The following is a 70601-nucleotide window of genomic DNA, read 5'->3' on the forward strand; positions in this document are numbered from 1 at the left end:
TGGAACTCTTTAAAGGATCAAATGCGCGCTAGGTTTGTGCCCCCACATTTTAGGAAAGACCTCATGTTGAGACTCCAACGGTTCCAAAGAGTTAGAAACGCTTGTGCTTAAAATTGAATTAGAGGAAAGTGAAGAAGCTATGATTGCTAGGTTTGTGAGTGGTCTAAGGAAGGATATTCAAGATGTTGTTGAGTTACAAGAGTATTCATCATTGGGTTCTTTAGTTCATCTTGCAATGAAGGTGGAAGCCCAACTTGCTAAGAAAAATTCTTTCAAAAATGCTCCCAATGATGGTTACTACAACAATTCTTGGAGGAACAAAAAGTCTTTTTCAAAATTTCCTTCTAAAGATTCTTCTTTCAAACCCAAGGAACCTAAGCCATCTACTTCTAGGCCTAAATCCCCAACTAGATCGTCTAGTAAGAAATGCTTTAAGTGTATGGGTTATGGTCACATTGCGGCTAATTGTCCTTCTAAAAGGAATATGTTTGTGCATAATGGCATTGTTATGAGTGAGCATGATTCGGATTCACCTAGGCATTCTTCACCATCTAGGGCGTCTAGTGAGGATGAGAGTGAGTGTCCACTTGAAGGGGATTTGTTAGTTGTGAGAAGACTTCTTGGGCAAGTTTCACAACCTTTTGATGAAAGTCAAAGGGAAAATATTTTTCATACAAGATGTCTTATTCAAAACAACATTTGCTATTTGATAGTGGATGGGGGTAGTTGTGCTAATGTGGCTAGTACAAGAGTAGTAGATAAGCTTGTATTGCCTACTATCTCTCATTCAAAGCCCTACAAATTGCAATGGCTTAGTGAAGTAGGAGAAATTGTTGTGAATAAACAAGTCCTCATCCATTTCTCTATTGGAAAATACAAAGATGAGGTATTATGTGATGTTGTGCCCATGGAAGCTACTCATGTTCTTTTGGGAAGGCCTTGGCAATTTGATAGAAAAGTTTTTCATGATGGCTTTACCAACAAACTTTCTTTTGATTTCCATGGTCACAAGGTTACTTTAAAATCTCTCTCTCCTAGAGAAGTCCATGAGGACCAAATCATCATGAAAAAAAAGAGGGAGAGTGACAAAGATAAAAAAGATAAGAGTTCTAAGCCTACACTCCTTGTGTCTAGACATGAGATTCAAAGGGAAATAGTGGCTCATCATCCTCTTTTCTTAGCCATCCCTAGAACTCTTAAGATAGAACCACTTGTTGATAGTCCTCATTGTTTGGAAAATTTGGTAGAAGAATTTCAAGATGTGTTTCAAGATCCTCCAAAAGGACTTCCACCTTTGAGAGGGATTGAGCACCAAATTGATTTGATACCGGGTTCTTCTTTACCAAACCGTCCAGCATATAGGACCAATCCAAGTGAAACCAAGGAAATTCGCCAACAAGTTGAGGCTTTGATTGAAAAAGGGTGGGTTCAAGATAGCATGAGTCCTTGTGCTATGCCTATCATCTTAGTGCCTAAAAAGGATGGCACATGGCGAATGTGTTCGGATTGTAGGGCCATCAATAATATTACAATTAAGTATAGGCATCCCATACCTAGACTAGATGATTTGTTGGATGAATTGCATGGTTCAAAAATATTTTCAAAGATTGATCTTAAAAGCGGCTACAATCAAATCCGTATCAAACCGGGTGATGAAAGGAAGACGGCTTTTAAGACCAACTTTGGTTTATATGAGTGGTTAGTTATGCCCTTTGGTTTAACTAATGCACCAAGTACCTTTATGCGCCTCATGCATCATGTTCTTAGACCTTTCATTGGTAAGTTTGTTGTTATTTACTTTGATGATATACTCATTTATAGCTTATCTTTGAATGACCATAGGTTGCATGTTAGGCAAGTTTTAGAAACCCTTAGGAAGGAACATTTGTATGCTAATCTTGCTAAATGTATGTTTGCTCTTGATCATATAGAATTCCTAGGGTTTGTTGTGAGTAGCAAAGGGGTCCATGTGGACAAAACAAAGGTGATGGCCATTCAAAATTGGCCTACACCGAAATCTTTGAATGAAGTCCGAAGTGTCCATGGACTTGCTTCTTTCTATAGAAGATTTGTACCAAACTTTGGTACCATTGCTGCACCTCTCAATGATATAGTGAAAAAGGATGTGGTTTTTCAATGGGGAGAAGCACAACAAAAAGCTTTTGAAACTTTGAAAGAAAAATTGACTAATACTCCCATCTTAGCCCTTCCTAATTTCACTAAAACATTTGAGATTGAGTGTGATGCTTCAAGCATAGGAATTGGGGCTGTCCTCCTTCAAAAGGGCCACCCCATAGCTTACTTTAGTGAGAAATTGAAGGGAAGTCATCTCAATTATTCCACTTATGATAAAGAATTATATGCACTTGTTAGGGCTTTGTTTACTTGGCAACACTATCTTTTTCCTAAAGAGTTTGTGATACATAGTGATCATGAATCTCTTAAGTATTTGAAAAGCCAAAACAAGCTTAACAAGAGGCATGCTAAGTGGGTGGAATTTATTGAGCAATTTCCTTATGTGATCAAACATAAGCAAGGCAAAGTAAACATTGTGGCGGATGCACTTTCTAGAAGATACACTTTTCTAAATCTTTTAAGTTCTCAATATCTTGGCTTTGATCACATTAAGGAACTTTATTATGATGACCTTGATTTTTCTCTCATCTATCAAGAGTGTCTTAAGGGAGGACACAAAGATTTTTTTATCCAAGATGGCTTTCTTTTTAAAGGAAAACGTCTTTGTGTCCCTCAAAGCTCTATTAGATTATCTCTTGTTAGAGAAGCTCATGAGGGGGGTTTAATGGGTCACTTTGGGGTTGCTAAAACTTTGGATGTGTTGCATGAACATTTCTTTTGGCCTCATATGCATAAACATGTTCATAGTTTGTGTGATAAATGCATAGCTTGCCGCAAAGCTAAATCTAAGATGCATCCCCATGGTTTATATACTCCTCTTCCTATCCCTTCAATGCCTTGGGTTGACATATCTATGGATTTCATCTTAGGATTACCCAAGACATCAAAGGGAAAGGACTCCATTTTTGTGGTAGTGGATCGTTTTTCAAAGATGGCTCACTTTATTCCTTGCCACAAAGTGGATGATGCATGTCATATTGCAAACCTCTTCTTTCAAGAAGAGGTTCGTTTGCTTGGGATCCCTAGATCTATAGTGTCCGATAGAGATCCCAAGTTCTTAAGTCACTTTTGGAAGACCTTGTGGGGCAAGCTTGGAACTAAACTTTTATTTTCTACCACTTGCCACCTATAAACTGATGGTCAAACCGAGGTGGTGAATAAAACTTTGGGACAACTATTGAGATGTTTCATTTCGGGGAATCCTAGAGTGTGGGAGAATTTACTACCCCATGTTGAGTTTGCATATAACCGTGTTGTAAATTCTACCACCTCACATTCTCCTTTTGAGGTTGTCTATGGGTTTAATCCCTTAACACCTCTTGATCTTCTTCCTATTCCCATTCTTGGAGATGTCTTGTGCAAAGATGGGGATGAAAAGGCTTCTTTTGTGAAAACTTTGCATAAAGACATCAAGAAGAGAATTGAGAAGAAGGTTGGCAAGTATGCTGAACTTGCCAATAAAAGGAGAAAAGCATTGTTGTTTGAGGAGGGTGATTGGGTTTGGCTTCACTTGAGGAAGGATCGTTTTCCTACTCAAAGGAAGTCCAAACTAATGCCTCGTGGAGATGGACCTTTCCAAGTCCTAAAGAGGATTAATGACAATGCTTATGAGTTAGATATGCCTGATACATTCTTAGGTAGTCATACTTTTAATATCAGTGATCTAACTCCTTTTTCTGTAGGTCTCCAGAATTCGTGGTCGAATTCTCTCCAACTCGGGGAGCATGATGGAGATCAAGCTTAAGTGGACATGGAGGCCAATCATCAAGAGCAAGAAGAGGTTGAGGCTCAAATAGAGGACGCTCATGGAGGTCAAAGCCCACCTCAAAGGCTTACAAGGAGCATGTTCAAAGCTTTAGGAGCTAATGGACGTTTATTTTCTCCCTTTGTAATTTATTTGTTTGAAGGTGCTTAGAGGGAAACATTAGAAACCTCTTTTGTTAAAGCATCTTTAGGTCTTTAGTTAGGAGTCTTAGGGGGGGTGTGCGTTAGTAGATAGGTGTAGGAGTAATAGGGAGGTGCCAAAGTGAGAGAGGAGGTCACACCTTCCTCATAACTTAGATTGGCGCCACTTTCATTTGTATTTGGGGGGAATTTTGAATTTAATTAGCTTTGCATTTTCAGCACCTCTAGGCTATAAATTAAGGTGCTGCCTTTGTATTTTTCATATCTGAATTTTGATTAGAGAAACTATACTCAATTTTTGAGAGAATTGGAGAGCTTTGTGCCTTCCTCACTTAGTCTTATCTTGAGAGTCCTATGGTTACCTCAAGTGGCGGCTTGCACACTCATCTTGGAGTCACCATCCTCTAATTGGCGTGATCATCCAACCATTCCTCCATCTTCATGAGCTTTCTCTTCTCCTTCCTTCCTTCTCTTGTTATATTCATGTCTTAGCTTGCTTCTTAGCTTTTTCTGTTCGGCATTTTTTTCAATTCCTTGCTGTTTTGCTTCAGTCATTTTAATTCTGCTGTTCATCTTTGGTTCTTCTTCCTTTTCTAGCTTAATTGTTCGGTGCAATTCAGTTTTTACACATTTTATTCGGTGCCTTTGCCTTTTCAATCAATTTGTTCGGTTCAATTTGACAATACATGGAACTTCCATATGAGTTTGGGTTTTGGTACTAGTCTTGGTGAGTTCTTGATCATAGAACCTTGATCCAATTCTATCTTAAAGTGCCTATCTCATATCCAACTCAAGATGATTCCTAAGAATGTCAAGAATCATTCATATTGTGCTATTGGAATCATATCAATCTCCATCGCGTCATACCTATCCTCGGAAGGCTAAATCACTTAGGGATGCTAAAACACTATTGATGGTCATCATGTGGAGGTCTCTGCTACTGTGGCTAAAGCACTACTCCTAGATAATGATACGTTGGTTCGGCAAAATCAATTTTCCTCTCTTGATGGTTTGGTAACTACAGATGCAAGAGGTGATCCTCATACTGGTACGCCAATTATTCTGACTGCCATTGTTGAATTTAATTATGAACATATCACTGTTGAAAATCAGGTTGTCCTCAAATCCAATGCGTCTTCTTCTTCATTGTTACCTACAAAAGGAGTTAAATCAATGACATTAAATGTATTATGTACTCCATACTCTGCAGGTAAATCAAGCTTATATGCATTGTTATTTATTCTCTTAAGGACTTGGAAAGGTCCATCACCGCGGGGACTAAGTTTGGACTTTCTCTTAGTTGGAAACCTATCTTTCCTAAGATGAAGCCAAACTAGGTCTCTTTCCTCAAAGATTATTTCTCGCTTCCCTTATTGTTATGTTTTATATATTTCTTTGTTGTATTTGTTCTTTAACCCTCTCATGAATTTTCTTAACAAATTTAGCTTTTGTAGCTCCTTCCTTATGCACAAAGGTATGTGGATTAGGAAGTGGCAACAAATCTAAAGGAGTAAGAGGGTTAAACCCATACACAACTTCAAATGGAGAAATATTAGTAGTCTTGTGAACTACCCTATTGTATGCAAACTCAACATGGGGAAGGTACTCATCCCAAGATCTATGGCTACCCTTCATGACTGCCCTAAGCATAGTAGAAAGAGATCTATTGACTACCTCCATTTGACATCCGTTTGAGGATGACAAGACGTGGAAAATTGGAGTTTAGTACCAAGTTTTTTCCAAAGGGTTCTAAAAAAATGACTTATAAACGTTGGATCTCTATCCGAGACTATGTTTCTAGGTAGCCCATGAAGTCTTACCACTTCTATAAAGAAGAGTTTAGAAACATTGTGAGCATCATCCACCTTGTGGCATGGAATAAAATCCATGCTAATGTCTTTCCATGGAGCACTTGCAAAAGGTAAAGGAGTATAGAGTCCATGAGGCATTGTTTTAGACTTAGCTTTTAAACATGATATACATCTAAAATAATTTCTTTGGACGTCTCTTCTCATATATGGCCAAAAAAAATTCCTTTTAAAAGCTCAAGAGTCTTATCAACTCCAAAATGGCCCATGAGACCTCCTTCATGAGATTCTTTTACAAGAAGTTTTCTATGGGTTCCTTGGCGTATACAGAGTTTTCCTTCTTTAAAAAGATACCCCTCAGACACATAAAATCCTCCTTGTGCTCTATGTTCACACTTAGCAAAGATGGATGCAAAATCATGATCTTCCTTGTAAAGTTCAATTATGTTGTCAAATCCAAGAATTTGGGCTCCAAGTTTTGAAAAGAAGGCATGTCTCCTTGAAAGAGCATCAGCCACAATGTTTGTACTATCATTCTTGTATTTGATAACATAAGGGGATTATTCAAGAAATTTCATCCATTTTGCATGGTGTTTGTTCAACTTATGTTGACCTTTAAAATATTTTAAAGACTCATGATCACTATGAATGACAAATTCCTTATAAACTAGATAGTGCTCCCAAGTCTTTAAGGCCCTCACAAGTGCATATAGTTCTTTATCATAGGTGGGATAGTTGAGGGTGACTTCATGAAGTTTTTCACTAAAATAAGCAATTGGATGTCCACCTTGCAACAATACAACACCTATGCCTACTCTCGATGCATCACACTCTAGCTCAAAAGTTTTTGCAAAGTTTGGTAAAGCTAGAATGGGTGCATTAATGAGTTGAGCTTTTAGCCTCTTGAAGGCTTGATCTTGCTTCTCGATCCAACAAAATGGAACGTCCTTCTTCACTAACTCATTGAGTGGTGAAGCTAGACTTGAGAAGTTAGGCACAAATCTTCTATAAAAGTTGGCTAGGCCATGAAAACTCCTAACATCTCCTACATTTTGTGATGTTGGCCATTTTTGGATGGCTTTGATTTTCTCGGGGTTAACATGTACCCCATTTTTGTTAACTATAAAACCCAAAAACACTACACTATCAACACAAAAGGTACATTTATCACTATTAGCAAACAAACTATTAACTCTAAGCACTAAGAGAACTTCCCTAAGGTGTCTGAGGTGGTCTTCTAGGCTTTGACTATAAACTAATATATCATCAAAATAAACTACTACGTATTTACTTATACAATCCCTTAAGACATGATTCATGAGCCTCATGAAAGTGCTAGGTGCATTAGTGAGACCAAAAGGCATCACTAATCATTCATATAATCCAAATTTGGTTTTAAAAGCGGTTTTCCACTCGTCACCCACTTTAATTCGAATTTGGTGATATCCATTTTTAAGATCAATTTTAGAATATATGATGGACCCATGCAATTCATCAAGAATGTCATCTAGTCTTGGAATTGGATGCCTATACTTGATGGTGATGTTATTGATGGCTCTACAATCACAACACATTCTCCACTTGCCATCTTTTTTTGGCACCAACAAGACAGGTACAACACAAAGGCTTAAGCTCTTTTGAACCCAACCCTTCTCCAACAAATCTTGTATTTTTGATTCTATCTCTTTAGTTTCCTTAGGATTAGTTCTATAAGCTGGTCTATTGGGTAGACTAGCTCCCGGAACTAAATCGATTTGATGTTCTATACCTCTAAAAGGAGGAAGTCCTATGGGGCCTTCCTTAGAGAATATATCATCAAATTCTTTTACTTGAGAAGGTAGAACACAAGTCTTTACAAGTGTGGCAGTGCATGTAAGTGTTCCTTTACAAATTAAAAGGCTTGAAGGTTGTTCAACAAGAAGCATGTTTTCAAATGTATTTTCAATTCTTTCTTCTTGTTGAATGACCTTGTGGGAAGGAACACTCTTCTCCCACGCCTTTTGCTCCCTAAGGGGTTTTTCTTGTTTTTCTATTTGTGTTTTTTTTTTCTCTTCGTCCCTTTTTTGTTTCATTTGTACTTGATCTTTTACCACTTGTGAATGTGATAAAGGATAAACTTCTTTTCTTTGTGGGTGAAGGTAATCTCATTGGTTAGACCATTGTGCATAGTTTTCTTATCAAATTTCCAAGGTCTACCCAACAAAATATGACAAGCTTCCATGAGAACTACATCACATAAAACTTTATCTTTCTAGTTTCCCATAGAAAACTCGACTTTCACTTGCTTGTCTATAGTTAATTCCCCATCTTCATTGATCCATTGAAATTTGTAAGGTTTAGGATGGGGTATTAATTGTAGATTTAGCTTTTCAACCATTCTAGTGCTACAACAATTGCAACAAGAGCCACTATCCACAATGAGAGAACAAACATTTTCTAAAACTTTGCATCTTGTATGAAAAATGTTCTCTCTTTGTGTCTCTAGGTTCACACTAGATTGATTGTTGAGGGTTCTTCGAATCATCATTAACTCCCCCTCACATGGATATGCTCCCTCACTATTGTCCTCCTCTTTCCCACTAGGTTCATCATCATGACTACTATATTCATCTACCCCTCTTAACATAGTTCTTTGGTTTGGGCATTGAGCTTGAACACGACCTCTACCATAACATTTAAAGCATTTAACATCCGTACTACGGGTGAGTGGAGTGATCACATCTTTTCCTACACTCTTGGAAGTTTCTCTTGGTTTTTCTTTAAGTACACTTTCCTCCCTCTTATACTCTTTTTTTGGATAAGAGTTAGAGTATGAGCCTTCCCTACGACTTGAAGTTTTCCTCAAATTTTGTTGTTCAACTTTGATACATAATTGAATTAAATCATTCAAGTCTTGGTAGGGCAAAAGTTCAACTCTATCTCTAATCTCAAGGTTAAGCCCACTTAAGAATCTTGCTATGGTGGTGGGTTCAGACTCCCTAATTGAGGCATTCTAAATCAAGTCTTTGCAAAAATCTTTAATAAAACAATTCACCCCCCTCTTGTTTAAGCCATCAATGTAATTCTTACAAGTAGTTGATGATGATTGTTCCAGAAATGTAACACGAAAACCTTATTTTTTGCATTTGTATTTTGATCTCTCATTTATCCCTATGTTGACTTATTTTTCTGAGTGAATATCTTGACCCATTTTGATTTGTTTTATTTATTAATTATCAATTTTTTTTTATTAATGTTATTTTAATAACAAATTAATAATACATAACTGAGTTAGTTAAGTATTTATTAACTAAATTAATTAATATTCTATTTAATTCATTAAAAATTTATTAAATTATTTAATCATAATATAATCAACACAATAAAATATATTTTTTTTATTATAAACTCACGCAAAGTAATTAATTATTTACAATTCGAAATAGAGATAATTATTTTTTTACTCCATATAGTCAATTACATAAATAATTAAAATAATGTATATTTTTAATTGAACCATGAGCCGATTAAAATTAAATTCTTATGAAATTATTAATAATGGATGTAAAATTGTTTTGATCATTATATACACTACTTATAGTAATTATACGTTGTATTGTTTTATTACTATATAACTTAATTTGGTAACAATTATTTTTTATAAGTAATTAAACTAATATCCTTTGTGAATCTTCAATGTTTATTAAAAGAGAATAAAAGTATTCATACTCACCAATGAAATATCTTACTGATTGAAAATGAGTAACGGGTAACTTTACATTTTTTTTGTTTTCTTTACCTGTTTAATAACGAAAAATGACAGATAATAAGATACGAAAGCACACAATGTGGAATTTTTAAATAACTACATTATATACAAATTAAATTTCTTTAGTGTTTTTAATATATAAATATATGTATTCAAAATTATTTTTTCAGTATAAATATATGTTATAACCTTGTTTGTTTAAAATTATAATTATAATGTATCTTGTTTTAAATACAGAACTGAATAATAATGTATTGTTAATTCCCGATCACGTGTAATGAAAAAAGTTTTCATTTAAGATATTTTAATATTTCAGGTGAAGAGTATGCCCAAATCAAATCCCTTTGTCTGAGTTACCTAACTACAAAGCAACGTTGAATTCCCAAAGTTTTGGTTTTTTTCTAATTTGTAGTCGGTGACTCACTCACTGCAAACCACTTCAAGCCGTCATTTTTGAATCTCAGGTGCATCCTCTCTTCTTCAATTCCATTTCTGTTTATGATTCCCTTTGTTTCCACCTCGAAATCTGTAGGTTTCCCTTCATATGCTTTTCAATCGCGGATCCCAACTCAAACTGGTTCATCAATCTTAGGGTTTAGCTTTTGAACCCCCTTGCACTGCATTCGTTTGACTCATAATTTTTCTCTGGCCGATTCAGCTAGTTATTATTATGTGAAAATGTGATTTTATTCCTCTCTATTACTTCTAAGCAACATGTTTACACTGAATTGTTTTGTTAAGTGCAACTGCAAAGAGTTTGAATTAGCTCATCTAAATCGTAAGTGGTCTTGCTCCAGCCTATGCTTGTGTATTCAATAATTGGTTGTTTTAATTATTTTATGATTTATTTTTTGCAGCTTCTTTTTGGAATCAAAATTGACAAAAAATAAAATAAAATTGAGAACCGATCTAGTACGAGAACCAAAATTGAGGTAAATTGCATTGTTGAAATCATTTTTTGGCAGCTCCTTATTTAATTGTTTGCAATTTTGTTTTTGTGTTATATTGCTTGAAATAACTTTTCATATATTGCAGCTGGGCAGGAAAGGTTCAAGGCTCTAACCAGTTTTTACTATAGGGAGCACGAGAAATCATTCTAGGTAAGTGAAATTGTTTTATGTAAATAAGAATTTAAGATTATTTCATTCTTCTACATCAGAGACTTCTGTAGAATTTCTTTATGTACATTGCATATATGTAGTTAATTTTCACAAAGAAGCGGCAGTTTCCTTCGTGAAAACTATTTAGTGCCAACAACTATGAGTATGAATACATGATACTGTTATACTTCTTTCATTTCTCTAATGTTTGAAATTGGACTGGATGACCTCAAATTCAGACAGATTCTGTTAGCCAAGGATTTCACCATGCAAACAACATCGTATAGTCATCCTTTAATCTGTTTCTCTTGCAGGTTTATAACTTACCCTTTTCCCCTGATTTTTATTATATAATGTCTGTTTTATAAAATGTATGTTATTGAATGTAAAGTGGAACAATATTGTCTTGCAGAAACATCAGTGCAAATGGGAAGACTAAGTATACTGTGAAATTCTGTGCACCATATCCTTCTCAACTGGATCGGAAATGTGAATTGAATGGGAGACCTCATGTTTATAATTCTCCCAGGCCCATAAAACCAAACCGATTGTTTGTGCTGCATAACACAGATGACAGCCATCTATCTGCTTCTACTGTGGCTGATGAAATGAACACAAACCATGCTCCAAATGTTGCGTCACCTGCATTTCTCAGCAACTGGTCACCTCCAAGGTATCTGTGGAGGGGGTTATCAGTTTTAATCCTCACAGGGCAGGTGATTGTCAAGACTCTAAAGGGAAAGATTCATTGGAGGAACACTCTTCAACAACTGGAGAGAGTTGGTCCAAGATCTGTTGGCGTGTGTCTTTTAACTTCAGCTTTTGTGGGCATGGCCTTCACAATTCAATTTGTAAGAGAGTTCACCAGGTTGGGATTGAACAGGTCTGTAGGTGGGGTTTTAGCTCTGGCTTTCTCTAGGGAGCTAAGTCCTGTGGTTACAGCAATTGTGGTTGCGGGGCGCATTGGGAGTGCTTTTGCAGCAGAGTTAGGAACTATGCAGGTTTCTGAGCAAACTGATACATTGAGAGTTCTTGGTTCAGATCCTGTTGATTATCTGGTGACGCCAAGAGTGATAGCTACTTGTATTGCCCTACCTCTTTTGACCCTATTGTGTTTTACATTAGGGATGGCATCTAGTGCCCTTCTTGCTGATGGTGTTTATGGGGTGAGCATCAACATTATCCTGGATTCAGCTCAGCGAGCTCTCAGATCATGGGATATTATTAGTGCAATGATCAAGTCACAGGTTTTTGGTGCTATCATATCTATTGTGAGTTGTGCGTGGGGAGTTACAACTTTGGGAGGCGCTAAAGGTGTTGGGGAATCAACAACGTCAGCTGTGGTTATTTCTCTAGTAGGCATCTTCATCGCTGATTTTGCTCTTTCTTATTGTTTCTTCCAAGGAGCAGGAGATCAGCTAAAGAATTGCATTTAAGCAACTAATGTTGTCTCTGCAATTTGGTTTTGCTCTTATGTACAAAGTGAATGGTATGACCTTTCTAGAAAAGCTGTGATAAAATATTTAGAATTTGAATCAGGTGCATTAGTCTTGTTCTTTTCTAAGTTATGGTTTTCTAGTATTATATGTGTTGAAGGTAACGAGCTTAACTCATAGCTTATATTATTCTGTTACTATATTATTGGTTTTGTTATTATTTTCATATATAAATGAACACATCTATATGCTATCTAGAGCTATTTTCTAGATAGCATGTTTGTTAATATTATATTTATCATTGAACCGGTAAAACTGATCATGAACTAGGTAGCGATTAAACTGGTTAAGCTTATTTTCCCCACACAACTCGTTAGAAACTGTATTCAAATTGTATTTGTTTAGGTTGTTTGATCGCTGATTCGTAAACAAATTACCCAGCCTCTTCTTTATTAACTTACTATTAGATTAAGTACGACTCTCTTAAAAAAATACTTACTAGATACAAGACAAATACGAGCATGGAAGCATCATTAATGATAAAAAAAGTTAAACAGTCCACGTGATAATTAATCACCCGTTTGTTTAATATTTTTTGAAATCTAAAGGACTAGCCTCTTTAAAAAGAAGTCAATTTTTTTCTGCACTTCCGGCACTTCTATAGAAAACATAAAAATTATAACTTTACCCTTATAATTTTTGTATTCCGAATAGAATTAGATATATATTTTTTGGATATGAAAATATATTTTTAACTTTTAGAATTCGAAATATGATTATATTTCAAATTTATAATTCAAAATGTATTTTTTTTTTAAATTTTAGAATTCGAAATATAATTTTTTATTTTAAATTTTATAAAAAGTATGAATTATACAATTCAGAAATGAGAGAAAAGAAACCATGCACCTTTTGTTGAAAGGTATTTTTGAAAATTAAATATTTATGGAGATGCATGAAGGAACTGTGAGGTGGAGGAAGAAATTGCCTAAAAAGAATGGTCCGCGTTTTGCCTAATGATGTGCCAGCCCAACTAATCCGGCACTGTATACATCTGAAAAATATTTTATTATGAATTTTTTATATATATATATATATATGCATAAAAAAGTAACATGGTAACATGGATACCCTAACAACCCCGACACTATGTAGGGGAAAACCAAATCATACGCGAGTTTGTAAAAATGGTAATATCTAGACATGTGGAAAATTATAAAAGTAAACAGAAATTGTATTCTCACATAAATTGAAATTATATTGACAAAATAAGATAAATAATTAATAGAATAAAAAAAATTTAAAAAAATATTATAAGTAGTTGATCTACGTGCGTAGGACACGCTTTTCTTTTTCAGTTCTGGTATTTCCTTAAATTCTACTTTTCCTTTTCTTAGCCTCTCAGTTTTTCAACCTTTTGACCCCTTTCATTCCAATCAATTGAATAATCAGTCACAATCACTTTCCTCTTCCCTTATACACACCAATTCCCCTTTTAATTTTTTTTTCTTTCAAAATGGGTCCCATCGTCTGTCAGCGCTATTGGGCCCAAGTAATTGATCATCTTTTCTTCATATAATTCCAAGTTAGCATATTTCTCTCTTCCGTCGTTCTGGGTTTGATTTGCATTAATTAATTAACTGGTTTGTTTAATTGTTGGTTATTTTTTATCATTATTTAATTTCACAATACTTGTTTTCTTTTTGATTACTTTGCTTATAGCTGAGTTGAGCTTCGTTAAATTGTAAGTGTTGGTTTCTGCTTTTATGCATTCATGTGCATGCATTAGCTCTTTCCTCTAGAATCTGGATATCTGTTTTCTTCTTTCTTACATCATTCCCCTTGCTACCTTTTGTCTCTTACCTTCAAATAATTTTTCATCGGTATCAATATTCTATCTGTATTATCGTTTATTTATAAGGAAAAGAAGAATTAAAATTAGTTTCACTCTTTTTCTTTTTTTTTTCTTGTTTGGGAGTGTTAAGGAATATATCTTCAATCAGCATTGCGTATTGGCTTTAGCAATGTGTTTTGTTCCTGGCATCATGTGTTGTTTGCTCCTTTGTTGGGTTCTCTTTCAGGTAAATATCTCTAGAATGTTTTGGAACATCTCATTTTTTTCTAATTTTTGTTGTGTTTAGGTTCATCATTTAGAGTGAGTCAGCATAACTCCCCAGAGTAGCAGTGGTATTATTATTTTGTGAAGATGGTACTGGGAATAAGATCAAAGAGTAGAAAAACTGTCTCAGTCCAAGTTCACTACACAATCCATGTTCAGGAGATCAATCCTTGGCCTCCTTCACAATCACTGAGATCTGTGCAAACGGTATTACTGCAATGGGAAAACGGTGATCAAATTTCTGGGTCTCTAGCATCCACTGCTGGCATCGGAAAGATCCAATTTAATGAATCTTTTAGGCTTTCAGTTCTTATGTGGCGAGAAGCATCCAAGAAAAGCAAACACCGTGAAAGTTTTCAGAAGAACTACTTGGAGTTTAGCTTGTATGACAAGACAACAAAGAGTCAACTATTGGGATCAGCCACGGTAAACTTTGCAGATTTTGGGATTATTAAGGAAACTAAAGCCTTAAGCATTGTATTGAACTGCAAGAAGAGCTCCAAGAATTCTTCACAGCCATTTCTTTATATTAGTATTCAGCCATTTGATACAGAATGTTCTAGCTCATCACCAAGCAGCAGCCTGTCAAAAGGGTTGTCACTAGACAAGGAAGGAAGTGAATCGGTATCACAGTCACTAAAAGATGACGACGATGTTGAAATTGTCTCTTTTACTGATGATGATAATGATGAGTTCCATTCAAATACCTTCCAAACTATCAGATCTGATTCCAAGACTACTGGAGGTTTGTCCCCTCTAAATGAAAAAGTACTTAAGTTTTTATCTTCGAATTGTGCTTAATGCAAATATTTCAAACATCACCCCCTTTTTCAAAGGGTATGGATATTATCAAGTTATTGTTATGATTTGGTAGTAATTAATTTCATTCCTGCTTAGACCTTATTGAGCTGGATTTTGCCCAATAAAAGACCGCTATGATGCTTAACTATTTGTTGTGTTATTAATATATTGTATTCCTCTTTACTTTTGGTATGCCATACATTAATCACATACATCCACATGGTCATTGCGTTTAATTGTTAACTGGAATGCAAAATGCAGTGTGCTGCTGCAATTCATGTTGTTTTGATCATACTATATTCAGGATATCAGATGACATTATGAAACTAATTTTGTATATCAATTACCTCTATGGTTGGTTTTTAATTGTTAATTTAGCCCAACAAAAAATGATCAAATGTTTGAACTCTAAATGTATTGACATGTAATCCTTTTTAAATGTTAATCAGATAGATAGGGTCTTTTTGGGTAACTTCTTTGTAAACACTTATAGGAGAAGAAAATAATAAGGAAAAATTAAATATACTTTCTTTGATAGCTAAAATTAACTTAAGGCTAAATTAATTGTAATAGATCTATCATATTAGCTTCTCTAATAGCTTATTTTAAACATATGCGTAAGTTAATTTTAGTTTAGAGAAATTTATTTTACTTTTGTTTCTTATTCGGTATTCTATAAGTGTTCTTGGAGAAGTTTATTGAAACATACCTATAGTGAAAGAACTAGATAGAACTATACAGATGCATTACTGGTGACAGTTTTTCTATTGATTATCTGATCTCTAGACCAATAATAATCGATATAGCTAAACAATTGTCTAGTTCTGCCATATTAACAGCCTGTTGCCATTTGATTTCAGGCAGTATCAAAATCAGCGGAGGAGGAACAGAAGGAACTCATGGAGAATTTGTTCAGCCTGCAGAAAGTACTACTTCTAGCTTAGTTGGAAACTCAGAGAGTCAAGCACCCACACACAATGGCATTAAATCTCCCCCTTCGTCTACAATTCTTGGCTCAGACATGGGAAATGCTGCTGATGGCAGCCCTTCATTGCCTAAAATTTCTGAGGAAACTGTCGAACTTTCTAATGCGATTTCTGAAATTCAAGAAAGCATTCAACAATCTTCTTCTTCACGCATTTCGTCAAGTATGCAACCAAACTTTGAAAGACCTTTCGAATTTCAAGTAACGCAAGAGAGTAGCGTGATTCAAGAAGATGACACAAGAGATGAGAGACTAAATAAAGATGCTCTAGAGAAAGTTAGCTGTGCTTCGGACACTGGGGTTATGGAGGACAAAGAGAAAATGGAGGAGCAAAGAATAGAACAAAAACAGTTTCTCGAGAGGAATGAACTCTTAGAAAATGAGCTCAATAGGTTTTCCAATGATGATTCTACGAAGAAAGGGAATTTAAATAATACTACTCTTCTAAACGAGAAACCACATGGGAGAGGACAAAAGCAGCTTAATGAGAAGAATGAACCTTTAGAAAATGAGCTCAATAATGTTTCCAATGATGATCCTACGATGAAAAGGCATTTATATAGTACTGCTCTTAGAAATGAGAAACTGCATGGGAAAGGACAAAAACAGTTTACAGAGAGGAATGAACCTTTAGAAGATGGGCTCAATAAATTTTCCAATGATGATTCTATGAAGAAAGGGAATTTAAATAGTACTACTCTTCCAAATGAGAAACTACATGGGAAAAAAGAAAGACAGTTTACTGAGAGGAATGAAGCTTTAGAAAATGAGCTCAATAATTTTTCCATTGATGATTCTACGAAGAAAGGGAATTTAAATAGTACTTCTCTTTTAAACGAGAAACCACATGGGAAAGGACAAACACAGTTTACAAAGAGGAATGAACCTTTAGAAAATGAGCTCAATAAATTTTCCAATGATGATTCTATGAAGAAAGGAAGTTTAAATAGTACTTCTCTTTTAAACGAGAAACCACATGGGGAAGGACAAACACAGTTTACTTTTACTGATAGGAATGAACCTTTAGAAAATGAGCTCAATAACTTTTCCAATGATGATTTTACGAAGAAAGGGTATTTAAATAGTACTATTCTTCCAAACGAGAAACTACATGGGAAAGGACAAACACAATTTACTGAGAAGAATGAACCTTTGGAAAATGAGCTCAGTCATTTTTCGATTGATGATTCTATGAAGAAAGGGAATTTAAATAGTACTTCTGTTTTAAACGAGAAACCACATGGGAAAGGACAAACACAATTTACTGAGAAGAATGAACCTTTGGAAAATGAGCTCAATAAATTTTCCAATGATGATTCTACGAAGAAAGGGAATTTAAATAGTACTACTCTTCCAAACGAGAAACTACATGGGAAAAAAGAAAGACAGTTTACTGAGAGGAATGAACCTTTAGAAAATGAGCTCAATAACTTTTCCAATGATGATTCTACGAAGAAAGGGAATTTAAATAGTACTACTCTTCCAAACGAGAAACTACATGGGGAAAAAGAAAGATTGTTTATCGAGAGGAATGAACTCTTAGAAAATGAGCTCAATAGGTTTTCCAATGATGATTCTACGAAGAAGAAAGGGAATTTAAATAGTACTATTCTTCCAAATGAGAAACTACATGGGGAAAAAGAAAGATTGTTTATCGAGAGGAATGAACTCTTAGAAAATGAGCTCAATAGGTTTTCCAATGATGATTCTACGAAGAAAGGGAATTTAAATAGTACTTCTCTTTTAAACGAGAAACAACATGGGAAAGGACAAACACAGTTTACTGAGAGGGATGAACCTTTAGAAAATGAGTTCAATAACTTTTCCAATGATGATTCTATGAAGAAAGAGAATTTAAACAGTACTTCTCTTTTAAACGAGAAACCACGTGGGAAAGGACAAACACAGTTTACGGAGAGGAATGAACCTTTAGAAAATGAGCTCAATAACTTTTCCAATGATGATTCTATGAAGAAAGAGAATTTAAATAGTACTTCTCTTTTAAACGAGAAACCGCATGGGAAAGGACAAACACTGTTTACGGAGAGGAATGAACCTTTAGAAAATGAGCTCAATAACTTTTCCAATGATGATTCTATGAAGAAAGAGAATTTAAAGAGTACTTCTCGGTTAAACGAGAAACCACATGGAAAAGGACAAACACAGTTTACTGAGAGGAATGAACCTTTGGAGAATGAGCTCAATAATTTTCCTAATGATTCTAGGAAGAAAGGGGATTTAAATAGTACTGCTCTTCTAAACGAGAAACCACAACACCCAAGATTGATGAATGATAAAATTCCTCTACAATCTGCTGAGAACTGTGAGCAAATCAGCAATCAGACCCATAATCAGGCAGAGGAAATTAGTACTATGAATGATGTATATGTTGGTACTGCTTGCCATGAAGACATTAATACGAGTGGCAGCTTTCTTAGCAATAAAACTGAATTGAAGGCCGAAGTTGAAATGCTTCGAGAAGAGCTGAGGGAAGCTGCTGCTCTTGAAGTTTCAATGTACTCAGTTATTGCTGAACATGGTAGCTCATCAAACAAGGTCCATGCACCTGCTCGGCGCCTTTCTAGATTCTATTTCCATGCTTGTAGAGTTGGGTCCCCTGCTACAATAGCTAGTGCAGCCCAGAGTGCTGTCTCGGGATTTGTTTTGGTTTCAAAAGCATGTGGAAATGATGTTCCAAGGTATACAAAACTTGATTTCATAATTTTCTTAACTATAAATAACATAAAATGTTCAGGAATAACTGAAGATCTTGTTTTATGAATCTAAAAGTAGTGCAAAAATTTTGGAAAAAAACATAGCCTAAGATGACTTGCACAGTGAGAAATTGTGTGTATGAAATCCACAATAGAGTTCATCTTATATAAATACAGATCATGCCTATAAATAATATTCTAATAAAATGTTCCTATTATTATAAAGATTCTAATTAAACAAGGAAATGTATCAGAATATAAAAAAAAATCCAAGGGATATTTCTTATATTTCTAAGATAGTATCTTAAGATATTTCTAACACTCCCTCAATTTGAAGCTTGCATAGCTTTAGTTTGTTACGAGAAAATAATTCAAATACCCACAAATTAAAAATTGAAAACATAAAAATTAAGCTCCGCCTAAGACAATAGTTGGAAAAGAAACTCAGATGTTGGAGAAGTTGGAAAGAAAAATTGCTTAGCCAGATAGCTGGAATGATCATGAGCCTGGTAAACAATTCATGGCAAGAAAAGCAAGTCCTTCCCAAAACTACATTTGGAAGCTTCAAACTATTATTATTAGAAACCCACAAATTTTAAACTGTAAACTAAGTTTGATAATAACTTTTGGGATAGAAACAAGGTCAGTGCATATATAGGCGAAGGCGGGGCCAGATTAGTGCTTCTAGGACATATATGAGGCCAATGCAATTGAGAAAAAACTGGGACCAGAGTATCTAGGACAAAGTTGAGACCTGTGGATCTGGACAACCAAGCCCATATATTTGGGATAAAACCGAGGCCTGTGCATAGGGTGTGTCAATGGAAAAGTCTACACGGTCAAAGAAACTTCGAGCTAGAGTGACAAATCAAATTAGGACTTAATGTAAAAGTGATAGTCCATGCTGGACACAGTAGACAAGGTGAAAGAGGTGGCTAATTAGATAGTCATGCTGGAAACAATAGACAAGGCGGAAGAGGTAACTGAATGGAGTTCTACCTTTTATGCTTTTAGGAACTCAATAGCAAAATAGGCACATAGCATGTCATGAGGATGGTACTGTTCCATTACCATGTTTAAAAAGGGGGGAAAAAAGATGGAAGAGATTCTAGAAATTGTGTATGGACTACAGAACAAAGTCCATTCTGTATTAACTAATTAAAAATTTATAATAATAAATACAAAAAACTATAGAAGATTTCATTCCTATATACAGGATATTATATGTCTATAAATCATATTCTAATAAATATGATTCTAATCAGATATCCCTATAGTTTAAAGATACTGGTTAAATAAGGAAACAAACCAAAATATAAGATAAGAATAAATTCTAAGATATCATCTATGATACTCTAAAGTATTCTAAGATAATATCTTCAGATATCTCTTATATTTTTAACACAAAATTTAGAATAGGTAGAGGAAGAAAACATTAGCACAAATAACTACAGAAGACATTGATCTAAGATGGTAAATGGAATTTTTGTCAGTTAACTGAAAATTTGGCTTTTTCTTAAATGCAATGGCATTGTTTGATTAATGTATCCAACTCCAGCAGAGTAAGTGATTGTTGTATATCTAATGAAATTTGATTTATTTAACATCAGTTTCAAAAAGACCTGTGGATACTTCTCACTACAATCATTTATTTTATAATATTTCTTAACTTAATGTTTCTTAACCATGAATAGGTTGACATTTTGGTTCTCAAATTTATTATTGCTGAGAGCAATTGTGAGCAAGGAAGTTGAAAATATACCCTTTGGTGATGGTTCATGCATCAACAGTGAATGTGATGCGGTTGGCAACACTCTTCATGAAGAAGAAAAAGACAAAGAAAAACAATTTCATAGCTGGGAGGATCCAAAAACATTTTTAATTGCATTAGAAAAGGTTGAAGCATGGATATTCTCTCGAATTGTTGAGTCTGTCTGGTGGCAGGTTGAATCCTAACCATTCATATTCTCCTTCTATTTCTTCTTATTATTCTGCTTCTTTATCTCCACTCTGAAAACTTTGATTTGAAACTAAAAGCGCTTTTTCATTTTCCTGATATTTTTTTATGCTTGCTCCCCAGACTCTTACACCATACATGCAGTCTGCAGCTGCAAAGAGCTCTAATTCTAAGAAAGTAGATGAAAGAAGACCCCGTGTGGGTGATCCAGATCAGGGAAGTTTTTCTGTTGATTTATGGAAAAGAGCTTTCAAGGATGCATGTGAAAGGCTTTGCCCTGTTCGAACTGGTGGTCATGAGTGTGGCTGCTTGGCTGTGATAGCTAGATTGGTACAATTTAAAGTAGATATTTCTAGATGCAATGTATTGAATGCTGGATTTCAGGATATTCAACTTTTTATACATGCGTATGGGTTAGATGTATATGTGGTTTATATGATATGACAAAACATATAGCTTGGTGTCTTTGTCACTACTTTATATGGTTGGAAGTAATGGTAACGGGGTATTTATTTAAAATTACAAAATCATTTGTTCTTTCAATTCTCTAAATTTTGTAAAACCACCAGGGTGGTGGTGTTGATGTTCTTGTGAAGGTGCTAGTATACATAAATTAAAAGCTAAAATAGACATGATCTAAGCTTCTGGCTGATTTGGTTCCAGACTTGGACTATTTTGTTATTGTTAATTGTGTAGGGAATGGGTGGAAATCATTTTTGGGCCAAAACCTGATCCTAAGCTCTGGCTGATTTGGTTCCTGACTTGGAAAATACCCTCTTTCACCATGTGGTCATGACTGCAATCATCACCATGCCAATTCTAGATAATATATGAATTTTTATGTCACAAAACAATTTTAATAAGTTACTTAGCTAAGATTTCATAGTTGTTGGCTAATTTCTGATAAATAAAGATATTTTAGACAGGCTGGAATAGAAGTGCAGTTCATAGTGTTTTTGATCTCTCCATCACTCTATTCTTTCTCTCTATCCTGTTCTTCTCCCCTTTTCCCCTCTCTTTCCCCCTTTTAGTTTCTTTCTCTTTCCCACCTAAACTCTACATCGGATGAAAACCATTTTGGGCTGCTTTCGGGTTGATTTGATTCTTGATAGTTGAGAACTTGAGGAAACATAGGCCTCTTCCATCTGTTCATTCTATATTATTTACTTCTTGTCAATACTTTGCGTGTAGAATTACTTATATCAGTGGTTTATTCTTGAAAAGTTCCAGGTTGTATAGATGTACATATTATTATTTTCTCTGAATGCTAATATTGTGTCTATTGGTTCCAATCTTCAGAAGGCGAGAAATAAAATAAAATGCAGCCTGATTGAAATAAGACTGTTTTTGTGGTTGTAGGTGATGGAGCAGTTGGTTAGTAGACTTGATTTGGCAATGTTCAATGCTATTCTTCGGGAATCCGCTGAAGAGATGCCCATGGATCCTGTATCTGACCCCATTAGTGATTCTAAGGTTCTTCCTATTCCAGCTGGAAAATCAGGCTTTGCGGCTGGTGCACAACTGAAGAATGCTGTGAGTTATGAAACTTTTTTGTCCTATGCCTTCTTTCTTTCAAAAGACACAGAGTTGATTATAATCTTCATACATTTTTCACCTCTAAGGTTTGCTTCCTCTGTAGCACAGCAATACGCTTTACTAAGAATTTGGGAATTACTATCTGATCAAAGATGTGAAGTATTTTATGATGTTTTAGTATAAGAGTTTAGAAAACAAACATAATCCTAATAGTTCTTGAATCTTAATAAACAAAATGCTACTGTAATACAAAGTGGATATTAGAGACAAACTCTAAATGTTTTACTTGTTTCACCACGAGAAAATAAATTTAATGTCCCGAGTGTATATTTTGAATTCATCAACCTCTTGAAAGACTCTTAAAATTCAAAGCTTGTGAATTTGGATGCATTACTAATTAGAATTATGAAGTTTCTTTTTCCCGAGCAGCCCCTCATCTTAAAACATGTCTTCTCAAGTTTAATTTATACATTTTACCTGTAAATTTGTTGCATGATGGCACAAAATGGAATAAATTCTGTTAATTATAAAATCAGTGATGCAAACACGTGTTGGGCAATGAACTGCAAATATAAAAAAAGAATGTAGCAGAAAAAAGCATGCTGAGGTGGATGAGTGCGTACACAAGAAAAGAAAGAGTAGGAGCGAATGTATCCTATGAGAAAGTTATAGGTGCGTCAACTCAAGAGAAGTTGATGGAAAGTGGCTTAGTTTATTTGAATTAGAGGCTTCAGTTAGAAAAGTGTATCAAATGGAAGTTACTCCAACCAAAAAGAGTGAAGAAAGACCTAAGAAAACTCGAGAAATCGTTTAGAAAGACCCTCCGGTAAATGGTTCTACTGATAATTGGTTCTTGATGGAGCTTAATATCTATGTAGTCAATCTTAATAAGAAGAACTTTGACAACCGCACATTGAAAAATACCAATTTACAACTGTGATTTGACACAATATAATTTCAAAATTGTTCTATTTTAGCAAAAAATTATTTCTCCCTAGTTGTAATTTGGTGCAGAGTTGTTAACATATCAGCACCTTAATAAAATAAGTTGGTTGCAATTCCATGAAGGATATGCGATGTTTGTTCTCTTTGGTAACTTTTTATTATCTGCACTCAGATTGGTGACTGGTCAAGATGGCTTTCAGATTTATTTAGCATTGATGATAGTGAGTCCTGCGAAGTTAGCAATGAAAACGATGAACCCAAATGTGAATCATCCTTCAAACCTTTTCTTCTCCTCAATTCCTTAAGCGATTTGATGATGCTTCCCTTGGACATGCTTGCAGATGAGTCTATGAGAAAAGAGGTTGGATCAAACTTCTTTATTGTTGACTTGTCTTTCTTCTTTTCATTTTTAATGCTTTGAGAAACTAATTATAAACGTATCATGCAAACAATTCTGCAGGTTTGCCCTAGATTTGGCATTTCATTGATTAAACGAGTTCTCAACAATTTTGTTCCTGATGAATTCTCCCCGGGACCTATCCCGGATGCTGTTTTCGATGCCCTTAACAATGAGGTTGGTTAATGTTTAGCATGCTTGGTGAAAATAAGAAGCAATAAGTGTGATGTAGGAATGGATTGTTGAAATTTCTACATTCTAATTTCTGTCTTTTTGTTGTATTGGATATTGTTATTTTAGGATATTGAGGATGATGAAGGGGCCATTACAAGTTTGCCATGTTCTGCTGGTGCCACGTTCTATGCACCACTTCCAGCTTCTTCAATTGTAGTGATGCTACAAGAAGTGGGAACCAAAACTTCACTGAGAAGTGGGTCATTTGCGCTCAAAAAATTATATACCAGTGATGATGAACTTGATGAGTTGGATTCACCACTTTCTGCTCTTGGCATGGATGAATCCAAGGAAAAGTCTGCACTAGTTAAGGGAGGCCGTAAGGTTGTACGATATGAGCTCTTGCGGGAATCGTGGAAGAGTAGTGAATGATGACTCTGTTCCTATCAGTGTTTTTTTCCTTGTACAAAATATGCATTTATTTACTATTTAGCCCACTATATTCTCCATTTGTTTTTAAAATAAAAATATTGTCCTTGTAATCTTATTCCAGTTTGATGGATATAAGACAAAATTCATGTATCAAATTTCATTCCTCCACGACTGTATTTTATTTTAGACAGACTAATAAAATTGTGCAAATGCAACCTATTAATATTTAAATCAATGGATATAATTTTAGACTTTATTTTTTAAGTTGCATTCCTCTACTTTTCGAGGATATTTTAGTTGCAGTGGGATGAAGAGCAATGAAAAAATGACCATAATAAAAGAAATTTGAATTGGTATAACTTTCTAAACTAAACTGATTATTAGATGAGTTATTTTATAAATTATTTTAAAAGAAAAAAGGAAATAAATCAAAATAACTTAACTTATATCCATATTAAAAATAATTTCTTTTAAAATTTATACGAGAATCCTTTTACAAATAAAATCATGCATAAACAAATTTGAACTAATAAAAGTTAATTTCATAGAATATTTGTCAGCCTATATTAACTTATCTTTTCGAAAGGAATAAATTAGTTAGTACACGCATATATGTTCAAAGTTAATTTTTTCTACTTTCAACAGTTATATATATTTTCAAATATAACCTAATTTATTATGTCATTAACCCCTGATTTTCCCACATTAAATTAAAATGAAGTTTGACTTGATGAATGAGTTTGAAATTTTGACGAAACTAAGAAGGGAACTTCCTGCAGATTGAAATCATTATACTTGTGACTTGCTATGCATATTTGGAGATTTTTTTTAAAATGAAAATTTATTACTTAATTCTTCAGTCCCGCATAATATTTGTTAGGTACACCGTTCACTCACTAATAACATGAGTTGAATAATTTTATTTTATTTTTTAAATATTATATAATTAAAAAAATTAAATGTTAAAACCATATATTATAATTTTTTTAAAAATATTATAAATCAGCATTCAACTATATTGATATTCTGTAATCCGGAGAAGGAAAAATTTACTGCATGAAAAATGAGTTTTGAATTGATTATCCCAGGGAAGAAAAGGACGCATGATAGGGTGAAATATGATGAATAGAAGTATGAATGTTAGTATTGTGTGAAGATCCTAGTTTTGAGAGCAAGCAAATGTTGTGTATAATTATTATGGGGTCAACTTTCTATTATTGGTTCATTCTCCTTTTCACGTTTCCTCTTTTATTCTTTCGTCAACGAGCACTTTTCCTGCATTGTCTGAGCTATAATTTTGGGTAGCCATATATTAACAAGTTCTTGTAGCCTGCAATGAATCCACTTTGATGGTTTATCCTTGTTCCGTTTGCCATTGATCATAAAGAACTAGATTGAATAGAATTGATGTATTAAGAGAAGTGCATTGATAAAGAAGTAGTTAAAAATTTGATTTGAGTAGTAATGGGTAGCCTATTCCTGGAGCAAATAAAAAAGCAGACAACAAATTTCCTACAGGAAAAGTACAAATCTGCTAGGATGACATTTACTGATGTTACTAAAGCTGAATTGTAAGTGCATGTGAATAAACAGGGCAATGGATGATTTATGATAACAGTAGTTTATATGTTGTACTCACCAAATAACTAAACTAGTAAATGTATGGTTAATTCATGTTCCTAGTTTCCAAAAAGACTTGCATTGCATCTCTGGGATTAGAGAGGCATTAACAAATAATACTAAATGATTAGGCTGGCAGAGGAAGCAACAAATAAGGATGACTGCAGTCCTGATGCCAAAACTATGACCAGAATTGCCGAGGCATCATTTGACATAGATGACTATTGGAGGATTGTTGATATTCTTCGTCAAAGGTATGCATCTTCATTCAGACCCTTTGCCATAAATTTTTAAGCTCATTAATTATTATACATTTCAATTTTATACATGAGTTTATATCCACTGGTTTTACTATATCATTTAAAGTGCAGGTTGTACAACGTGGATTGGGAGCAATGGAGGCAAGCATACAAAGCACTGGTTCTTCTGGAATTCTTGCTCACCCATGGCCCTCGAGAGTTTTCTAAAGAATTTCAATGTGATGTAGAAATTATTGAAGAACTAGGAGGGTTTACTCATATTGATGAAAAAGGGTAAACATTAAATCTGAATCCTGTTATTTGTGGTAAATAATACAGGTTTTTGTTTTTGAAGTATATAACAAGTTAAAAATTGAAAAGATGAGGAAAATGCATATAAGGCTGGAAAATAAAGACAAAAGTTGCAGAAGTGCCTCAGTGCTAGGTAGAAAAATGGCAACAAGTTTGGAAAATAAAACAAAAGAAAAAGTATGAAATCATAAACTGAAACACATGGGAGCTAAAAGATTTCCATTTTTAGGTATACTTTAGTTTCTTATGAGTAATTTGATTTTGGTTTTCATTCATATGCACGAATCAAATTCAGATTTAATTGGGGATCCAGAATGCAAAAGCTATCAGACGAAATCGTGAAACTTTTACAGGAAGCAGAAGCTCTGACAGAAGCACGTTTGAAGGCTCTGAAAATAACAAATGGAATAGAAGGGTTTGGAAGTTCAGTGAAGTGTCCATCTCCAACATCGTCATCATTTTATTCATTTTCCACCACAAGTACCCCTGCTACCATATTTCACTCTAATCACTCAGACTCCATAGGAAATAATGGCAATATTATATTGCTACCACCAAGGGATTTAAAGCATGTGAGAAAAAACCACCTTTGGAAACGTTTTGCAGATGAGGAGAAGAATATTTTGGTTGAGTCTAAGGAAGATGAAGATGTGGAAAAACCAAAAGGATTTGTAGGTGAAATTTGCTCAAAGATCTCTGGTATCAGTCCCGTCAAAGGAGAAAAACGTGGAAAGGTTGAATTTAGATGCCTCTCGGATGTTGGGAGCAAAGTCAACCAAAAGAAATTTGATCGCCAATACTCACTTTGGTTTTGAAGGGAGACAATGTTGTAATTGCATCATATTTTATTGTGTCTTTCTTCAAATCCCTGTTTTATATAAGATTCAGATTTTAATTTGAAAATTTTCACCACCCTGATACATTATCAGTTCCTCTTAATAAAAATACATTATACTTAAATTTAAGAACTTTTTTAAAACATCCCCATTAAATACATCTTACTTGTAATAAAGAAATTATTATAATGGATTTTTATCGTGTATTTTATTTGTAATGGTATTGATATATTCACAATATATATAAGGTGTTGTATTCAGTCATTCATTTATTTATTTGTTTTGTTTTTTCATTGTCTTTTAGTTTTTTTCATTTCGTTTTAATTTTTTTCATTCTTCACGGAGTTGGTTACAAAAGCATGAGCATGTAATCTTTGATGGTGTTTTAAATCATGTTTTCGTTCTTACTTGGCAACAAATTGCGTATAATGTTTTAAACATCATTTATGTATCTTAGTATTTCAACTATGATTTTGGTTGAATTTGTTATTGTGATATGATCAACTCATTTTTGTTCACTCTGTATTACAAGTATTTTTCACTCTGTATTACAGGTTTTTAATGTCATCTCTATATCTTAGTCTTTAATATGTGATATTGGTTGCATCTATTATTGTGATCTGTTCATCTCATTTTTGTTTACTCTGTATTACAGGTTTTTAACATCATTTTTGCATCTTAGTCTTTGAATTGTGATTTTGGTTACATTTATTATTGTGATCGGTTGAACTCATTTTGTTCACTCTGTATTACAGGTTTTTAACGTTGTTAATGTATTTTAATCTTTCAACGGTGTTTTTTTGCATCTCTTATTTTGTGTGTTAATCCATTACTTTCATTGATAGTTGAGGGACGTTAGGTTTTCGTGGAGGTAAATTGCTCATTATTTTCAATGTTGTCATTAAATACATTTATTATGGTTTATTGCTTTATGTCATTTCACTCAAGAGTTCTGACTTGACCCTTACCATACCGTAAACAAAGTCTTTTCAGCTTTTAATTTCATAATACATATTAATATTAATTTTCTTTAAATTATTAATTTTTAACATTATTTTAAGTTTTTAATTTTGAAATGTGATAACAGTAAGGATGTGAATCTTTCGAGAATGAATTACCCAAATGTGTTAACTAAAAGTGTGTTCTAAATACAATTCTTGACACTATTTATTTTTTATTCACAACCTTCTGTCATCCTTTGTTTTGTTTCTCTTTTTTTATTTCGTATTCCTTTTTCATCTTCATTTTTATTGGTAATATTATTCTTTTGGAAATTATAATGATTAACTAATAATTTAATTTTTATTTAAGAGCAAATTGACTTTATTGACTGTGGGTTCGCCATAAAGTTTGAAATGGAACTTGGTCCAATATGGTGTTTGGAGGACTGTGGAGGCACTAACCATGTTGTCATGTACACACATGGATTTGTTGTACCCTCATATTACGGAAGGGAGGTTGGAATTACGGGAGTTATATGGTTCTAAAGGAAACCATCATATATTGTGTTTGTTATATTGATGACATTTGCTTGTTGATTTTGGCTTAATCCCAAGTCCCACATCGGTGGGTTCATTGTTTGGGAAGGAGGTTTGAGGGTTATAAATTAAACTCTTCTCCTTCACTGTTAGATATCTCAATTTGTAATATCTTCTCCCATAATAATAAAAGCAGGCTATTTCAGTTGTGCTCGGAGATTAGGCTAAACAGACCGAACTCCGTTAACAATTTTCTGGTGTGTTTTTCCTTCTTTATCTCTTCTATTATTCCGCTTTATTTATTCAATATTATTTGTCGGGTAGCTCTGTTAGGGTTATGTTTTAGTGGGAAAATTACCCGTTTTTCCCAACAAGTGGTATCAGAGCCGAAGGTTCGCCCTTGGGTTGCTCGAAATTGTTTGTAATATTGAATACAATATTTTGAGTTTGTGATGGCAAGAGGTTGTCAGCAAAGTCAGACAAAGGGGAGAAGAGGGAGGTCTAAGTCTAAAGGTCGAGTCGCTGCCAAAGATGAGTGTGTTTTCTGTCATGAGAAAGGACACTGGAAGAAAGACTGTCCAAAACTGCAGAAGAAAGGGAAGGCTCCGCAAGATGCAAATGTTGTAGAATGCAAAAATGATGTGGAATCAGATATCTCTTTAATTGTCTCGCTTTCAACATCATCGTATCCAGATGAGTGGATATTGGATTCAGGTTGTACCTATCATATGTGTCCCATTCGGGAATGGTTCTTTGAATTTCAAGAACTCGATGGCGGGGTTGTTTACATGGGTAATGATAATCCATGTAAGACAGCTGGGATAGGTTCAATCAAGCTGCGGAATCATGATGGATCCACCAGAATTTTGCGGGATGTACGGTACGTGCCAAAGTTGAAGAAGAATCTCATCTCATTGGGGGCTTTAGAATCTAAAGGCCTAGTTGTGACGATGCGAGATGGAATTCTTAAAGCAACTTCAGGAGCACTGGTGATGTTGAAAGGCGTGAGGAAGAACAATCTGTATTACTATCAAGGTAGTACAGTGGTGGGGACAGTAGCGACAACAACTTCTAGCTCTAAGAAGGATGCTGAGGCAACGAAGTTGTGGCATATGAGGTTGGGACATGCTGAAGAGAAATCCTTGCAAATTCTTACCAAGCAGGGAGTGTTGAAAAGTACGAAGGCTTGCAAACTTGAATTTTGTGAGCATTGTGTTCTGAGAAAACAACGAAGAGTGAAGTTTGGCACTGCAATTCACAATACCAAGGGTATTTTGGATTATGTGCATTCAGATGTGTGGGGACCTGCCAAGACTCCGTCAATCGGAGGTAGGCATTATTTTGTCACTTTTGTGGATGATTTTTCCAGGAGAGTTTGGGTGTTTACTATGAAGAACAAAAATGATGTGCTTGAAATTTTCCTTAAAGCTCAAGTTGAAAACCAGACAGGAAGGAAGATTAAGGTTCTTCGAACAGACAATGGAGGAGAATACAAGAGTGATTCGTTCCTGAAGGTATGTCAAGATTGTGGCATAGTTCGACACTTCATTGTTAGAAAAACACCACAGCAGAATGGGGTGTCGGAGCGTATGAACAAGACACTTGTGGAGAAAGTTCGTTGTATGTTGTCTAATGCTGAGTTAGGCAGAGAGTTTTGGGCTGAGGCTGTGACATACGCTCAACATCTCGTCAATCGTTTGCCATCATCTGCTATAGATGGCAAAACCCCGTTAGAGGTATGGTCTGGAAAACCTACAACTGATTATGATTCTTTGCATGTTTTTGGTTCTATACACGAAATACCACAAGTGACTCTCCTATGGCAGAAGAAGAGTCAGATGAGGAAGAGGTTCCTACCCAAGAATCTCAACAACAATCAGCGTCAATTGCAGTTAGAAGACAGAGACGAGATATTCAGAAGCCTGCTCGTTTCATGGATATGGTTGCCTATGCACTTTCAGTTGTTGATGACATTCCATCCACTTACCCAGAAGCCATTCTGAGTTCAGAGAGTGGTAATTGGGCAGGTGTGATGGAAGAGGAGATGCAGTCTTTGAAGAAGAACAAGACATGGAAGCTGGCACAATTACCAAAAGGTAAGAAGGCAATTGGGTGCAAATGGGTATTTGCAAAGAAAGAAGGATTTCCTAATAAAGAAGATGTTCGCTACAAGGCAAGGTTGGTTGCTAAAGGCTTTGCTCAGAGGGAGGGAATTGATTATAATGAGGTATTTTCTCCAGTTGTTAAACATTCCTCTATTCGAATTTTGTTGGCCTCGGTAGCACAGTTCAATTTGGAGCTTGCTCAACTTGATGTAAAGACCGCGTTCCTACACGGTGATTTGAAGGAGGAAATCTATATGACTCAACCAGAAGGATACAAGGTTGATGGTAAAGAAGATTGGGTTTGTAAACTTAGCAAATCTTTGTACGGATTGAAACAATCTCCGAGACAGTGGTACAAACGATTTGATAAGTTTATGAAGGGTCAGAAGTACAAGAGAAGCAAATATGATCACTGTGTGTATTTGAGTAGACTTGAAGATGGTTCCTACATTTACTTACTCTTATATGTTGATGATATGCTGATTGCAGCAAAGAGCCAAGTTGAGATTGACAGGTTAAAGGCTCAGTTGAGTAAAGAGTTCGAGATGAAGGATTTGGGGGAAGCCAAGAAGATTCTCGGCATGGAGATAAACAGGGACAGGGAGAGGGGAAAACTTTGGCTGTCACAGAAGCAGTATTTGTAGAAGGTACTACAACGTTTTGGTATACACGAAGATACAAAACTTGTAAGTACCCCACTTGCTCCTCATTTGAAATTGAGTAGCCGTTTATCTCCGACGACTGATAAAGAACGAGAATACATGGCGAAAGTCCCATATGCAAATGCAGTTGGAAGCTTGATGTATGCAATGGTGTGTACAAGACCAGATATTTCACAGGCTATGAGTGTTGTTAGCAGGTACATGCATGATCCGGACAAGGGTCATTGGCAAGCTGTGAGATGGATTCTACGGTACCTCCAAAATACCTTAGATGTTGGATTGACATTTGAGCAAGATGAATCACTTGGTCAATGCATAGTTGGATATTGTGATTCTGATTATGCAGGTGATTTGGATAAGCGTCGGTCTACAACTGGCTATTTGTTCACTTTAGCAAAAGCGCCAGTTAGTTGGAAGTCTACCTTGCAGTCTACGGTGGCTTTGTCTACGACAGATGCAGAGTATATGGCGATTACAGAGGCTGTGAAGGAAGCAATTTGGCTTCATGGGTTGCTTAAAGACTTGGGAGTTGGTTAGAAACAACTTGAGTTATATTCTGACAGTCAGAGTGCTATTCATTTAGCAAAGAATCAAGTCTTTCATGCACGGACGAAGCACATTGATGTTCGCTATCACTTTGTGCGTGAGATTCTCGAAGAAGAGGAGATTGTTCTCCAGAAGATTCACACTACGGAGAATCCTGCACATATGCTCACCAAGGTGGTTACAAGGGCCAAGTTTGAACATTGTTTAGACTTGGTTAATATCTTGCACATTTGAAGTTGGCGCCCGGAGGCGCAAATTTGAAGCACCACAAAGTTTGTTTTTGTTATGTTTTGAGAAGATTTGTTTTAGGTGGGACTTGAAATTAAGTCAAGGTGGAGATTTGTTGATTTTGGATTAATCCCAAGTCCCACATCGGTGGGTTCATTGTTTGGGAAGGAGGTTTGAGGGTTATAAATTAAACTCTTCTCCTTCACTGTTAGATATCCCAATTTGTAATATCTTCTCCCATAATAATAAAAGCAGACTATTTCAGCTGTGCTCGGAGATTAGGCTAAACAGGCCGAACTCCGTTAACAATTTTCTGGTGTGTTTTTCCCTCTTTATCTCTTTTATTATTCCGCTTTATTTATTCAATATTATTTGTCGGGTAGCTCTGTTAGGGTTCTGTTTTAGTGGGAAAATTACCCGTTTTTCCCAACATTGCTTTCATATTACTATGTTCAATGGAGAGATTTCTCCATTTTTTGTGTTGAGATTTTTTTTATCGCATTCAGGGCCAAACACTGCTATCTGACGGTCCTTTCGTTCATTTCTCATTAACAACTTCTCTAAATTTGTGCCATGCCAGTTACATGGTGATTTTTGTGTTCTGACATGTTTTTCTTTATCATGCAAGTTAATTAATTTGCTTGCCATTATTTGTAGGATTTACCTCCTCTGTTTGTCAGATTCATACGTAGTCGCATGTTTAACAATGTTGATCTTCATGGGCATTTAAAGGAAGTCAACTGCAATGCTTTAGTCGATTAGTTTCCTAGAAGATGTATACAATTTGGAAGTGGTTGGAGGGAATTTTTTGAATGTCATGTTCTTGGTGAAGGGGACAAACTGATTTTTGAGTACCATAGTGGGAAGCCCTCTATCGTTATCAGGGTCATTGTAGTTTCCTAAAGAAGTTGTTTTTGTTTTTGCTCTATGCTCAGTTTGGAAAATGTTTCCCTTTGATGGAAACAAGGACAATTTTAAATTTCACTTTTTTCATAGCTTTTATTGTTATTTAATCAATGTTTGACAATATGCTATTTCTTTTGGTATTCGTTCTTTGGATTAAAGGCATGTGCATTAATCTTTTTGTATATTGTTTTCATATCATATTCTGACACGATTTTAAATTCTTAATGTTTGTATCTGACATTGTTGAGTTCAATTTATAATTACACTTTTCATGTGGATGATATTTTCATGTTCATTTGTTTATATTCATTTTATTCTTAACACAAAATAATTGTTTACCTATTTTTTCTGCAATTATAATTTTTATTACTTGAACAAGCAACATTGTAACAAATGTTAATGATAATTTTTTATGTCCAATTTTTTATTTATTTTCTATATTATTTATGAGGTGTCGGATTAATTTGATGTGCTCAACTCCAAATTTTTGTTTATGTTGAAAAACACACATTATTATTATTTATAGGCTTGTATTGGGCCTCTTGAAAACATTGTTTCTGTTGAAAAACACACATTACAAACATATCCAAGAAGACATCCAACTCATCAAAACATAAACTAGAGCTTTGGTCAAAAGAAGACAAGAAGACCGAGTTTCTGCTCACTAGTCATCATTATTTTTGGGCCAAGCTTTAACTTAAATAAATTGTATAAAGTTGTTTAGGATTTCATGGGCCTTGTAATCGGCCTTGTATTGGGCTTTGTATTGAGCCTAGTAGCATAAAATAATTGAACCAAATATTTGGGCCAAGTAGCATAGGTTTTTGGGCTTGTATTTGAGCCAATAGTAAAATAGATCTAGTTAGGGTAACAATTGGGCTTCTTTGAGCCCAATGTAACCCTAAAACGTCTAGGGTATATTGGAGAACGAAAATCACCTTGGCATGGAGCACATGAACATCCACATGACAGCGTAGGAGTGGAGAGGATTTAGCATGGAAGGTGTGAGCTAAACATGGAAAGCATGACTCCACATGGCACTTTCTCATTGAGAGTTTTATTTTGAATTTTCAAATTTTGGCTCCAAAATGTTCAACCCTCTCTCCTATAAGTTGAGGTGCTTGGCTCATGAACTACTAAGATTAATGAATGAGTGAATTATTGCCAAGATTGCATGCTTTCTCACTCTCTTGTCTTGCCTCTCTAGGATAGACACCTTAATATTCTTTTTCACCTTCTCCAAGTGATATGGTCCAACCAATCACTCTCCCTACCTATGATGCACCTTCAAGGAAACCATAGCTCCATTGGAGCCATCCTTGTCTACTTCCTCCATAAAGCTTCCGCAATCCACCACAAAAATTCAGAAAGACTGAAGGCAATGTTATCATTTGGTATCAGAGCTTTGGTTCTTCAAGAGATAAGTATTTTCTCTTCATTTTAATTGTGTGTTCTTCATTTTTCTGTGTGGTTCATCATATTCTGAATTGTCTTGTTGTTTTTAATTTCAATTTTAATTTCATAATGTTGTTTTAAAAGTGTTGTTTGGTTTATATTTTGTTCAATTGTTCTTGAACAATCTGGTTGCAATTTTATAGGTTTTTATTGAGTATTTGAGTGTAGATGTTTTGTTTTTGCTTTTTATTTGAGTCTTATTGTGATTTTAATCAGTGCAAATTGTTTGGTTGAGTCATTTTAATTTTTGAATCCATTCAAGCATTGTCAATGTTATGTGCATCCAAAATTGTCATCAATTCTATGTAGTACTTTTCTTGTTAATTTTGGTTGCTTGATTTTAATTTGAATACAAAATATATTTTGAATTTGAGCTTTGATGCCTTTTTATTTTTCCATATTTGAGTTCATACTTGTGTGTTAGTTCCATACAAGTTCATTTTCCATCCAATTCTATTATGTTTTTGAAGTTTCATTGTTGTTTTTTAATTCCAATATAGGTTTTCTCTATTTCACAGTTTTTGTGTTGGTTGAAAACGTTTATAAAAATTAATTTCATAGGTGAAAAATTTTGAAATTATGTATTTGAGCAGTTTGATGTGTTGAGAAAAGGTGAAAAAAAAGTATAGCAAAATTCAAAATAGAAAAAAAAATGGTAAATGAAAAACGAACAGAGTACAAAAATTCTGACTCTAGAAAAATTTGAATTGGCAGTGAATTTGAAAAAGTTATTGCAATTATTTGGCACCCTGTATTTGAGAAATTCCAGCGCCTAATTTGAGCTTAAACATTGTTTCTATTATTTAAATTTCAAATTCCAATTTGAATTATTCTGTCCAACATAAATTCGGGAAGTTGTGAAAATTTACACACACAAAAAGTTAGTGTTGTTTTTTTGTTTTATTCATCTATTCTAGTTCCATTCACTAGGATTCTACTTTGTGTCCTTCCTTTTCTTGTGTACCTTAATTTTTTGCTTGTTAATTTTATTGAATACTCTTTCAATTCATGTCAAATATCAACTCCATTTGCAGTAGTCCTCAATTTTAAATTTTCGTTTTGTTGCTTTAAACTTGTTTGACCTCTCTTAGTGGAAGTGACCTAAAAAGTGTTTTGGTGAGTTGTGGAGCTGAAACTTTTGGTGTAAGCTACATCACTAAAGAAGTGAAAATCGAATATCAAAGGTTGAATATCCCAAGGAGACAAAGCAAGGGACAACATCAAATTTTTATACACAAATACCAAAAGGAACTACAAGTGAAGGAGTGCATAGAATAAGTGTTTAAATTTCTTGTGCATCAAAATTGTTGGTCTAATTTTTCATTGTATTTCTTTGAGTTGTAATTTTCAAGACTTTGTTCAATTAGTGTATTAAATTTCGTTTTATTCGGTGAGTGTGTCTTCAAGGTTCAAAGTGCCAAAAAGCCAAAAAGCCTTTTCTGGGAATTTGTCTAGTTTTAAAGCTTTCTAGTTAGAAATTTCTTTCAATTGTTTTATTGCTTTGCATTGTTTCTCTTGCATAAAAACTTGCTTTTCATATTTGATTGTGCTCTAAGTAAATTTCTTAGAGAAAGGTTTGTGAAAGTGTTGTGGGATAGTATCTGGCAAGGAAAGGCTTGGTACTTAAGAGATCCAAGTGATTCACCTCCCTTTCCTGAGAAATTACCTACTTCACTCCACCTATTTTTCTTTTTGAAAAATACTTTTATCACATAACCCTAAACATGTGTACTCGTTCTTCAATTCATAGTGAAAGTGATAGAAAATACACACAATTCTTTTGAAACAATTGGATAAATATTTTCAATCACTATCACTTAGACAATTACAACATGAGGCTCAAGTTTTAGAAGATAAAAAAGAAAGAGATGTCCATCTTGCACTTTTGGAAGAGGAGTTGAAGATTGTTAGGGAAAAGGATGAATACATAAGAAAATTAAAGAAATATTCACATGCATCTAGTTCTAGGTTAAGTGACTCACATGCTGAGGGGAGTCTAAGAGTTAATGAATATTATCAACCTCCACCTAGAAAAACTAGAAGAGAAAGCCCAAAAGAGACTAGGGTAGACTTACCTCATTTTTATGGGAAGGAAAATGTTGAAACATACCTATATTGGGATATGAAAGTAAAACAACCTTTTGCTTTCCATCATGTTAATGAGGAGATGATGGTACCCTTAGCCACTTTAAGCTTTCAAGGAAATGCTATGTATTGGTGGACAACCCTAAAGAGAGATAGGCGCCTCCACAAGGACCCTCCCATAGAATATTGGAATGATCTTAGGAGAGCCTTGAGACGCCGCCATATTCCTTCTTACTACAATAGGGAGTTAATGTTCAAGCTTCAAAGATTCCAGCAAAAGAACATGAGTGTAGATGAGTATAGGCAAAAGATGGAGTTTTCCATGATGAGAGCCTCTATTAGGAAGGAAGAAACCACCACCATATCTAGGTTCCTTAGTGGTCTCAATCTTGAGATAAGAGATAGAGTGAAACTTTTGCCCTATAGGGACTTGAATGACTTGATCAAACTTAGCATAAAAGTTGTACAACAAATTTTGAGAAAAGAGTCAAGTCACAAGAAGAGTTCTTATTCTAACTCTTATCCTAAGAAGGAGTACAAAAAGGAAAGGGAGGATAGTTTTTCAAAAGATAAATCCAAAGTAGAAACTCCCAAGAACCTAGGAAAGGATGTGTCTACCCCACAAACACTTTTTGTGATGTTGTTGCTTATCATGGGCAATGAACAACACAAAGGAAGCAAAAATAATTTTGAAAAGGGCCCTATTTCTTTCCAACAAAACTTTTATAAAAGTAACAAAGGGCCTTATTTCCTTACTATTTAATTTGAATACACTAATCTTAATTTTCTTAGCTCAGTTTTCTTTGATGTTTACTCTTTCAATTCATGTCAATCTTAATTTTATTGAATACTCTTTCAATTCATGTCAAATATCAACTCCATTTGCAGTAGTCCTCAATTTTAAATTTTCGTTTTGTTGCTTTAAACTTGTTTGACCTCTCTTAGTGGAAGTGACCTAAAAAGTGTTTTGGTGAGTTGTGGAGCTGAAACTTTTGGTGTAAGCTACATCACTAAAGAAGTGAAAATCGAATATCAAAGGTTGAATATCCCAAGGAGACAAAGCAAGGGACAACATCAAATTTTTATACACAAATACCAAAAGGAACTACAAGTGAAGGAGTGCATAGAATAAGTGTTTAAATTTCTTGTGCATCAAAATTGTTGGTCTAATTTTTCATTGTATTTCTTTGAGTTGTAATTTTCAAGACTTTGTTCAATTAGTGTATTAAATTTCGTTTTATTCGGTGAGTGTGTCTTCAAGGTTCAAAGTGCCAAAAAGCCAAAAAGCCTTTTCTGGGAATTTGTCTAGTTTTAAAGCTTTCTAGTTAGAAATTTCTTTCAATTGTTTTATTGCTTTGCATTGTTTCTCTTGCATAAAAACTTGCTTTTCATATTTGATTGTGCTCTAAGTAAATTTCTTAGAGAAAGGTTTGTGAAAGTGTTGTGGGATAGTATCTGGCAAGGAAAGGCTTGGTACTTAAGAGATCCAAGTGATTCACCTCCCTTTCCTGAGAAATTACCTACTTCACTCCACCTATTTTTCTTTTTGAAAAATACTTTTATCACATAACCCTAAACATGTGTACTCGTTCTTCAATTCATAGTGAAAGTGATAGAAAATACACACAATTCTTTTGAAACAATTGGATAAATATTTTCAATCACTATCACTTAGACAATTACAACATGAGGCTCAAGTTTTAGAAGATAAAAAAGAAAGAGATGTCCATCTTGCACTTTTGGAAGAGGAGTTGAAGATTGTTAGGGAAAAGGATGAATACATAAGAAAATTAAAGAAATATTCACATGCATCTAGTTCTAGGTTAAGTGACTCACATGCTGAGGGGAGTCTAAGAGTTAATGAATATTATCAACCTCCACCTAGAAAAACTAGAAGAGAAAGCCCAAAAGAGACTAGGGTAGACTTACCTCATTTTTATGGGAAGGAAAATGTTGAAACATACCTATATTGGGATATGAAAGTAAAACAACCTTTTGCTTTCCATCATGTTAATGAGGAGATGATGGTACCCTTAGCCACTTTAAGCTTTCAAGGAAATGCTATGTATTGGTGGACAACCCTAAAGAGAGATAGGCGCCTCCACAAGGACCCTCCCATAGAATATTGGAATGATCTTAGGAGAGCCTTGAGACGCCGCCATATTCCTTCTTACTACAATAGGGAGTTAATGTTCAAGCTTCAAAGATTCCAGCAAAAGAACATGAGTGTAGATGAGTATAGGCAAAAGATGGAGTTTTCCATGATGAGAGCCTCTATTAGGAAGGAAGAAACCACCACCATATCTAGGTTCCTTAGTGGTCTCAATCTTGAGATAAGAGATAGAGTGAAACTTTTGCCCTATAGGGACTTGAATGACTTGATCAAACTTAGCATAAAAGTTGTACAACAAATTTTGAGAAAAGAGTCAAGTCACAAGAAGAGTTCTTATTCTAACTCTTATCCTAAGAAGGAGTACAAAAAGGAAAGGGAGGATAGTTTTTCAAAAGATAAATCCAAAGTAGAAACTCCCAAGAACCTAGGAAAGGATGTGTCTACCCCACAAACACTTTTTGTGATGTTGTTGCTTATCATGGGCAATGAACAACACAAAGGAAGCAAAAATAATTTTGAAAAGGGCCCTATTTCTTTCCAACAAAACTTTTATAAAAGTAACAAAGGGCCTTATTTCCTTACTATTTAATTTGAATACACTAATCTTAATTTTCTTAGCTCAGTTTTCTTTGATGTTTACTGTAGGTTAATATTTTATCCTGGAGGGCGAGTATAGTTTTCAAAACAGGAATAAGGTTGTTGTTCGAGATCAATCCTGTAGATCTAAGAACAGATCCTCTCAAGAAGGAGGGGGTGATGGTAGAGCCCCTAGCCACACATAACCACATAATAAGGAGGACCTATACATTGTTTATTGATTTATTTGCAAATATGGGTCTAATTGAGATTTTGTTTATTTTTGTAAGTTTAATCAAGAGGATAACTCTAGCATGAAGGAATTTACAAACATATCCAAGAAGACCTCCAACTCATCAAAACATAAACTAGAGCTTTGGTCAGAAGAAGACAAGAAGATTGAGTTTCTACTAACTAGTCAACATTATTTTTGAGCCAAGCTTTAGCTTAAATAAATTGTATAAATTTGTTTAGGATTTCATGGACCTTGTATTGAACCTAGTAGCATAAAATAATTGAACCAAATATTTGGACGAAATAGCATAGGTTTTTGGGCTTGTATTTGGGCCAATAGTAAAATAGATCTAGTTAGGGTTAAAAGTGACTAGTTAGGGTAACAATTGGGTTTCTTTGAGCCCAATGTAACCCTAAAATGTCTAGGGTATATTGGAGAACGAAAATCACCTTGGCATGGAGCACATGGACGTCCACATGGCAACCTAGGAGTGGAGAGGATTTAGCATAGGTGTGAGCTAAACATGGAAAACATGACTCCACATGGCACCTTCTCATTGGAGAGTTTTATTTTGAATTTTCAAATTTTGGCCCCAAAATTTTCAACCCTCTCTCCTTTAAGTTGAGGTGTTTGGCTCATGAATTATTAAGATTAATGAATAATTGAAATTTTTCCAAGATTGCATGCTTTCTCACTCTCTTGTCTTGCCTCTCTAGGATAGACACCTTAATCTTCTTTCTCACCTTCTCCAAGTGATATCGCCCAACCAATCACTTTCCCTACCTATCATGCACCTTCAAGGAAACCATAGTTGCATTGGAGCCATCCTTGTCCGTTTCCTCCATCAAGCTTCTTCAATCCACCACAAAAATTCAAACGAAATGAAGGCAATGCTATATAAGGAAGAATCATCATTGTCTTGCCAAGTAATGTAGGCTCTTCTTGCTTTTCCCTTCCTTTCAATCTTCTTGCTTGCCCCTCTCTCCTTGCACTCATTATTTGGACAATTGGCCTTGATATGACCCTATTTACCACATCCAAAACAAGTATAGTTTGTAGAAATAAATTCATTTACCTTCTTACTATTATACCTGTTTGAAGATGGGTTCTTGTCCCAATTGTTCTTTTTCAAGAACTTGCTAAACATTCTTGTCAACAAGTTGAGAGTTTCACCATCACTTCCCTCACTTGTGTCTTGACCATCTTTATGACCATCAGCTCTCAAAGCAATGCTTCTCACATGTTTTTCTTCATGTTATTGGTCATTTAGGAAGTTCATCTCAAGTTCATGCTCCCTTAGCTTACCAAACAAGGAGGTTGTGATCAAAGTTGTCAAATCCTTGGATTCAGAGATTGTAGTGACCTTTCGTTGCCAAGATCTATCCAAGCATTTGAGGATCTTGATGTTCAGCTCCTCCCTTTCAAAGATCTTGCCAAGGCTGATGAGATAATTCACAATGTTGGTGAATCTTTTCTGCATAGCTTATGTGATGTGAGTTGATTTTAGATGTTTTCTTTTAAGGTGACACTTTACTTAAGATTGAGATTTTAGCACAATTATGGTGAGTACCCTAAGAAGATCCCCATTGGACACAAACTTAACCAAGTGGTTAAGTAAATGTGAAGGGTCACTTCACAAGGGCAAAGAGAAAAACACAAGAATATGGGTGACAATGATGCAAAGGCGGAAATTAAAGAACACAAAGGAAACAACAAAATGATTTGACCGAATGGAAGAAATGGAAATAAACAATAACATATAACAAAGAGAATTAATGGAATGAAAGATGAAAAACAAAGATGAAGGAAAAGAAAGCTTATGGATGATGGAATGAGAGGATGAACACGCCACTAGGATGGTGGATTCTCCAAGATAAGTGTAGAGGGTCGCCACTTGAGAGCTCTCAAACTCACTCAAGATAAGACCTAATTCTTAGAGGACACAAGCCTCGCACAAGTCTCACACAAATTGTGCAGAGTTTCTTTACTATTCAACTTCAACATGAAAAATACAATGGGTAAACCTCCTATTTATAGGTGAAGGAGCCTTGGAAAACAAGCAAGAGGGGTAGGATGGGAAAAGGGAAAAAATGGGCAGCCTTAGGGTTTGACTAAGTCAAACCCGCATCATAGGCTTATCCTTCTAAAAACTAGGTCAAAATGCCTTCATAAAGGGCTAAGAACAAGCTAAAATGATAACTACACCCCCTATTATGCTAAAGGCACCTTATTCTAGCCTATCTTTGCTATTTAGACCCTAAAGTGAGCCCAATTATTTACAACATGTTTTATTTTTAAGAAAAACCAGAAGGAAGAACTTTTGATATTCTGGTTTAAAGCTTCTTCTTCTTCTTTTGTTGATGCTTTCTCGAGTTTTGGTGGGGCCCGACTTTGTATACTGAGGTGACTGACCTTTTATGTGATGTGCTTGATGTGTCCATAGTCATTTGCTGGTTACTTTTGTTTGTATCATTATTTGAGTTGATTTTTAGATGTTTTCATTTATGGTGGCACTTCACTTAGAATTGGGATTTTAGAAAATTAATGGTGAAACCTAAGGAAGATTCCCACTGGACACGAACTTAACCAAGTGGTTAAGTAAGTATGAAGGTTCACTTCACAAAGGAAAAGACAAAAGCAATATAAGGTGATAGATGGAATGCAATTGCAGAAAAGAAAAGGCTATAAGGTAACATCAATGGTGGTCATAGCCGAACCAAATGATGAACCATAAGCATAAAGCCATGAACAAAACCGAAATGAAAAGAACAACTTAAGAACATAATGGGAGGCATAAATGGAAAGGAAAATGAAAGAAGGGATTGTGAGAGTGGTAAATGCCACTTGGGGTGTGGAGACCACCAAGATGAGTGAAGGGCCGCCACTTGAGAGTCTCACACTTTTGATAAGTGCCAATGTGTAGTTTTTATGATTGAGAAAATTGAACACTTTGGAACTTAATTGTTGCTTAATGTAAGAAAATTACCCTAATTTGAGAATTATTGAATCTGATTATATATTTTGAACCAAAAAACAAATGAAGAAATTTATTCTCTATTTTTGTGTAAATTGCAGATGAATATGAAGCATTGAAAGAAAGAAAACAAAAACTTAATTAGATCACAAGAAGATTTAGCTCAAGCTAGAAGATTTAGCTCAAGCTAGAAGATTTAGCTCAAGTTAGAGGATTTAGCTCAAGCTAAAACTATCCAGATTTGATTAAAGGTGCAGTACTAATCTAGCTTAGGCTAGAATTACTAGCTCAAGCTGAAAATGCACCGAAAGATCTAGCTTAAGCTAAATTGGCTCGCTTGAGCTAAAGTTCAATATATAAATTTTGGAACAAAGTGAATAAAGAAGCGGTGGAAAAAGATTGGATTTTTATAGAGAGAGATTAGTGAGAGAAGAAGAAGGAGAACTCTGTTCTTAGGAGAAGAACTTGCTCATATTAGCCCTTCTTATGAAATCCAGATCAAGAATGAAGATTGAAGGAGTTGTCATGAGTGGCTAAGTGCTTTCTAACTTGGGATTGAATGTAATCTAATATGTTCAAATGTATTTTTGGTGATATATATAATATTTTCTTTTCTACTCGTTCTTGGTATTTTTGTTTCATGCTTATTGCTTGATTTTATCTGATCAATAGAGTCTTGATTTTGATCCTTAAATTTAACTGGAAAGTACTTTTAAGGTTCTGAGTATTATATATTGTATTATTAAAAAATACAGATGATTGAGATAGACACAATTCAATCCCAAGTATCTTTCTCTATATTTGATAAGTAAGTTTTGTTACGTCTTGAATCAAACCCTAAACCTTTGAGTTACTTCTTGTGCAATCTTTAATTTGGTTATGAAAAAGTTCTCAAAGTTATTTTCTATACTTGATGAGTTTTATAATAAAACATCTTAATTAGAATTGTTTCCCGTGGGTTCGACATTCGTACTTTAAAGAGTATTATATTACAATTGATTCGGTACACTTGCCGAGAAAAATCAACAAGTTTTTGGTGTCGTTGCCAGGGAACAATTTCTTTTAAGAATTTATGAAGTATAACTTATTAAGTATTGTGAATAGTTTGTTTTCTTTGTGAATAGACACTTGTTTAGACCTTATTCTTTTATCATGTGCTAATCCTTGCTTGAGTTGTCTTAGTTATATGTTATTAAGAGGACAGGTTCCTGAAGATCAATTGGAATTTGATCTAGAAATTGAGAAGACATCTAGAAAAAATCAGAGCAAGAAGAGAGAAGAAAAGAAGAAGCAAGGACAAACACAAGGAGAATCTTCCAACACTCTCAACTCACACAATCAAATAGGGTTCCAAATGGCTGAAAATAGACAAAATCCACCTAGAAGGACATTGGGAGACTATGCTATGCAACAAGTGATGGAGGAGGGCCAAGCACAACCTCCCATGAAAGGCTAGACCCCAAGTCAAGAGCGCCTAGACCCAAGCCAAGCATCTAAGACCAAGCTAGGAGCATCTAAGATCAAGCTAGGAGCGTCTAAGACCAAGCTAGGAGCGTCTAAGATCAAGCTAGGAGCGTCTAAGACCAAGCTATGAGCGTCTAAGATCAAGCTAGGAGCGTCTAAGACCAAGCTAGGAGCGTCTAAGATCAAGCTAGGAGCGTCTAAGATCAAGCTAGGAGCGTCTAAGACCAAGCTAGGAGCGTCTAGGACAAGAAGACTTGGATCAAGCTATGAATGGAGAATGACATATTGGTACATGTTCTGTGAAGGCCCATCAAGTGTAGCCTAGTTTTAATTGGGGTGTAAATAGCATAGCCATGTGGACAAATGTTTATTTTTCTGTACATTAGAATTAAGGAGGAGTTAACCTTGATTAGCTAAAGGTTTCTAGAAGCCTTCACTAATCAAGTTCGGCCATGTGTAAGTTGGAGGGCCATGTGCACCCATGTGCCATGTGCTCCATGTGCCTCCATGTGCCACTTCTTTACATTTCGTTTGGCTTACATTTGTGTAGCATTTAGGTCATCAAATCTGGTTCTCTTTAGCCTATAAAAAGAGGAGCCTACACCTTGTATTTTAAAGATTAAATTGAGTAATGTTATGCTGGCCATATAGTGCCATACTTTACTCCTTGCCTAGCTTCTAGGTTTTAGTCTTCCTTTCACCACCTACAAAGGGGCTGGCCGAACCTCCCCATGTCCATACTCTTCATGCACCTTCAAGGTCACCACACCTCCTAGGAGGACCTTGTCCACTCTCATCCATAAGCTTCCGCACCATCTTCAACCAATCATCCAAGAAGAGCTCATAGGAAATCCATCAACAAGGACCAAGGCATTTCTCTAGTATAGCCATACCTCCTGCCACCAAATCATTAGAAATGAAGCCATTTTTTCTTAGTTTAATCAGCACTCATCAATTCGCTGGAATGGATCTTGAAGACCCTTATACTCATCTATCCACATTCTATGAGTTGGTTGAGACCATGGGCTTCGAGGAAAATGACATTGAATCTGTTTATCTACGTCTATTTCCTTTCTCACTTGCAAGAAAAGCAAAAGAATGGTTAAAGTCGCATCCAAACCAGAGTTTAAGTAGCTGGAATGATGTAGAAGAGAAATTCCTACATAGATTCTTCCATGGCTTTGAGGATATTGCTCAGTTGAACATATTCCACAATGGTTTAAGGCCTGATACTAAAATGATCTCGGATGCTGTAGGAGGAGGTACAATGATGATTGTTGATGCAAAGCAAGCTACAAGAATCATTGATGCCTTAGCCTCAACAGATTACCTAGCTCAACATGATAGATATACAATGCAAAAGAAAGGGGTGTTGGATCTTAGTACTTCAGATGCATTTTTAGCACAAAATAAGATTTGGACTCAACAAATTGAGGCATTAACCAAGCAAATGTCAAAACTACCTCAACAATTACATGCAGTAAATTCTTCTTCAATTCAGAATCAAGCTTTGAAGTGTGATTTTTGTGGGGGAGATAATCTTAATGACCAATGCTCTTACCAAAATCCATAAGAGGAAGAAGTTCAGTATATGAATAATCAAGGAAGGCAAGGTGGCTTTGCATCTAATTATCCCAATAGCATGGCCCAAGGATGGAGGAATAATCCAAATCAAGGATTTGGGTGGAAGCAAGAGGCTGGATCATCTAACAGACAAGTTCCTTATCAGCGGCAACCACATTATCCTTCTATTGATGAGATAGCATCCAAATTGGAGGATACTTTTGAGAAGATCATGCAAGCCTCTCTATCAAATCAGAAAAATACTGAAGCATCAATAAGGAATTTAGAAACACAGGTGAGGCAGTCGGCTAAACAGTTAGTTGATAATCAAGGAAGTCAATTTTCAGCGAATACACAAACGAATCCCAAGGAGCATTGCAAGTCTATCATTACCAGAAGGGGGAAAGTTATAGGAAAAGGAATTGGGGATAATTTAGTTGTTGAGGAGGAGATTTTAAAAGAGAGAGAGAGAATGAAAAAGAACATATTGAGTGTGTTCCTGCCGGTTGAATGAGAAAGTCTTCGCGCGTGGCTTTGACTTGCACTCGAGGAATGCTTCGTCTTCAACTCAGATCTCCGCCTTGCGCCGTCGTGAGAACCTGAAATGAAACGAGCAAAGGGCGCCCTCGCGGCCATTTCCACTTCGACAATCAAGTCAGCGAAGCAAGAAACATCAAAACCTCCGTATCGGAGATTGTAACTGAATCGTAACTAACTTTGAACTCTCTCTCTCTCTGAGTGAGAGTGTAAACTGAGTAATGTGTGCAACTGATAGAACGTACCTTAGTAAACTTTTCAGAGAAGCTTATATACCTTGATGTTTCAATGCTTATTGCCACGTGTCCTTCTGACTTGACCGCCATTCCACGTGGAAAGCCTTACCACGCTGTAACCCAACTTAGGGAAACTCCAACGTGTAAGTCTTCCTTCTCTGGAGTGCATCTGGTGCGAGGGGTGACTAACTGGGTGCCAACTCATGCGTCCCAGCTTCTAGTCACTCACTCTGGGAGTGTATCTACCTTCCTCTCGTACCATGCACATGGTTCGCCCCTGGGCGTGGCCCTCTCCTGGGTCGTATCTGTCCCAGGGATTCTCCAGTGGTGGCGTGGGTACTTCACGAGGCAGGCTACCCTCCCTGCTGATACTGGGATATTGGGACTATGGCCATGAAGCCACCTTTCTCTTCTCTTCATTACTGTTCTGAGGTACCGGGGCCCGAGGCCTCCTCGCCCGTACCGTTGCCTCTTAGCGTGTCATCCCCTCCACGGTCTTTCCTACCTGTGGGTATCGGGGGATGACAACATCAACACATGAGTCTACCAATGCCTATCATGGCGACGCCTCTTCCATGCGATGCCTACACCTGGCGACGCACAAACTGGTCAACCTGTTGACTTTATCCCCTTGGCCCCCTGGCGGGTCCCACCACGTGTTTGACTTTGACTTTGGTCAACGCTCGGGGACAGGATGGTACACAAGCCCCCCAGTCTTGAGCTGAAACTTGTTTCAGCAAAAAGACTAAGGCCTCGCCCTACCATCCACGTGGCACTCCTGATGACGTGACATTCTCTGAATAGCTGACGTGACATTCTCTGCGCTGAGGACGTGACACTTTAAGTTATTCTCTAATCTCTTGACACGTGGCCCAATCGCACGACCACAACTTAATGCCTCCCACGCTCCTCAAGTTAACGTTATACCTTTCGAAAACACGCGCTTCAAATTACTGTTTCATTCGCTCTTCGCATTCCCTCCCCTGTTCTTCTTCTCAAACTTTCTCTGCAATCTTTGCTCTCTTCTTCGCACCTCCAACCTCTACCAAACCAGACACTCAAAGGTATAATTTTTCTCCTTCGATGGCTCTTTCCTTTAACTTTGGCACTGATATAACTGCCTGGGTCTGTTTATTTCCTTTGCGTTTGCGTTCTTCTTCCCCATTTCTCTGTTTCTCCCTTTCTGAACTTCTCGTGTGGGTAGGGGTTTTCTTAGGGTTTCTTTCCCCTTTACGCCTTAACCCCATTTCGCTGAACCTTTCTTCTTCTTCATTCTTCAGCTTTCTCAATGGCGCGTACTAAAACGACACCCAACCCTCCACCCCCAAAGGTCAACTATAGGGCCCTTTACCCTTGGGCTCCCGACGAGCTGCTCACCGAGTGCTCTAGCCTGACCACCATGAAGGCTTGGAGGGATCATATCGAAGGATCAGGGGTCTAACAGCATCGTGCCTTTGGTAGGAGGCACGATGAAGATATAGCTGTGCTTCCTTGTACTCGAGGCGAGCCTATCTGTGGGGATGAGAAGGCCAACAATGGAGTTCCCTTCTTCTACTTTTACCAGACCGTATTCAAGCGCATTGGGATGCGCTTGCCCTTTTCGGGGTTCGAACGAGAACTGCTCACCGAGATCAACGTCGCCCCAGCCCAGCTACACCCCAACAGCTGGGCCTTTGTCAAGGCGTTCGGCATCTTGTGCGGGTACTTTGGCTAGTCACCCTCAGTCGATATCTTCCTCCATTTCTTTGAGGTGAAGAAACGGAGGAAGAGGTTGTGGGTGAGCCTGAGCGACATTGCTGGGAGGGTCATCCTCTCCCTTTTCCAGCAATCATACAAAGGCTGGAAAGGGAAGTTCTTCAAGGTGTGCTGCTCCGAGTATGACCATGCGGCCTTGGACGGCTTTCCCCTATACTGGGTAGAGGAGGTCAAGCTGACAAAACCCAAATCCTTAGACGAGCTACCCTCGACTGATGGAGAGGTTTGCCAAATCCTGGCCAGTGTGGGGGTTCTTGACACCTCTATCCTGATAAGCCGCGAGTACGATGCTAAGGCTCTTGCTAATTACATAAGTATGGGAATCACCCCTTCTAATCATCTGTTCTCTGCCTCTGCTTGTTTTTTGCTTGGTGTATGATTTATCTGCTCTTCTTGTGTAGTGACTTAGCTTGTGCCTAACCCTTGTTGTGTTTATCTTCTTGGTGCAGATTCAAAAATGGACAAACAAAGAAGATTGAAACTCGCCCAAATTTTGAAGTCCAAAGGCGAGGCTTCGTCAAAAGGGGTTTGGGGATTCCATACCTCCAACCTCTGCAACTGCTCCTACCTCCCCTAACCTTCGCCCCCAACACCCACCTACAACAACATCTCCTCCAGCCCTTTCTTCTCCAAACCAGCCCCCAAGGTCGCCACCTCCCATAGCAGCCGTGCCTCTTGCGCTGACTGAAACTCCTGCTAAACCAGCCCCCATTGATAAAGGCAAAGGGGTGGTGGTGGTGCCTTCTGAAGACGAGGAAGACTCTGCTGAAGGGCAAGTCTTCAAAAGAAGAAGGACTTCCCGGGCGACACCTCAGGTTGCTACCTCCACCACTTCTTCCTCCCACAGGGTTGAGTCTCTTAGGGAGAACCCTCCAAGTGCCACCTCACCCCCTCAACCAATGGCCTTGGAGGGAGGGACCGAAACTGATGAGAGTCAAGTAAAGGAGGTTTTTATTAATGAAGGAAGAGGCAATTCACCATCACACTTGAAGTTCTTCCTTCTAGTCTTCTCAAAATTAAAAGAAGACATAAAATAAAGAGAGGCCCAAGCCCAAAGCCCAAGTCCATCCTATGAAGGGCAAGGCCAAGTATTAAATAATAAAGAATATTGTTGAAGGTGCTTAGAGGGAAACATTAGAAACCTCTATTGTTAAAGCATCTTTTAGTCTTTAGTTAGGAGTCTTAGGGGGGGTGTGTTAGTAGATAGGTGTAGGAGTAGAAAAGGAGGTGCCAAAGTGAAGGAAGAGGTCACACCTTCCTCATGCATTGTTTTAGGTGCCAATTCTAGAAGCTTTTTAGGAGGGAGATTTTGAATTTGTGTAGCTTGCATTTCAGCACCTTAGGCTATAAATAGAGGTGCTCCCTTTGTAAAATTCAGATTTAAATTTATCTAAAGAAACTATACTCAAAATTGGAGTGAGCATTGGAGAGCTTTTGAGCCTTCTTCTCTAGTCTTATCTTGAAGGATCATGGTTTCCTCAAGTGGCGGCTTGCACACTCATCTAGGAGCATCCATACTTCTAGTGGCGTGATCATCCAACCATTCTTCCATCTTCATGAGCATTCTCTTCTCCTTCCTTTCTTCTCTTGTTAATTTCCTTGTCTTAGCTTGTTTCCTAGTTGTTTTGGTTCGACAATTTCAGCTTGTTATTGTGTAGCTATAGTTCATTTGTGTTCTTGGCTGTTTTTCATCTTTTCTTCTTCAATTCCAGCACTTGCCCATATCAGCTCCACCACTTGCCCCATAACTTCCCCTACCGATCCAAGAAACTCTTAGGGGCTACCTGGAGAAGATGTCCTTAAGCAGCCAAGCTGGAGGGCCCAAGAAGGAGGGCATGAACTACTACATGGGTGCCTTCATTGCCTGTGCCAATACTTGGTGTGCCCAAGCCAAAACCAAGGCGGTCGAAGCTTCTGCTCTTCAAACTTTGGAGAAAGAGAATGCCTCGCTGAAAGAGGAGAAGGATCGCATGGCACAACACTAGGCTCGTAAAGAGGAGGCATACAAGGATTCGCTGAAGATAGCCCAGAAGGCCAAAGAAGAAGTCAGTAAAAGGCTGCATGAGGTGGGGCAAGCTCATGCTGAGCTTCTTAACCAGGTCGTGCCCCTCAGAGTGAAGGTCGTGGAGCTTAAAGACTGCGTTGACCGGGAGCAGAAGCTGGGAAAGACTTAGGCCTCGCTCGAGGCCAAAACCAATGATTGCGCCCTGCTAACCACCAAAAACGCAACTCTGTAGGCCAAGGTTCAAGAGCTGATTGCTGCTTTAGGGGCCAAAAAGCAAGAGATGGCTTCTCAGGCTGAGAACTTCAAAGCTGTAGAGGAAAAGCTAAGCGAAGAGGCTGCGACGGGGTTTGTTGATGGGTTTGCGGAGGCTCTTGTTCAAGCGGCTTGCGCGAACCCTGGTATCGATGTTTCAGAGTGCAGCCCCTTCAACGAAGTGGTCGATGGCAAAATTATGCCTTTGGAGGCTTCTGAAGACTAGTCAATTCTTGTATTTTGACCAACACATCATGTATATATAACTGTTTGACTTGACTTTGTAAATGCCATGAACCTTTTATGCTGCATAACTTTGAATATAATTAATCGTTCTGGCCTCATCCTCTTCGTGCATTCCTTCTTGCTTTTACTGTCTTTGATAACTTGCGTTTTTTATGCTTCTTCTCCTTGCTCTTCGAATTTCTCTTGCCTTTTTAACTTGCAAAAATTTTCAACTTGCTCTTTTGCTTACTTTTCTTGAGTCCTAGGGCGCTTACTGCCAAAGGTATTGCTAGCTTTTGTCATCGCTTAAGATAAAAGAGGTCTCGTCTCTTCTAGGGCCTCGACATCGCTCGAGGGCGAGGAGGGCTTATCTTATCTGTGATGGGTGTCCACGCTCGAGGAGAGACCCGCTGAGCGCGAGGTCGTATCGTCCTCAGCGTGTCTAAACACTTGGGACAAAGTCACGCTTTAGTGCCCACGCCCGTGGAGAGGCCTATTACTGCAACGCCGTGTTGTCCACGGGGTGTCTAAACACCAAGGCGACTTAGCCCTTATCTCTGCGCACTTGGTGCCCACGCCTGAGGAGAGGCCTGCCCGGAGGTAGTGCCGTTTCGTCCTCAGGGTGTCTGAAAACACCAAGGCGATCAGTGTTCTTGGTGCCCACGCCCAGGGAGAGGCGTGTCGGAAACATCGCCGTATCACCCCTGGTGCGTCTAAACACCAAGATGACCAGGGGTTTTGGCGATTATGCCTAAGGAGAAGGTTTCCCGAAGGATGGCGCTTCTCCTTAATTGCGTGTATCTGCACCAAGTGACCTGGTTCTCCACTGCTCCGAAAGTTCTCACTATCTGATGCCCACGCTCGAAGGAAACGTCCCCCGCCACTTCCTTGCGAGGTGTCTAAACATCAGACACCGGGGCTATTCGTTCTCACCTGAGGAGGGGGCGTCCCGAAGGAATCCCTTAACCCCTGCTCAGGGACTAGACGCCCGGATTTTAACTTATACTATGCGTACCTTTCATCTCGACGCCCACGCCTGAGAGTGTGCTCCCGTCCCTCGCCTTGGGGTGTCGACTCGTTCAAACTGGCTTGCGCACTCGACGCTTGCTCCCTTATCTGGCGATGCCTACGCTTGGCGATGCCTACGCCGGGCGACGCCTACACCTGGCGTCGCCTACCCCTGGCGACGCCTACTCTTGGCGACTCCTACTCCTGGCGAGGCCTTGAGCCTTTGTTTTTGGTTTCTTATTCTTTACTTTTACGTTATGAGAGAGGGAAAAACTGAGAGAAAATTTTCTTGAACTTCTTTTTTACTTGGGTTTACATAACGTTTTTAGTTGAAATAAAACTTCAAATTGTCTGCGTTCTAGCTACGTGGGATGGGGCCTTCTTCCAGAGTCTCAAGCTTGTACGAGCCATTCCCCTTGGCTTCGGTTACTCTGAAGGGTCCGATCCACTTAGGAGACAACTTGTTCTCCAACTCATAAGGATGAGCCTTCCGCATGACCAGGTCAGCCACTTGGAATTGCCGCGGCTTCACCTTAGAGTTGTACTGATGCTCCACCCTTCTCTTCACAACTTCAGCCTTTATCCTCGCCTCTTCTCTGGCCTCATCCAACAGGTCTAGATTCACCCTTCTTTCCTCGTTGGACTCCTCTGCTACAAAGCTCAAAAAGAGGGGCGAGCTCTCGTGATTCTCTACTGGGATCATGGCGTCTGACCCATATACTAAGCTGAACGGCATCTCCATGGTGGAGGATTGAGGCGTGGTGTGGTAAGCCCACACAATCCTTGGTACTTCTTCTGCCCACGCCCCTTTAGCTTTCTCTAGTCTTCGCTTCAACCCCCTCAGCAAGATTCTATTCGCGGACTCTACCTGCCCATTCGTCTAGGGGTGTTCGACTGACGCGAACACTTGCTTGATTTCTACTTCTGCGCATAACTTGCTTATTTGCAGGCTTGCAAACTGAGTGCCATTGTCTGAGATGAGACGCCTCGGCACACCGAAGTGGCATACAATATTCTTCCACACGAAATGTTGTACCTTGTGCGCAGTGATCTGGGCCACTGGTTCTGCCTCTATCCACTTCGTGAAGTACTCGATGGCGACTGTCAAGTACTTCATCTGCCTTATCGTCAAAGGGAAAGGCCCCTGAATGTCGATCCCCCATGTGCGGAAAGGCCACAGGCTGTAAATCAAGCTCAGCTCTTCAGGAGGCGCCTTGTGCCAATCAGCATGCATCTGACACTGCTTGCATCGCTGGCGTATCTCACACAGTCTTCTCTCACCAATGGCCAATAAAACCCTGCGCGAATCACCTTGGAAACTAGTGATCTCCCCCCCCACGTGGCTTCCGCAAATCCCCTCGTGGAGCTCCGACATGATCCTCGTACATTCATCGCCACTCACACACGTCAGAATTGGGTGCGTGAACCCATGCCTAAACAACACTCCATCCACGAGAGTATACCTTGCAGAGTTCTTCTTTATCCTCTTTCCCTCTCCAGGCTCTGCTGGGAGAATCCCATCTGCAATGTATCGCCTATAAGGCATCATCCACGTGTCGCCTTCCTCTAAGGCACATACTTGCCCACACTTCTCTCCCTCGGGCGAGGCCGCATAGGTGCTTATGCGGGGTGTCCTCGCCATATCTTGAATCAAAGAGTGATGGCTCCTTGGCTTTCCTCTCACCGTGCTGATGTGAAGAACATCCACCCTGTTGTCTGCCACAAACTTTCGCGGCGTTTTGAGCGTCTCTTGGATGACTGTCCTCTGCCTTCCCCCCTTGCTTGAGCTGGCCAGCTTGGCGAGCAGGTCAGCTCTGGCATTTTGCTCCCTTGGGACATGCACCAGCTCAAAAGCGGCGAAGGCTCCCTTCAACACCTCGACATACCTCAAGTACGCAGCCATCTGTGGATCCTTTGCTTGGTACTCCCCTGTTACTTGCCCTGTGACCAACTGGGAATCACTCTTTGCCAAGAGGCTCTGCGCACCCATCTCCCTGGCCAAGAGCATTCCAGCAATCAGCGCCTCGTACTCAGCTTGGTTATTGCTTGCCTTAAAGGCGAAGCGTAGGGCTTGCTCGATCAACACCCCGTTGGGTCCTTCCAAGACTATTCCCGCGCCACTCCCCTGTTGATTGGAGGACCCATCAACTGAGAGCATCCATTGTGATCCTAACTCCACCTCTTGAGGGGCACCTCCTGGTGAAAGCTCTTCAACAAAATCTATGTAGACTTACCCTTTGATGGATCCCCTGGGCTCGTACTGGATCTGACAGTTCCACTGCCCAGCGACATCTGGCTTCTGCAGTACCTTCTGAATGGGGAGGTCCGTCATCACCACCACTGTGAAACTATGAAAATAGTGGCGGAGCCTCCTAGCCGAGAACACCACTGCCAACGTCGCCTTCTCGAACGAATGGTACCTTGACTCTGGGCCTTGCAAAACCTTGTTTACAAAATATATGGGCCTCTGCACTTGATCCTGCTCCTGTACCAGCACAGAGCTGATAGCCCACTCAATCACAGCGAAGTACAAGCGAAGGGGGACGCTTGCCGGAGGCTTGCATAGCACCGGAGGCGTCGCCAAGTACTCCTTCAGCTTGAGGAACGCTGCTTCGCACTCATCTGTCCACGCAAAACTGCTATTCCTCTTGAGGCCCTGAAAGTAGGGGTGACCCTTCTCACCACCAGTAGACACTAACCTTGACAAAGCTGTCATCCACCCAGTCAGCTGCTGCACTTCTTTTACTGAGGTTGGGCTCCTCATGGCAATGATGGCCGCACACTTATCAGGGTTCGCCTCTATTCCCCTCTCTGTGAGCATAAAGCCCAAGAACTTACCCGCCTCAACCCCAACGACGCACTTCTCGGGGTTCAGCTTGAGGCGGTACTTCGATATGGTGGCAAACAGCTCTTCCAGATCCGCTGTGTGCCGCCCCCTCTCATGCGAGGTCACCACCATGTCATCTACGTAGGCTTGCACGTTCCTTCCCAGCATGGGAGCAAGAACCTTATCCATTAGCCTTTGGTAGGTGGCGCCCGTGTTCTTCAGCCCAAACGGCATCACCTTGTAGCAATAACTGCATGTCTCTGTCATGAACACCGTCTTGCATTCATCCCTTGGATGCATCTTTATCTGATTGTACCCCGAAAATGCATCTAAGAAGCTCAACATCTTGCACCCTGAAGCGCTATCTACCAATGCGTCAATGCTGGGTAAGGGGTACGAATCTTTAGGGCACGCCTTGTTTAAGTCTATGAAGTCGACACACATTCGCCATTTTCCGTTCGCCTTCTTCACCAAGACGACGTTGGCCAACCAGTCAGGGTATTGGATCTCCCGGATGTGCCCAGCACTTAGCAATTTCTTCGTCTCCTTTTGCACGACGAGGCGTCTCTCCTCGTTGAACTTCCTTCTCCTTTGTCTTACAGGGCGTACCTTGGGATCCATGGTGAGGTGGTGGCACAAGAAGTCTGGGTCGATGCCTGGCATGTCCGAGGCGGACCATGCGAACGCATCTAGGTGGCGCGAGATCACCGCCGCCACTTCGTCCTGCTCCTCCTGGCTCAGCAAACGCCTCAACCTAAACACCTTGCCATCTATCTTCCTTTCCACCACGCTGTCTACGGGTTGGGGTCGCCTGTCCCGCACGCTTTCCGCACGAGACTCGCTTCTGCTGCCTTCTCTTATAGGCGTCGCCCCATCAGGTGCTTCAGGCGTCGCCTCCTCTGATACCTCTTCCATGGGCGAGGCCCCCTTGATTACTTCTTCCATGGGCGTCGCCTCCCCATGTGCTTCTTCTAAGGGCGCATCTTCCTTGGGCGTCGCCTCCGCGTGTGAGGCCTCGACAGGCGTTGACTCCGCGGGTGTCGCCTCTTTCAAGGGCTCTTACTCCATCGACATATACGACACGGGCGGGCGCTCCATCACCATGACCGCGCCCCTCTTCGCTTTTAAGCTATTTTCATAGCATTTTCGGGCCTCTTCCTGATCAGATTTGATGACGATCACCCACTAAGATCTGGCAGCTTCATCTTCATGTGGCACGTGGAGGCCACTGCTCTTAGCCTATTCAGCGCTGGCCTACCCAACAGAATATTGTAAGCTGAATTGGCGTTGACTACCAAGTAACAAATGCTCTCTGTACGGGACGTCGTTCCATCTGTGAACGTCGTCCTCAGCTCCAAGTAGCCTCGTACTTCCACTTGGTCCTCTGCAAACCCATACAAGCATCCAGTGTAGGGCCTAAGCAGGTCAGGGGACAACTTAAGCTTGTTGAAGGTCGACCAGAACATGACATCTGTAGAATTGCCCTGGTCGACGAGAACTCTATGCACCTTTCTCCCAGCTGTGACAACCGAAATGACCACGGGGTCATTGTCATGGGGGACGACATCACGTAGATCAGCTTTCGTGAACACCAGATCTGTCTCCCATGGGTCGTCTGAACCCTCTCCAGCAACTGAATTCACTGTCCTCACATACCTCTTGTGCTGAGAGGCAGTGGGCCCTCCTCCTGAGAAGCCACCAGAGATGGTGTGTACTTCTCCGTGTATTGGCATCTCATGTGCCTGATCTTCCTCTGGCACTGCCAAGGACACGGCCGTAGCAGACCCGACCAGGTAATCCTTCAGAAAGCCATTCTTCACCAGTTCATCTAACTGATGGCCCAACGCCAAGCAGTTATTGATCTGGTGCCCAAATGCCTCGTGGAACTCATACCACGAGTCTTTGTGAGGTCCCAGCACCTTATTTGTCTTCACTGGTGGCCTCAACCTGTCAGCTATATTTGGCACAACAATAAGATCTTTAAGCTCCACCACGAAATTGTGCCTTATCGGCCTATTCCCTTCCCTTGCCGGCCTGTTTCCCTCTGCTCGACCCCTAGGTTGGGGCTTCCTCGCCTCGTAAGGGCGTCAACTCTCCTGGTTCTTCCTTCCCGTTGCTGCCTCGTTAACCCTGGCAGGTTGTGCACACGATGGTGCTCTAGGGCGTGTGGGTGCAACACTTGTGCGCTTCTCGCACACCTCGCCCTCAGTGGCGATGTGTTCCACAGCACGACGCCTTATCTCAACAAAAGTCCGGGGGCGGTTGCGGATGATCGATTCGCAGAAAGGCCCAGGGCACACCCCCTTTCTGAATGCATAGACAATCATGGGCTCCTCCGTGGTGCCAACCTTCACCACCTGAGCGCCAAAGCGATTAATATACTCCTTCAAGGTCTCTCCTTGATACTGCTTCACGTCAAACAAGTCATACGAGACTGGTGGTGAAGCCCTGTTTGCTAGGTACTGCTCCCTGAATACCTGAGAAAGTTGTGCGAAAGATGTGATATGGTCGTCTGGAAGGCTGATGAACCAGTCCATGGCCATGCCAGTCAGAGTGCTCATGAAGAGCTTGTACCTCACGGCGTCGGAGCCGCCTACCAGCATCATCTGTGTGTGGAACGCAGTGAGATGTGCCTCAGGATCTTCCATCCCATTGAAGGTCACCTTAGGACCTACGAACGTGTTAGGAATTACCGCCTCCAGAATCGACTGCGAGAACGGCGTAGAGAATTCCCTTGGTGGAGTGAAGCACTCGCGCTCGTCTGCCTCGCGTAGCCCTGAGTTGTTGCGCAACCCACGGTGCAACTCCTCATTCGTACGACAGAGCTCCTCATTTCTCGCTTGAGACGCCGTGAGATCTTCCTGCATGCGTTCTTGTTCAACTTTCGACGCCGCCATTGCCTCCTGCAATCCCTGCATCATATCCATGACCTGCTGCATGGTCAGGTCTCCACTCTCAGCGTGCGTCGAACATTGCCTGGTGGTTCTCTTGAAACTCTTCTAACGATTACGGCGGTTCTAACAAACTTTTTCGATGGAATCAAACGAGATTGAGCACGAACGGTGAAAACTTGGTGAAACTAAAGAACGAACGGTTGAAGCTTCAGGAAAACGACGGGAACTCGAACTAGATTGACGAACAACCGGTGAAAACTGAAAACAATCGGAAAACGATCGGTGGAAACCACGAGCAACAGCGTATCTTCAGCAAACTTTAAACAAACAGTGATCTGAACTGAACTTCACGATGAACTGAGGATCTTGAACGATTCTTGAAACCTGATCTTGAAAACTACGACTGAAAACCTCTAACACTTGCGGTGGGAGCTGATGTTTTAAATTGGCCCCACGGTGGGCGCCAAATGTTCCTGCCGGTTGACTGAGAAAGTCTTCACACGTGGCTCTGACTTGCACTCGAAGACTCCTTCGTCTTCAACTCAGATCTCCGCCTTGCGCCGTCGTGAGAACCTGAAATGAAACGAGCAAAGGGCGCCCTCGCGGCCGTTTGCACTCCGACGATCAAGTCAGTGAAGCAAGAAACATCAAAACCTCCGTATCGGAGATCGTAACTAAATCGTAACTAACTCTGAACTCTCTCTCTCTCTCTTTGAGTGAGTGTGTAAACTGAGTAATGTGTGCAACTGATAGAACCTACCTTAGTAAACTTTTCAGAGAAGCTTATATACCTTGATGTTTACATGCTTACTGGCACGTGTCCTTCTGACTTGACTTCATTCCACGTGGAAAGCCTTACCACGCTGTAACCCAACTTAGGGAAACTGCAACGTGTAGGTCTTCCTTCTCTGGAGTGCATCTGGTGCGAGGGGTGACTAACTGGGTGCCAACCCATGCGCCCCAGCTTCTAGTCACTCACTTTGGGAATGTATCTTTCTTCCTCTCGTACCATGCACTTGGTTCACCCCTAGGCGTGGCCCTCTCCTGGGTCGTATCTGTCCCAGGGATTCTCCAGTGGTGGCGTGGGTACTTCACGAGGCAGGCTACCCTCCCTGCTGATACTGGGATATTGGGACTATGGCCTTGAAGCCACCTTTCTCTTCTCTTCATTACTGTTCTGAGGTACCGGGGCCCGAGGCCTCCTCGCCCGTACCGTTGCCTCTTAGCGTGTCATCCCCTCCACGGTCTTTCCTACCCGTGGGTATCGGGGGATGACAACATCAACACATGAGTCTACCAATGCCTATCACGGCGACGCCTCTTCCATGTGATGCCTACACCTGGCGACGCACAAACTGGTCAACCTGTTGACTTTCTCCCCTTGGCCCCCTGGCGGGTCCCACCACGTGTTTGACTTTGACTTTGACTTTGGTCAACGCTCGGGGACGGGACGGTACAGAGTGTGAGGGAGGAGAAGGAGGGAATAAGGAAGATGTTGAACATATTGGAGAGAAAATAGAAAAAAAAATCAAAAAAGTGAAAAACAGGAGAGGAGTGTTCCTATAAAAGATGTACCTTATCCACATGCTCCTACAAAGAAATGGAAGGAAAGACAATTTGTAACATTTATGGATATTCTCAAAAGATTGCAAATTAACATTCCATTTACTGAAGCTTTAAAGCAGATGCCTACATATGCTAAATTCATGAAGGAATTATTGACAAGGAAAAGAAAAATCAATGACCAGGAGATAGTTGAATTGGAAGTTGGATGTAGTGTTATAATTCAAAAAACATTACCACAGAAATTTAGAGATCCTGGAAGTTTCACTTTGCCAGTTACCATAGAAAATCTCACTATTGGAAAGGCATTATTGGATCTTGGAGCTAGTATTAATTTGATGTCTTTATCAATGTTGAAGAAAATTGGAGATGTAGAAGTGAAACCAACAAGAATGACTTTGCAGTTGGTTGATAGATCAATCAAATATCCACACGGAATAGTTGAAGATCTGTTGGTAAAGGTAGATAAATTTCTATTCCCTGTAGATTTTGTTGTAATGGATATTGAAGAAGATGTTGAAATACCTTTGATATTAGGAAGACCATTCATAAAAACTGTCAAAGTTATAATTGATGTAGATAAAGGAAGATTGAAGGTTTGTGCTCAAGATGAACAAGTAAGCTTTAATGTTTTAAAAGCAATGAAATATTCAAATGATCAGAAAGAGTGTTTCAGATTGGATGTGATTGTTGTTGAACCTTTAATGACGTTAATCAGGCGTCAAGCTATATGACGTTAAACGAGCGCTTGCTGGGAGGCAACCCAATGTTTTGTTTTGAAGTGTGTCTTTAATTTTTGTTTTGATTTAGTAGTATGTTTTAATATTTGATGTCTTTAAAACCAGTTTGATATGTGAAATGGTCATGTAGGTTTGAAATGTTAGGTGAAATGAATGGACGGAAGAAAGTTTAGAAAGGTTTGAAACTATTGGCAAAGATAAAATGAAAATTTTCAAGAAAATTTCATTGCAGGGTAATTTTAGCTTAAGCTAGAACTTTTAGCCTAAGCTAGATATGCAGAAAAAGAAAGAAATTTTGTTCTGCAACTTTAGCTTGAGCTAAACTGACCTAGCCTGAGCTAAACAACTCTGTTGCACTTAGCCAAATTCTAGCCTGAGCTAAAATGAGCTAGTCTGAGCTAGAAAACTCTGTTGCTCTCGGGAAAATTTTAGCTTGAGCTAAACAAATCTGTTGCTTTCGGCCAAACTTTAACCTGAGCTAAACTGATCTAGCTTGAGCTAAACAAATTTATTTCTCTCTGCCAAACTTTAGCCTGAGCTAAAAAGATCTAGCCTAAGCTACTGGAATTTTTCTAAAAAAAAAAATTGCATCATTTTAAAATCACTTTTGAAAATCCTGCACCCTAACTCATTTTCAGTCAAGCGTTCCCAGTTTTAAAAGTTCCATCCCAAAGCTTTCATACTCATTCAAACATTTAATCTACATTTCCATTATCAAGGTAAGTGCTTTATGTATAAATCTATCATCTCCATAGCCATCATCATTTCCATTTCCATTCAAGCATGTTGCCTTCTGCATTCATTTTAAGATTTCATCAAAGATTCAATCTTGTTGATATTTGAATGTTTTAATGTTGAATATGATTGTTATTTTGAGTTTATCCAAAGTTAAACACTATCTTCCATGGATTAAATACCAAAAATTACTCATTCAATGTCCTTCTATATCATGCATACCAAGTGTTTGTTAAAATGCCAATCAAATAGAACACTTTGGTTTGGGAAATGCTTATTCTTACATGTGCAGAAAAATGAGTCGCACCAAATCCACAACTGTATTAAATAATCCGTCATTGACACCCACTGAAGATACACCAGAAATGGCAACTGGACCAACTGGAGCAGCAATAGCAGATGATGAACATTCAAATTAATTCCAGAATGATGATTGTGGCACAGAATTGGACAAAGTCATAAGAGGAGATTGATACTTCTCATGCACAATGAATAGAAAAATGGTTTTATCTTTTTTGTTTAACTTTAATTTCAGTATTAATTTAGTTTAAGTAGTTTAGTTAGTAAGTTGACTTTAGCAGTTTAGTTTAATATTTCTTACTTCAGCTTTTGTTGATGGCAAACTTAAGTTAGTATAGTGGCTGATGTTTGCATATTTTGTGAAATATTGTATATAGATAGATGATGGTATAATTTTTTGGAAAAAGAAATCAAACCATTGTTCTAAATTAGAACAACCAAATGGATTGATCAGGGACTTAATTTGAAAAAGAATTTGTGGCTAGAACCATCACTCAAATTGAGAAAGGATGGTAATGTGTAAAAGTTGGAACAAGGTAAACAGTTGAAAGCAATGACTGAGAACAAATGAGGAATTGAAATTAGCCAACCAAGTGAGAGTGTGAAACCTTTAAACAGTTTGAGAGACTTTCACTAGTGAAGAGTTAATTGAGGTTGCCTAATTTCTAATCCATTTGCATTATAAAATCAAATATGGAGATGATTGAGGCATGTTTAATAGAGTTGGATATGAGAAAACTTAGGGCCAAACAACTAACCTTTGCAATATATAATGAAATGTGTAGAAAAATAACCCCTTTTTAGCTAAAATTTGTCACCCTATCTTCTGATATACATATATTGTCATACCCTGTGGTATGCTAACAAAAGGAGAGCATAGGTGCAATTCAAATTTCTATAATTAGAAGAATTGGGTTTGGTGTGGCTGTTGGGATCTTGAGAATGAAAAAAAAAAACAAAAAGAAAAAAAAAGGGATTACAAATTAATCCACATTCACATTCTCTTTTCTAAAAAAAATAAAAGAAAAAGGGATTACAAGAATAAAAACGGAAGTAATGTGGATGAATCTTATGGAAGGGATAATGATTAACACAACTAGAAATTGAATTGCAAATATGTTAATCTTTTGTTAAGTGTGCATTTTGTTATCCTGGAAAAACCAAATTTTCTATGTAACCCAACCTCATTACAACCTGAAAAAGACCTCAAGATCTATGTTTGTGAAAGTGTTTATAATCAACTGGAAATTAAGGGAAACCTTAAATTAGCTTGGAAATCAATGAAAAGATAGGGAAAACACACACCCGTGAGGAATGAAGAGAGAAATTCCTTAGTTTGATTCTCAGTGAGGAGTAACAATTGTTTACCTTGGAAATTGAATACATTCTTATCATGTCTTGGTTTGAATTGATAGGAAACACCATAATTTTTTGTTGAATTATCTTGTGCTCTTTCCATAAAGTTGTTCTGATATTGAACTATAAATTTGATTTCTAAGGATTTTGGGGAAGAATGAACTCATTTTGTTTGGGATTCAATTACTTTGCTTGAGGACAAGCAAGATTCTAGGTTGGGGGGAAATTGATAAGTGCCAATGTGTAGTTTTTATGATTGAGAAAATTGAACACTTTGGAACTTAATTGTTGCTTAATGTAAGAAAATTACCCTAATCTAAGAATTATTGAATCCGATTATATATTTTGAACCAAGAAAAAAATGAAGAAATTTAATCTCAATTTTTGTGTAAATTGCAGATGAATATGAAGCATTAAAAGAAAGAAAGCAAAAACTAAGGTGATAATATTCTTAACAATACAATCAAACTTAGCCCTTTTATTTTCAGCATCAGTCCATTGGGACCAAGGTTTTTCAATAAAAACATTATCTTTTTAAACTTTTGGAATAAAAGGACCATTTTCAATTGCATCCCAAATTCCTCTATCTGATGATTGAACAAAGATTTTCATTCGTACCTTCCAAAACTGGTAATTCAAACCACAAAATAAACGTGGCTTGTTTCTTGAGGCACCCTCCCTAAAAGGTAACTTTTCAACCATAGGAAAAAGGTTTTAAGAACAAAACTTCAAAGACTTTCAAGAACCTAGCTCTTGATGCCAATTGTTAGAATTTATGGCTTTAAAGAAGAGGGGGTTAAGTTGTTTATAAAAGATTTTTGCAAACTTTGAAGCTATAATGAAACTCAAAGTAGAATCTCAAATCAATGAATCAAGTAAAGCAATTTAAAAAATTGTTTAAGTTGATTTGCAAAAAATCAATCGGTTGTTTTTATCAGTAAAGAATAAAAACAACTTTAAAGCAGTGATTAAGGAGTTCAAGGATAGAGAAAATCACACAAGCAGATTTATACAGGTTCACTTTTATCCCAAGAGCTACATCCAATCCCCAGAAACCCCTGGGTATTCACTATGCAATCAAAAACCAGATTACAAACACATGCACCAAAGAAGTGATCTTGAACCCTTCAAGAACACACACACTTCCTTTGGAAAACCACAACACAGAATTCAGAACAACCTTTGATTCTGCACACACCACAAGTTCTTCAGAAAGACAGGAGATAGAAGATAGAATTGATCACACCTGATCTGAATCAAATCAAAGATAATACAGCACAAAACCTATTCTACTCTTTGTGAAAATCCAAAACTTGAAGTAAATCTTGAAAGCTTGAATAAACTTGACTCAAATGTGAATTTTTCAGAAATTGTAATCACTAACTCTTTCTTAGGAACGTAAAACAAATTATTTAAAGTCCAAAGGTTTGTTAAAAATATTTAAAACAGGAACCTTTCTATGAATCGTTATGAACCTTTCTACTCACTAAAGGGAGGTTCCTGGTGTTATGAGAATATACTGTAAGCATGTTTTTCAAATAAATTTTTATTGGGCGACCTCATTTAAAAACTCTCGTAAGGGAAAGAGAGTGTCCCCTTAAACGTTCACACTGCATACAAATAGCATAGTTAAATGAAATAGAACTTAAGATTGGCCTCATTCCATGTTTGGGGAATAATCCCGTCCTCCAAGGTCTCGAGTCTGTACGCTCTGTTCCCAAGTACCTCTATCACGCGGAATAGGGCAGTCCATTTGGGAGACAACTTATTCTCCAACTGATAAGGGTGAGCTTTTCGCATTACCAGGTCAACGACCTGGAACTACCGGGGTCTCAGCTTGGACTTCTGCTTATGTTCCACCCTTCTCTTTAAGGCTTCAGCCTTGATGCGCGCTTCCTCTCTCACCTTGTTGAGCAGGTCTAAATTCACCTTCCTTTCTTCGTTAGACTCCTTTGCCACAAAGTTCTGGAACCGCGGTGAACTTTCCCGGATCTCGTCGGGGATCACAGCATCAGACCCATACACCAGGCTAAAAGGTGTCTCCCTGGTGGTGGATTAGGGAGTGGTGTGGTAAGCCCACACAATTTGAGGGACCTCGTCTGCCCAAGTCCCCTTAGCTTTCTCCAGCCTCCTCTTTAGGCCTCTGAGCAGGACTCGGTTAGAAGATTCGACTTGCCCATTAGTCTGGGGGTGCTCTACCGAGGCGAACACCTTCCTGATGCCGAGCTTTGTGCATAACTTGTCTAGCTGCTGACTTGCAAACTGGGTGCCATTGTCATACACCAAACGCTTTGGAATCCCAAAACGGAAAACGATCATGAAGTGCTGAATCTTGTGGGCTGTTATCTGTGCGACGAGCTCGGCTTCTATCCACTTGGTGAAGTACTCAATGGCCACCACCAGGTACTTCATCTGGCCAACTGCTAGGGGAAAGGAGCCCAGGATGTGAATTACCCATGTGTGGAAAGGCCATAGACTGTGGATCGATCGCAGCTCCTCTGGGGGTGCATGATGTCAATCGGCGTGTAGTTGGCATTGTTTGCACCATTGTGCATACCTCCTGCAGTCCTCCCTCATAGTCAGCCAGTAATATCCTGCTCAAATAGCTTTCGATGAGAGAGCTCGTCCACCGATATGAATCCCATAGATGCCCTCATGGAGCTCAGCCATGATACACGTGCACTATTCACCGCTCACACAAGAAAAGATAAGGTGAGTGTAGCCATGCCTAAACAATTTTCCATCCACCAAGGTGTATTTGCATGCATTTTTCTAGGTGATTTTGGCCTCTGATGGCTCCTGTGGGAGTAGTCCATCAGCCAGGTAATGCCTATAAGGTATCATCCAGGTTTCACCTACGTCGACCAAGCAAATGTCTGATGATTCTCCCACTGACAAGTCGTGGGCACTTATCTTGGGTACCCTCAACGTTTCCTGAGTCAACGATCGGTGCCCTCTCCTTCCGCCTTCTGAGACATTCACCTGCTGGACCTCCTCTGTGCAGGCTGTGCCAGTCCTAGGCGTTTTTAGGGTTTCCTGGATAGCTGACCTCTGTCGGCCCCCGTTGCCTGAGCTGACGAGTTTGGCCAGTAAGTCGGCTTGGGCATTGTGCTCCCTAAGAACGTGTGTCAGCTCGAACGTAACGAAGGTCTCCTTTAAGAACATCACGTACTTTAAATATGAAGCCATCTAGGATTCTTGGCCGAGTACTCACCCATAACTTGTCCAGTCACTAGCAGCGAGTCACTTTTCACCAACAAACTTCGCGCGCCCATCTCTTTGTCTAGCAACATTCCTGCCACCAAGGCTTCACACTCATTGTTGTTGGCTTTGCAGGCGAATCTTAGGGCCTGCTCGATTAGTAATCCAATAGGTCCCTCCAGGATGATACCAGCTCCACTGCCTTGCTGGTTAGAGGACCCGTCCACGGAGAGGACCCATTGGAAATCTACCACGAAGTCAACATAGACTTGTCCCTTGATGGGTCCTCTTGGCTCATATTGCACATCGAACTTGGACAGCTCGACCACCCAGCACACCATCCGACCCGCCACGTCAGGTTTCTGCAAGACCTTACGGATGGGAAGGTCGGTCATTACGATCACTGTGAAGCTCTGGAAATGCTAGGGTCGCCTTCTCAATGGCCTGATAGCGCACCTCGGGTCCCTGCAGTATACTATGATCGAGCTAATTGCTCGATTTGTGATAAAGAAGTAAAGACGAAGGGGAGTACCTGGCATTGGTGTGCCTAGAACAGGTGGGTTAGCCAAGTACTCCTCTAGTTTGAGGAATGCTACTTCGCACTCGTTTGTCCACACAAATCGATTGTAATCCACCCTTTGATCGAATCTAAAGCATAGGCATTCTCAATCTTTGTGAAAGTAAAATGTTTTCAAACTAAGTTAAAACAACCGATTGTTTTGTCGAAACAACCGATTGTTTATACATAGATGTTTTTAAGAAAAGATTGAAAACTGTTTTTCAAATGGTTGAACTGTTAGAACCAAAACAATTGATTGATTCGAGGAAACAACCGATTTTTTGTTTTGGGACCATAACAGAAAAACTGTTTTATCTTTGACTGAGCTTTAAATGATTTAAATGCTTACGCTCTAGTCATTAAATGCTTTGACCAATCTTTTAATGCAATTTAAGAGTTTTTAAGATTTGATAGCAAACTACATCTTTGAATATATTCAGAAAAACAGATTTGAGAATTAATCTTTGACAAGTTTTTGCTAAGAGTTTTTGAGTTTTTCAAAGAGCCGAGACTGCTGAAAGTTTGTGATTGATCAAAGTTTGTGGAATAGGATTCTGCTTATATTGATTTCAGATTATCTTCTGTAACAAGTGTAATCCTTGTACTCTGTGAAACAAGTTTTCGTTTCTGTGTTTGTTGAGATTGGATGTGTGCTCTTTAGGGGATCAAGATCAGCAATCTTAGTGTTGGTGTGTTGGCCAAGAAGAGTGTGTGTCTTGAGGTGTTCAAGATCACTTTCTTGGTTGTGGTGTAAGTGATCAGGTTGTGATTGCTTAGTGGATTTCCTCAGGGTTTCTGAGAAGACTGGATGTAGCTCTGGGTTTGGAGTGAACCAGTATAAACATCTGTGTACATTTTCTCTATCCCTAACTCTTTAGAATTCAGTTTTGATATTTGTTTACTGGTATAAACAACCGATTGTTTCTGTGAAACAACCGATTGTTTTCCCAATGCTGTGCTTTTGGCTTTGTGTTTTGAAAAACTGATTTCTTAATCAAGGTATTTGTGAAGTATTTTCATTCAAGGCTCAATAGATTGCGAAAACTCTCTTTAAACAATTCACCCCCCTCTAGTTTAAAGCCATATATTCTAACAATTGGCATCAAGAGCTTGGTTCTTGAAAGTTATTCAAGTTGATCCAAAAACCTTTTTTCTATGGCTGGAAAACTATCTTTTGAGGAAGGTGCTTCAATCTACAAACCACCTTTATTCTGTGGATTGAATTATAAATATTGGGAAGCAAGAATGAAAATCTTTATGAAATCTATTGATCAAGGAATTTGGGATTCAATTGAGAATGATCCTTACATTCCAAAGTTTAAAAAGAATGGTTCTTTCATTACAAAACCTTGGTCTTAATGGACCAATGATGAATGTAAGATGGCCAAGCTTGATTGTACTGCTCAAAACATAATAGCCTCTGCACTAGATACTAATGAGTTTTTTAGGATATCAAAATGCAAAACTGGTAAGGATATGTGGGACAAACTCAAGGTTGCTCATGGTCACAATGAACCAAAGGAGGCAATGACAAAGAGTCAAGCAAGAAGGAAAAGAAGGCAAAATAAGAAAATCCTCAACCTCTGCTTCATGGCCAGAAAGGAGGATGACTCAAGTAGTGTAAGTTCATCAAACTCCTCAAACTCTGAAAATTATGGTCAATTACTTCAAGCCTTTCAAGAAACACATGAAGAAGCCAACCGATTGGCTCTCTTGAACAATCAGTTAAAAGAAAAGAACAGTTGGCTTGAAAACAGAGTAAAGACACTGGAAGAGGAATTAGAAAATTCAAAAACAGATTTTGAAAATCTTGAAATCATTTACAAAAACTCCTCTTGCAAGTGTGATACTCTAGTTTGTGAAAATTGCGAAAATCTTGAAAAGAAGGTCCACTATCTTGTTAAAACAGTGGATAAGCTTTCTAAAGGCCAATCCAACTTTGAGAGTGTTCTAGCATCTCAAAACTGTGTTTTTGGAAAAGCTAGATTGGGTTTTAATCCATAAAACAAACAAGATAGATTTTCAAAATCATTTTCAAAAATGCCAGAAAAACAACCGATTGGACCATCGATTACATGCTTCTATTGCATGAAAAGAGGCCATTCTGTGAGGTTTTGTAAAATCAGAAAATTTGTTGTTCCTAAAGGTCTTATGAATTGGATCCCGAAGAGTAATAAAACTTTAATTGATGAGTGTAAACCAAGTGAACCCACATTTATAAGGGGACCAAATCTTTGTACTTGAAAATCTTTTTGTAGGAAATCTTGGAGGAGAGCAAGCAACTATGGTACTTGGATAGTGGATGCTCCAAGCACATGACAGAGGACAAATCAAAGTTCCTGAGCATCTCCTTTAAGCAAGAGGGTCATGTTACCTATGGAGACAACAACAAAGGAAAGATTCTTGGAAGAGGATCCATAGGAGACAAAGACATCTTGGTAATCCATGATGTGCTTTATGTAGAAGGCCTAAAGCATAATGTGCTGAGCATTAACCAACTACGTGACAAGGGATATCAAGTAATGTTCAAGGCAAACACATGTGAAATCTGTCTACCCAACACCAAAGAGGTAATGTTGGTAGGTAAGAGAGTTAATAATGTGTATCTCCTAGATATCTCTTCACCATGTTCAATTGGATGTCTTCTATCCAAGCAAGATGAATCTTGTCTTTGGCATAGAAGAATTGCTCATATTCACATGAATCACTTGAACAAGCTAATTTCAAAGGATCTTGTGATTGGTCTACCAAAACTCAAGTTTGAGAGGGATCACATTTGTGAAGCATGCCAAAAAGGGAAACAATTGAAAAGTTCTTTCAAAATTAAAAATGTTGTTTCATCTTTAAAACCTCTTGAACTTCTTCACCTGGATCTCTTTGGACCCTCAAGAACTATGAGTCTTGGTGGAAATTATTATGCTCTTGTTATTGTTGATGACTTTTCTAGGTACACTTGGACTCTTTTCTTGGAATCAAAGAGTGATGCCTTTTCTGCTTTTAAGAAATTAGCAAGAAGGTTGCAGAACACAAAGAACAACAACATAGGTTCTTGTACCGACCAGGTAGTCGGGAGTGATGACGTGGCAGCAAGGGATAATATAGGCGTGTCGAACGGAACACCTGGCTGACGGAAGGGAAGGACATCGGGAAGTTCGTGTAGTCGCCAATTGTTAAGTTGGCGTGCTCCGATCTCTAACATATCTAAACCGGCGGTCACCAGGCTTGTGTCGTAATCGCCGTATGCAAGCTTAGGGACATCGCCGAAAGATCAAGAAGGCTTGTTCGAGGCTTCCAAGGGGCACGAGTACGAAGGATGAAGTTATCAGATGATCATTCCCTAGCCAGAGGTTGAGGCCAGGGAACAGTTTACCAGAACATACACGATGAGCAAGTAATGCAGATCGTGATAGCGGCAGGCGAGACCACAGAGAAGGTGCGCAAGGTGACACCCCGTGCTCGCCACTAGAAGAAGATCGCGCTCCATGGTAGCTATGCACCGAGTTGCTCCTCACCTGAGTAACTTAGTCAAACAGCCTGAAGAGTAGAAGTGGCGCTCAAGCAGAAGACGTTCCAGATGGTGACACGTGTACAGTTGGATGCGAGCCACGTGTCCAGAGGTGTAACCGTCAGGAGAGACAAAATGCACAGGTATATAAGGAACTCTTAACAGATTCTGAGGTACGCGCGTTTAGAACACTTCTTTACGCTTTGAGAATACTGGAGTACGCTGAGAGAGTTTTTGCACGGTTCCTTGAGTTCTTAGCTTTTCTCTCTTAGAGTTTTGGTGATTCCGTCACTGACTTGAGCGTCGGAGCACGATCGGCCGCAGCGGCGCCACTCTGTCTTTTGCAGGTTCTTGAGGAGAATCGAGGTGTGAAGGACGGAAGCTAGCGTGGTGCAAAGCTGATCCAGAGGAAGATACCTTTGACGTGGTGAGACTTTTGCGCTCTGGTCAACCGGCAGGATCATTAGGCGCCCACCGTGGGGCCGTGTAAAACCTGTCCCCATCCACAGCGTGAGTTCTTGAAGTTTCTGTAGTTTTTGTGTGGTTGTGTGCTGGTGCAACCATTTTCCGCCGTTCGTTCGAGCTTTGTTTGGTGAATTCGAGTTTTTCGCCGTTCGTTTGGGTTTTAATCGGTAGTTCGAGGTTTTCCACCGTTCGTTCGAGCTTTCGATCGGTTTCTTGAAGTTTCTTGTTGTTTGCGCGGTTTCCAATCGGTTAGTTCGAAGTTTTACCGTTCGTTCGCGTTTCTGGTTGGTGAATCGGGAGTTTTGCTGGAGGAGCGGTAGGTTCGTGGTGAGATTGCAAGTTTCTGTGAAGGTTTCGATGTCCGAATCCATCGGCGTGCTGTTGTGGTTGCGTTTTTGGAAGTTCTTGGGAGTTTGAGAGTTTCTGACCGGTTGATTGCTGGATCAATCGTTTGCTGGAGAAGGTTTTGCTCGTTGAAGTTTGGTTTGCTGAGTTTTCATGAGAAAGATGAGAAGCAACCGTTCAAGTCCCGTTGTGCCCGTTGCTGCAGAAGGCGCCATGACCATGGCACAGATGATGGAGATCATGCGTGCGCTGCAGGCGAATGTGGAGGCATCGCGCATAGAGCAGGTGATCCTGCCTGTTGACTGGGACGCAAGAACCTTGCCTCGTCAAACCTGGATCGACTTCTGCGCCGTGTTAGCCTCCGTCCTTCACCGTGATTCACCTCAAGAACCTGCAAAAGACAGAACGGCGCCGCTGCGGCCGATCGCGCTCCGACGCCCAAGTCAGTGACTGAACCACCAAATACTAAGAGAAAAACTCAACAACTCTAAGGAACCGTGCAA

General features: G+C 38.7%; 6 protein-coding genes across 11 annotated transcripts; 4 read left to right on the forward strand and 2 right to left on the reverse strand.

Annotated features, from left to right (window-relative positions):
• The first annotated feature begins 9873 nt into the window (after positions 1–9873).
• ABCI14 (trigalactosyldiacylglycerol 1) lies at positions 9874–12235 on the forward strand. 2 transcript variants are annotated; one of them, XM_068629982.2, is made up of 5 exons: positions 9874–10061; positions 10455–10529; positions 10633–10697; positions 10937–11011; positions 11110–12235. In XM_068629982.2, exons 4-5 carry the CDS (start codon positions 10965–10967, stop codon positions 12131–12133), a joined length of 1071 nt encoding a protein of 356 aa, XP_068486083.2. In that variant the 5' UTR covers positions 9874–10061; positions 10455–10529; positions 10633–10697; positions 10937–10964; the 3' UTR covers positions 12134–12235. The 2 variants fall into 2 exon arrangements, with proteins under 2 accessions (XP_068486083.2, XP_068486084.2); XM_068629983.2 differs by having other exon boundaries at positions 9923–10375.
• Positions 12236–13476: 1241 nt separating this feature from the next.
• Positions 13477–24428, forward strand: LOC137825466 (uncharacterized). Of its 5 annotated transcripts, none has more exons than XM_068631130.2 (9): positions 13477–13718; positions 14275–14997; positions 15914–18737; positions 20447–20696; positions 20833–21039; positions 22069–22242; positions 23363–23551; positions 23651–23764; positions 23888–24428. In XM_068631130.2, exons 2-9 carry the CDS (start codon positions 14340–14342, stop codon positions 24191–24193), a joined length of 4722 nt encoding a protein of 1573 aa, XP_068487231.2. In that variant the 5' UTR covers positions 13477–13718; positions 14275–14339; the 3' UTR covers positions 24194–24428. The 5 variants fall into 5 exon arrangements, with proteins under 5 accessions (XP_068487231.2, XP_068487233.2, XP_068487232.2 ...); XM_068631132.2 differs by having other exon boundaries at positions 13556–13685; XM_068631131.2 differs by having other exon boundaries at positions 13654–13776.
• Positions 24429–25657: 1229 nt separating this feature from the next.
• Positions 25658–27284, forward strand: LOC137824777 (ENTH/VHS family protein). The gene is made up of 4 exons (XM_068630456.2): positions 25658–25764; positions 25945–26067; positions 26185–26346; positions 26660–27284. Exons 1-4 carry the CDS (start codon positions 25658–25660, stop codon positions 27177–27179), a joined length of 912 nt encoding a protein of 303 aa, XP_068486557.2. The 3' UTR covers positions 27180–27284.
• A 24682-nt stretch (positions 27285–51966) lies between these two features.
• Positions 51967–52350, reverse strand: LOC137824778 (uncharacterized). The gene has a single exon (XM_068630457.1). It carries the CDS (start codon positions 52348–52350, stop codon positions 51967–51969), a length of 384 nt encoding a protein of 127 aa, XP_068486558.1.
• Positions 52351–55613: 3263 nt separating this feature from the next.
• Positions 55614–57374, reverse strand: LOC137824779 (uncharacterized). The gene is made up of 3 exons (XM_090304782.1): positions 57069–57374; positions 56528–56912; positions 55614–56389 (listed from the first exon to the last, which is right to left on the reverse strand). Exons 1-3 carry the CDS (start codon positions 57372–57374, stop codon positions 55614–55616), a joined length of 1467 nt encoding a protein of 488 aa, XP_090160908.1.
• Positions 57375–58957: 1583 nt separating this feature from the next.
• LOC137824780 (uncharacterized) lies at positions 58958–59626 on the forward strand. The gene has a single exon (XM_068630459.2). It carries the CDS (start codon positions 58958–58960, stop codon positions 59624–59626), a length of 669 nt encoding a protein of 222 aa, XP_068486560.2.
• The last annotated feature ends 10975 nt before the right edge of the window (positions 59627–70601 follow it).

The sequence above is a fragment of the Phaseolus vulgaris genome, chromosome 7, assembly GCF_051622355.1.
Source record: "Phaseolus vulgaris cultivar YP4 chromosome 7, ASM5162235v1, whole genome shotgun sequence".
Taxonomy (NCBI): Eukaryota; Viridiplantae; Streptophyta; class Magnoliopsida; order Fabales; family Fabaceae; genus Phaseolus; species Phaseolus vulgaris.

What these genes read in the sequence shown, in the direction of transcription:
- LOC137824780 (XM_068630459.2), top strand. Translation starts at nt 58,958, where the DNA reads ATGGATATTCTCAAAAGATTGCAAATTAACATTCCATTTACTGAAGCT.
- LOC137824779 (XM_090304782.1), bottom strand. Translation starts at nt 57,374, where the DNA reads ATGCAGCAGGTCATGGATATGATGCAGGGATTGCAGGAGGCAATGGCG. An exon ending in ATGGGATGGAAGATCCTGAG is followed by an intron (nt 56,913 to 57,068) that starts GCACATCTCACT and finishes CAACTTTCTCAG; the next exon opens with GTATTCAGGGAGCAGTACCT. An exon ending in GGGAAGGAAGAACCAGGAGA is followed by an intron (nt 56,390 to 56,527) that starts GTTGACGCCCTT and finishes TGCCAAATATAG; the next exon opens with CTGACAGGTTGAGGCCACCA.
- LOC137824778 (XM_068630457.1), bottom strand. Translation starts at nt 52,350, where the DNA reads ATGGAGATGCCGTTCAGCTTAGTATATGGGTCAGACGCCATGATCCCA.
- LOC137825466 (XM_068631130.2), top strand. Translation starts at nt 14,340, where the DNA reads ATGGTACTGGGAATAAGATCAAAGAGTAGAAAAACTGTCTCAGTCCAA. An exon ending in TGGCTGTGATAGCTAGATTG is followed by an intron (nt 21,040 to 22,068) that starts GTACAATTTAAA and finishes TTGTGGTTGTAG; the next exon opens with GTGATGGAGCAGTTGGTTAG. An exon ending in ATGAGTCTATGAGAAAAGAG is followed by an intron (nt 23,552 to 23,650) that starts GTTGGATCAAAC and finishes ACAATTCTGCAG; the next exon opens with GTTTGCCCTAGATTTGGCAT.
- LOC137824777 (XM_068630456.2), top strand. Translation starts at nt 25,658, where the DNA reads ATGGGTAGCCTATTCCTGGAGCAAATAAAAAAGCAGACAACAAATTTC. An exon ending in GTTGATATTCTTCGTCAAAG is followed by an intron (nt 26,068 to 26,184) that starts GTATGCATCTTC and finishes TTTAAAGTGCAG; the next exon opens with GTTGTACAACGTGGATTGGG. An exon ending in ACTCATATTGATGAAAAAGG is followed by an intron (nt 26,347 to 26,659) that starts GTAAACATTAAA and finishes AATCAAATTCAG; the next exon opens with ATTTAATTGGGGATCCAGAA.
- ABCI14 (XM_068629982.2), top strand. Translation starts at nt 10,965, where the DNA reads ATGCAAACAACATCGTATAGTCATCCTTTAATCTGTTTCTCTTGCAG. An exon ending in TTAATCTGTTTCTCTTGCAG is followed by an intron (nt 11,012 to 11,109) that starts GTTTATAACTTA and finishes ATTGTCTTGCAG; the next exon opens with AAACATCAGTGCAAATGGGA.